Below are 72,089 nucleotides of genomic sequence, written 5' to 3'. Positions count from 1 at the left end.
TAGTAGGCAAGGCTTTCAGGATAGGCTTCTACTGGCCAACAGCACTGGCGGATGCGAAGGAACTCGTCCGCAGATGTCAAGGTTGTCAGTTTTTTGCCAAGCAGCAACACGTCCCTGCCTAAAACTCATAACAATACCTCCAACATGGCCCTTCGCATGCTGGGGGCTCAACATGATCGGCCCACTCCCAATAGCTCTAGGAGGATTCAACCGAGTACTCATAGCCATCGACAAGTTCACCAAGTGGATCGAAGTCAAACCCGTCACTTGTCCCAAGGCTGATCGAGTTCTCGACTTCCTGCACGAGATCGTACATCGCTATGGATTCCCAAACAGAATCATCATAGACCTAGGCTGAAATTTCAACAATCATGAGTTTTGGGAGTACTGCGAGAACAGCGGGATCGACGTTCGCTATGTCTCCGTCGCCCACCCATGAGCCAACGGCCAGGTGGAGTGTGCCAATGGCATGTTACTCGAAGCTCTCAATAAAAGGTTGCACGACATTGGCAACACCAAAGGAGGCAACTGGCTCAAAGAACTACCCAACGTTCTCTGGGGGCTACGTACTCAGTCGTGCAAGCCAACAGGGCAGTCGCCCTACTTTCTCATCTACAGGTCAGAAGCCATACTCCTTGCTGACGTCATGTGGAAATCCCCCGCAGTCGAGCGATATGAAGAAGGGGCAGCAGAGGAGACAAGGCGACTCGACCTAGACAACTTGGAAGAATCGCACTGCGCAGCACTCGTACAATCCGCAAGATATCTTGAAGGACTACGCCGTTACCATGACCGCAACGTCAAAGAATGCTCTTTCAATATCGCCGACATGGTCCTCAAGCGCATTCAGGACACAACGAGGCTGCACAAACTCAACTCGCCATGGGAAGGGCCTTACATTATATCCAAAGTCACAGGACCAAGATCATATAGGCTACAAGAACTCTCTAGTGAATAAGTTGCAAACTCATGGAATATAGAACACCTATGTCGCTACTATCCTTAGTCAACAGACTACAAGACATTGTACTCGGGCCAACGGCCTCAACCTTTTTTTCTCTGATTAATAAATTTTCTTTTCCGGCAACTACAGACTAACTGTCTCTGCCTACTCCTAGCGGCTTGCAAAGGCAAGTCAGCTGCAACCCGAGCTCTTCAGCTCTACGAGCCTTTGTGCTCTACTTTCGACTTGTAGTCACAAGTCTAGCAGCATGCAAAGGCAAGCCAGCTGCAACCTGAGCTCTTCAGCTCTACTAGCCTTTGTGCTCTGTTTTCGACTTGAAGTCACAAGTCTAGCGGCTTGCAAAGGCAAGTCAGCTGCACCTTGAGCTCTTCAGCTCTATGAGCCTTTGTGCCTCGTTACGACTTGTAGTCACAGGCCATGGCTACCCAGCTAGTCACACTGTCATCAAATGCTGAAGTCTACAATGACGAACAACCACAGAGTACTAAAAAATACTCGCTTTATTTAGTACTTGCATTTTTCGTATTAACGAAACTCTACAGGATTACAACAACTCGCTCTACTGTTGCAAGACAGGTCGCTACGAGTACAGACGAAATACTCAACAACGACTACAAGCAACTACCTAGCGGTAGTTACAACAGAAGTCCCAGGCTTTCACCATATCACAAGGATACACTTGAGCCTGGCGACTACTCCTAGATCAGGAGCAAGATGCACCATAGGGCGGGAAGCGCACGTAAGAAAGCTACGCTCTAGGCAGTTGTGCCCTTCCCCTCCACTTGGCACCAAAGCAGATGGTGGTTGGGGCTCCACAAACTCTAGCTTCATCGACCCACATTAGCTCCTTCCTCTTCCAACAAGTACTCAGAACTAGACTTCAAGTCCACATCGTGTACTTGGGTCTTGTCCCGAGACGTTGCGGAGGGAGTGAGTAGTCGAAACCACACCTCCATCCTCGACCAGAGAGCTGAACAAAGACCGTGAAGCTCATCATCCTTCACCCGCGAGCTCCAGCATGGTTACTACCAGAGAGCGGGGAAAGACGGAGCACACGACGAGTCCTCCTACGAAGATTCTTCTAGCATCACAACCATCTTTTCTAGTGTGAAGATCTATGGAGGGAATGTGGCTCTACATTACGAGGAATCTTCTAGCACCGGGCGCTCATTGGAATCTCAGGCCTTGTTTAGATGCCATCTAAATTTTAAGTTTTTTCACTCTCTCTCCATCATATTAATTTTTAGCTATTTGCATGGAGTATTAAATGTAGATAAAAAAAATAACTAATTACACAGTTTAGTTAGAAATTATGAGATGAATCTTTTGAACCTAGTTGGTCCACAATTGGACAATATTTACTAAATAAGACGAAAGTAGTACTATTCATCGAATTTAATTTTTTTTCAATCTAAACGAGGCCTCGCTACTATCAAAGAGTAACCTAAAGCCAACCATCGCTATAACTGAAGCCATAGCTTAATAGCATCAACTGGGGGCTCTATTTCTAGCCGAGAGGGTCTGGCAACAAGGAGCGCCCGTGACTACATAGTACCAGACTTGTCCTCCACAAGGACAGTGTTCACGTGGGAGCTCGCTGCGTGGAATAAAGGCTCGCACGTGAACCGCTCAGACTATAAGCGACAAATATTCTACAGTACACCCGTGTGTCATGTCCAGGACAGAACCAATAATGCACAGGGAGCTGAGTACCCTAGCGGACACTAGCAATGATTGAGCAAGACACAACACTCTCGTTCTTCGCAACAAAGTTCAAGGTATTCTACTACAGCATAAGCGACTACTCTTATCGAAGCAATCATGAGTAGTCACGTGGTACTACTCATCAACACATCCAGAATCACAGTCAAATACTCAAGGCATATAAAGATAATCACCACTTACAACCAAACAAAGATAATTGTTTTGGATACATCGAGCCGCCTGACAAAGGCACAAGTTCCTACAGAAGACTACGGTTCCTCTAGGGCAATAAAATCAGCCATCTGTTCAGCGATGGGCTCTACCTCAAGATATTGCGAGTACACATCATCGCTGCAATTCTTGGCAATGCCACCCGTAGCCATAGCCAAATCCGCCCTTGGGTAGTATGACTTCACAATCGCCAGCATTTGTCTGCAGACGGTCTTGGCCAGGTTGGCGACTTTGGCCGGCGCACCCCTCAGCCTCTCGACTAAGGGACGAGCCTCGGCTCCTTTAGGCGGGTCGACTACGTCAGCTACCGCCTGCGCCGCCTCGGTCAACTCCTTGAGCTGTTCAACTCGGTTCTGGACGGCGAGCAAAGACTAGCCAGCATAACTATTAAGTTTCGCCATTCATCTTTCGCCTTGTCGTGCTCGGCCTCGACTACCGCCAGCTGGGCCCTAAGTTGCTCCACCTCGTCAGCAGCACGACTATGGGCGTTCCTCCAGTCGAGCGCTTCACGGCTTAGTTTGGCTTCTTGGCCCTTGAGCTCTATAACAAATAAACAACACAGTGGTCAAATAACGCCTATCAGTGTTTGGCTGTGGCTTGTCGTAAACGATCGTAAATTTCCAGTCGGAACAGTATTTTTCTCTTACACAAACCAGCCAGCAGCTCTCACATAAACCAGCCAGCAGTACTTCTTCATGAACCAGCAACGATATGAACCAGCCAACCGAACAGGCTGTATGACTACATTGAAGTACTCAAACTACAAAGAGCACGAGTACTTACCTTCAAATCTCCGGTGCAGCGACTTATAGCGGGCTTCCATACGGCTCTTGTCCGCTTGATGCACCTGCCTTTCAATCTGGAAGGACTCCACAACCTGCTCATGCGTCTTTAGGTACTCGACAGTGCGGCGCCGCTCGTCAACAAGGTCCCTTTCCAACTGCGCTACACGACGAGCAGCCTCGCTCTGCTCCTGAAGAATCTAGGTATTCTTTCGGGCTCTATCATATAAGTTCTGCAGGAACCAAGCAATGAATACTATCAAAAGCGCCAGGATTACAAAAGTAAAAGTACTCAAAAGTCGGCACTACAAGCATACCTGGACACCCGCAATTAAACCCTGAATCTCGAACTCTGGTGGCAATTCAACTAGGTGGCTCTCAAAGACTTCAACCTTTTGAGACCCCAAAGCCTCACTTGCACCAGACTTCAGCAATGGGGCAAGAACAAGCTCTTGGGTGAACGAGGCCCCAGCCTCAAAAGCATCCTTGCGCGCTGCCTTCTCGGGTATAATACCCTCTCCCTCGGACGGCGTCACACTCCCCGCAACAATCATGGCTCCCTCGTCAGTACTCGGTGCAGCCGAAGTCATCATAGCTTCAGTTGCGGGAGGAGGGTTGGCATCAGAAGTCTCGAGGGCTGGTAGCGCAGGGTTCTCCAACGACCCAATCACGTCCCGCGGTATCGCAGCAGTGATACTCATGGGACCTGTACTCTCGACCTATGGTGGATCTTCAACCGTCAAATCCACTATGGGCGTAGCCACAGGGACTGTCGCCGACGGATCTAGGATCGGCTCCATACCCATTGCATCAAGAATGATATTTTTAGAATCCCTGGTTCAAACAAAACAAAAGATTATCAATCGACTATTGACTATGATGCTCCAAGATCAAGCACAAAAGCATACGAGTACTCACCGGGTCGTCTAGGGAGGCACTCGTCGACGCTTCTTCACTACGGGCGTTGGTTGTGCGATTGAGACCGACTCGATGGGTGCCACAGGTGGCAGATCTTCCGTGTTTTCGCCAAGACCTGAAACAACCAGTGCTGAGACTACATACACGCAACTACCAGCAACATTCACCTACTCACCGCCAGCGGGGACTTCAGCCATTGTGGCGTCGACGACTGCCTCTGGCGTCTTCACAGCATCCGACATATCAGTACTCGACGGATCCTCCACTCTGCCACCTGCAACACCAGCCTCGACGACTACTTGAGCAGTAGTCGGCTCGGGGGCTGGGGCGCATCTTCCACAGGCGTCTCCACCGTGGTGCTCACGCTCGCAGCTGCGTCTCTAGCAATTTTGACTACTTCAGTAGAAGTAGCATCATCAGTACCAAATGAAAAATCCGCGGCCTTGTCAACACTATCATCAATGTCATCGACAACCTACAAAGGACACGACTAGTTTAAATTAACTCGACTACTCAATGCTACACCACCAGTCTCCATACCTTGGTATTTCATCCCTTCACGGAAGTAATCAACGACAGGGTCGCCTTATGCTGGATGGCCAACTGCTTCCGTACCGCAGTCCGTCGCCTCTTCGTCGGAGGAGCTTGGGGCTCGTCTTCACCATCACCCACAGCTTGCTCTTCGACATCGTCGGGCACTGTCCAGTATCCCTTCAACACTCGAGACTGCATATCACAATCAACAGTCACCTCAGAATCAGTCAATGCAACATCAGAGTCACCGAGTGGCTCCGAGTCATCATCATTCTCTTCTTCGACACTTCCTCCTCCTCTAGGGGATCAAGGAGCGACTACGGAAGGAATGTAGTCCTCGCGTTCTTTCCCTCGTCAGCACCAGGGGGAGGAGAAAAGTACAACAAGATATCTTCCTACGAAAGGAATTACTAGTCGTCAAAAGTAATGACTACTATTTATGAGTACGAAAAGGAGAAATAAGCAAGCAAGTTACCTCTCTGGGTTTATGCCAGCTGTCGAACTCTCGGATGGATTCATCGACTACTGGTACTCCTTGAAAGTTCTTGAAGAACTTGACCAACAGTGCCTCCACCGCGTTATCAGATATTTCTTTGGGGGACATATGCGATGGATCCTCGAACCCTGCGTACTCGTAGCCCTAGTTCTAGCGCTGCTGCAGCAGTTGTACTCGACGCTTCAAGAAGCTAGTAGCCACGTTGATGCCAGTTAATCCTCCTCTCTTTAACTCGGCGATCTTCGCCAACAAGTCGAGTACTTCACAGTTGTCTTCAGTCGACTCCTCGTTCCACTTGTTCGAGTACTTGGGAATGTGCCCTGTGACTACTGGCATCGGGGGGTCGTGGTTCCCGATATAGAACCATTTCTCTTTCCAAGCACCATGGGAGTCAGGAAGCTCATAATCCAAGTACACATTAGAGTTCCTCAACTGAAAGCTAGATCCTCCGAGTACTTCCATCCTAGCTGCACTCGGTTGAGGCTTGCAGTGAAACAGTTTCCGAAACAACTCAAAGTGGGGTTGGATCCCCAAGTACACCTCACACAGATGAACGAAAATCTCGATGTGCAAAACTCCATTTGGATTCAAATGAATAGGCTGGAGGTCATAGAATTGCAAAATACCTCTGAAGAAGTCTGAGGTGGGGACGACGAGGCCTCTCTCAACAAAGTGCGCCCAAATCACTGTTTCCTTTGGAAAGGTCTCGAATTGCCAAGCGTTGGCGTACGCAGACCCCCATGACACCACCTGCTTTGACTGCAGCAACTTCACCGCCACTAATTCCTGGATCGCCGACTCCTTCATTATCGACATCTTCCACGCGGCCCCCTAGCACAACGGCATGGTTTGATCAGTGGGACCACACTTGGGCGAAGGAAACTGTACCTCTTTGCCTTTCTTGGATCCCCTCTTGGACACCTCCACGGATTTCCCCTAAGCCTTGTCAGATTTCTTCCCCTTCTTCTTCACAAGCATTCACTTGGGATTGCGCAACGAAGGAGGGGAGGAGGCGATGACTAGTTGTAAAGCACACTAAAGCAAGAGAAGGGCATCAATGGGGGCAGCAGTAGGGATGGCTGCGCTAGGGTTATGAGATGGGCTCTAGCATATGCGAATGAATGCATACCTCAAGAAGGCGCCAGGCCTTATCCTTTATAACAGTGCAACGGATAAAAACAACTCCGAGATTTTAGGGATACACCCGGTAATTAAGCAATGGTCCGTTAACTCTAGGATTTATCGCGAGATTTTAAGTCCAACGGTCACGTTGACCATGATTGACCCCTTCATCGCCTGGAGGTAGTCGATCAAGTGCTCAGGAGCTGCGTACACCTCGCCCGTTGGACAAAATTTTCTTTTTCTCCAAGGATTAAGAGAAGTTGAAGCGAAATTACAGTTTGACCCTCAGCCTGATTCTTCAATTCAACCTAAGGCTCGAGGGCTACTCCATATGGAGTGCGATTGTCATCGCACTACCATATAAAGATTCAAGACAAAGATTACTCGAAGCAACATCAGATGATGCTGAGAGTACCTTCCAACCATATGACAGTGCTCGGGTACTCAAAGACTAGCCGCGACAGAATGTACTTAACAAGCACCAAGAACTAGTCGAGCAACGTCATGAGTACTAGGAACTATTCCACTTGACTACAAAGTACTCGGGGGCTTGTCGGCCATACATCCCTAGGCCCGCTGAAGACTTGTATGGACCCACTCAAGGAGACGTACTCGTAACCTACCAGGACATGGAGACTACGCTATAGGGCAACATAGACTACATGGACTTCAGAAGGACTAGTCGGAATACTAGGAAACTACTCTGCCGAGTTAGAGTAGGACTCTGTAAACGTGTCCAACTAGTACTCTTGTACTCCAAACTACCCTATAACCCTGCTACCCTGGATATATAAGGGCGGGCAGGGACCCCCTCCAAACAAGTTCAATCCAATACAAGCATACAACACACAGGATGTAGGGTATTACGCTATCTAGCGGCCTAAACCTATCTAAATCGTGTTCCTACGTCACCATCGACTCCTTGATTTCGGCGACACCCACCAACCAAAAGACTATCTCAGGTACTCCCTTGATAGGTTGCCGAGTTAAAACAACGACACTTACCTTGCTCCCCTTGTAGTGTCCAAGCCCGTCCACATGCCTAGGATGTCTCCCATCCTTATATTTGATCTTAGGCTCAGGCTTGGTTTTGCCTTCATACCCTTGTGTCACTAGCATGTTCAATCTCTTTATTTGAGCATCTCTAGCTTTGATTGATTCCTCTAGCTTAGAAATGTTAGCGACACAAGCATTCAAATTAATTTTATAACATCTTGAGAAACCTTCACTAGTGGAGGTCTTGGAGTCAAGATTTGCCTTGGAATTGGCCTTGGACCTTTCCCAAAGAGCACTATAGTTAACTTCAAGTTCTTTGTGTTTGACCATCAAGCATGAGAAGCTTTCTTGAAGTTCACTATGAGCGACCTTTAGAAAAGCTAGAGATTCATTTGCCAAAGTAAGCTCCTTTGACATCCTCTCATGTGAATCATTAGCTAGAGACAAGTCAATAGCTAATTTTTCACACTTAGCCTTTTCTTCGACTAGAGCCTTCTCTAAGGTAAGGTTTCTCTCCTTTTCAAGGATGAGCAAGTCTTCTTGCCTATTGAGAGACTCCTTTTTCTCCAATTTCTCCAAAAGCTTTTTAATTTCTTTATAGCCTTTCTTACCAAATTCTTTTATCATGTTTGCTTTAAGTTTTTTCCTCATCATCTAAATCATTTTGAGCGTTGCTAGATATAGAGGAGGAGATGGATGAGGAGGATGTGGTGTTTGGTACCTTAGTCCCCTTTGCCATGAGGCAAAAAGGAGTGTCATCTTCATTGTCGGAGGTGTTGTTGAAGAGCCTAGTTGGTGTAGCGGGCTTGAGTATGGCTAGAGTTGCCATACACTCCTTGTTGTCTTCCTCATCACTAGAATCCCACTCTTGACCAACATGAGCTTGACCTTGGTATTTCTTCTTATAGTCCTTGCTCTTGTCCTTGAACCTCTTCTCCTCCATTTCCTTCTTTTTCTTGTGAGGGCAATCGACAATGAAGTGACCAACTTCCTTGCACTCATAGCATCTTCTTTGTGAAGTCTTCTTCCTATCATCACCATTCTTCTTGAACGCCTTCTTCTTCAAGAATTTCTTGTAGTTTTTTATAGCAAAGGCGATCTCCTCATCGGTGCTCCCTTCTTCACTTGAATCTTCCTTCTTTGACTTGAGAGCTTTGGGGCTTGACTCAATCATTGTGCTAGAGCTAGCATTGAGGGCCAAACTCTTGTTCATCCTCATGCTAAGAGATTTTGCCACATCTCTCTCAACCAATTCTTGATGCAATATTTCACCAAGAAGTTGATTAGGAGTCTTTGTCTTGAAGCTTGGATCTCTTCTAATCATGGTAGCAAGAGTAGGGTTCCTTGGGGTGAATGCTCTAAGCATCTTCTTTGTGACCTTGTGATCATCCCAATCCATGCTTCCAAGAGTCTAATGTTCGATACAAGGAGCATTAGCCTATCAAACATTTGAGTCACAGTTTCTTCTTCAAGCATGATGAAATGCTCTAGCTCTCCGTGAATCAAGTCCATCTTTCCTTCTCTTACTTGATCGGTTCCCTCATGAGCTTCCTTTAGCGTGTCCCAAATTACCTTGGCACATTCAACGGACCGAACTTTGTTGAACTCTTGAGCACACAAAAAGCCGATGATGACTCTTATGGCTTGAGCATTGCAGAAGTAGTCTTGAGCTTGTCCGGCCGTTGGTATTCCATTCTTGAGCGGAGTCACACCTACAACCACAACTTCCCAAATAGATGGGTGAAGCCCGTAGAGATGCATTTTCATATCATAAGCCCACTTGGGATAATCCGTCCCATCAAAATACAGGGGTTTTCCCAAGTGAACGGATTGAAATTGAGAAGAAGGATATTGAGATGATGGAGGCAGGTAGTTAGGAGGAACTTGGTGATATCTGAAGAAGGGATGCTTGTCACGCTCTTCCTCGATCCTCTTCTTCATCAACTTGGTTGCTCTCTTATCAATCTTAGCGTTGATCTTTTTTCTCCTCTTCTTGGCCTCCAAGTCCTCCCCCTCAAGCTCGTCGCTTGAGATTGACTCATCGCTTGAGCTTGTGATATGAACGGACGGTGGTCGACTCCTTTGGAATTGACTAAAGGGGTCGACGTTGCCTCCACCAAGACTTATGGTTGCCCCTACAACGGCAGCGGCTGCAGCGGCCGCTCGAGCAGCGGCTTCTTCGACGGCGGTGAGTCCATCCCCACCATGAGACATCTTTGATCCCTTAGCGATTAAGCCTTAATCAAGGGATAAGGCTCTGATACCAATTGAAAGAATCTTGTGATACCTAGAGGGGGGTGAATAGGCTCACTTCATTTTTTTCCTAAAAAACTTCGTAGCGGTATTAGATGTGTCGGAACTTCCAACGCTGTGCCGGAACTTCCGATGGATCAAAACTTCTGGTACAGGATCGGAACTTCCAACAGGATAAATTGAGCTGAACAAAATTTAAAATGCAACCTGAATCTACCAATTCTATTTGAATCAAAAGATAGTAAATGAAGTATAGAGACTACTCTAGGTGATATATAAGCAAGGAACCACACAAATATATAAATCGGCTAAATTCAAGCTTCTAGGTCACAAAGAAATCGAAGAACACAATAAGCACATGAGACAAGGATTTGTTACCGGAGTTCACTCTCACTAAGAGAGCTACATCTCCGTTGAGGAGCTCACAAAGAGTCGGTCCTCACTAACCCTTTACCTCCCTCAATCAACCACAAAGGAGGACTGAGTCACTTACTATGAATCCATGAAGGATGGGTAATACAAATGTTCCCGGGCGCACCACACGAAGAGGGCGCTCAAACGAATGACGCCTAGCCGTCTAGAAGCAAGCTTCAAGAGTAACAAATGCGAATCGAAGCCGAGGATGCTTGAAGTGCTCTTGAGATGAACTTGTTGAACTTCTCACTCAAAACCTCAAGTCACACACCCTCAATCTTTCTCTCACCCAAACCCTAGCTCAAGAACTCAAGGATTTAGCTCAAAGGGGTGAGGGGAGGCAGTATTCAATGCTCTAGACGGGTTTTGTCTCGAGTTAGCTCAGCAGCAATGAATGGGGGGGGGGGGGGGGCTGAGGGGGCATTTATACCCGAGCCCCCAAAACTAGCCGTTACAGTCTCGTTATGTGCTTATCGGAACTTCCAACACAAGGTCGAAACTTCCGATGGAGTTAGAACAAGTGTGTAGAGGACCCCTGTTGGGAGTTTCAAGAAACACCCGACACACACTTCTGGGAACTTCCGATAGTGTATCGAAACTTCCGATACTCTCAGGTTATACGTGTAGAGGACCCCTACCGGGACTTATCAGATACTTCCGATACGTATCGAAACTTCCGACACTCCGTCGGAACTTCCAATAGGTACAAAAAAAACTGAGGTAAAGGATGTGCAAGTGTGTGATTTGTGCCTCTCAATGGGTGGTTAGCATCTCAATTGTGCACCTTAAGCATACTATCCATCCGCATCCCCTTTATAGTGTGGTGTTTCTATACTCAAATTCAAAAATAGAAATTTTAAACGAGTCTTCTTTGAGCTAAACACCGTTCCATCTTTGAATTTAGGGGTTCTTGCTATTCCTTTCTTACAGAATTCTGGAGGAATTTGGATGGTTTGAAAGAATACTGGAGAATTTATGAGAGAAAAAATATTATTTCGGATGAAAAAAATAAGCGGATCAAGCAAGGTTTAAGGGCACGCGAACGGGACCAAAATAATTAATCCCCTAACCATGCATGTCATCAACACCAAAACCCACTTAGGGGGCCAAATGCACTTTCACATGCTGATTGCTACTTCCTAACCAAGGGTGACGAGATTCAGCTGGTGTCAGATCGACCGGCGCTAGCTTATCCATGGCCAAGGCAGCACCTCCATACCTTGGATCGATGAGGCCGCACCGGCCTCCACCTCGGCGCTGAGCGTCTCGAACGCCCGCGCCACGGCCGTCGCGTCCAGGCCGCCGTACTCGCCGCGCGCGCCGCCACGGCCCTTGAAGGGGAAGAGCCCGTAGTGCTACGGGTACGACGGCGTCGTGATGCAGCTGAACTCCACCTCTCGCGGGTGGCCGTAGAACGATGCCAGCGAAGACGAGGACGCCCTGGACGCGCCGTAGGAGGTGAGGTGGCCGTGGCCCGCCGGGTGGGCGAGGAGGCCGCGCAGCGCCCTGCCGGCGAGCTTACCGCGGCCGAGGAGGAGGTGTCGGATCGACCGGCGCTAGCTTATCCATGGCCAAGGCAGCACCTCCATACCTCGGATCGATGGAGCCACACCAGTACCCACGCGCGAGGACTGGTTCGCTGCAGCTCCCCAGGGCCGATGGCGACGGCGACACGCAACGAGCCCCCACGCGAAGAGAGAGGCGGCGAAGATCCTTCGGGTGGCGCAAGGCGACGACGACGACGACGTGCAGCGAGCCCCCACTCGGAGAGAGGCCCCTGTGCATCCTCCAGATGGGCAGTGCAAAAATGATGGCCGCGCGGAGAGAGAAGAGATGCAGAGTGACCTGGGAGGACTTCGGATAAGGCTTCAGTATAATATATGGATAGAAACGTGCCACGTGATCGTCCAGAAGGAGGACGCGCGTCCGGACACCCGCGTCCTAGCATTACCGTTTCATCATCACCTTGAAACAGAACGAATAATACTACCCTGCACTCTCTGCTCAACTACCGGACCCTATCTTGGGCGTGCTCGCGAATGAGCACGCGGACGCCGGCGACGACGGGAAGGAGAACGTCGACGAAGACGATGACGCCCGCGGCGTCACCTGGGACGACAGCTGAGACTGGCCCCAGAGCTTGAACGAAGCTGACCCATCATCGTCATCCGGCGTCGACGCCCCGGCCGCGGCGGCATCGACGGGAGTGGCATGGTGAGACGGTGACCACGGCCACCATGAGGTTGCGCGGCGAGCGCCCGCCGTCTCCGCCTTGCGCACGCTTTTCTTGGGTTTCACGGCCAGCAGTTTCTTTTTCTTCTTGGAGAATCGCGGGAAGTACAGGCACACGGCCATGCACGAACTCCGTCGTCGGCGTCGTCACCAGTGGCCGCGTTCAGCCGTCGCGGCGGCGGAGACGGCGGACCGCCGGTGATCTCCTGAGGCCATGTCTTGATGAGCGACATAGGAGCCTTGACTGCAAATGCCGCGTGGAGATGTTGGGATTTCGCGAATTTTTTTATTTTTAACTTTTTTAACTAATATTTTAAAAATAACTCACCCGAACAAATATGAACAAATATGAGCATGGCCCAAAGGATGATGGTGACAACTGGCTTCATAGAAATGATACTTGCCCATGGGTTTGATCAATGATTAATTGGAAATTCACCTTTGCCATTATTATTAGCAGGTTACTATCTAAATTATGCCTTTCGTAAATGGATTTCATTGCCTAGATGCAAGTTATGGATTTAATTACATGATATGCCATTGGCGGGCAAATCGGAGGCTCCCATAGGTAGGAAACAATTATCACCTTTGTGGTATTCTATTTCTAATTTTGTAAAGACCATATGATAAATGATGTCAGTTCACATGTGTATGGTTAAAACAATCCATCTTAATGGTTATAAATGGTATGCGATTATGAACTTGTAAGAGAGATCAAGTCATTTTTGGTCGACTCATTTGAAAAAGGTCAAATTTGGTTAAAAATCAAACAAAAGATTCAAATTTCAGAAAATTTAGCAAAAAATGGAACAAAGAGTTGGAAGTGCATGGAACATAATGGAGTCATGTTTGGACCAAGAATCAGATCAAAACGATCTCAAATTCAAGGTCAAAGATGTTGAACAAGGTCCACTCTAACAAAGCTCTGAAAATTTCTAAGTCTTAAATCAGTATCAAGTGACCAACTTTGAAATGGAATTTGGAGAGATTTTGTATATAAACTTTGGAAGTTTTTGGATCATAAATAAACTTGGATACCTAGTGATTGGTTTGGACTAGTTTTTTACCAGAGAAATCGAGGATTTCATATTCAAATGAAAGCTCAAAGTTTGCAAGTTTCAACTATTTTGCATCATTTCTGACGAAGCTGAATCGGCAACCATTTAACACTGTATGGCAGCTTGAAGGGACTGCTGAAGAAACTAACATTAAAGTAGCTAAAGGCAAGCTACGAAGCATGTAAACCTATTACTTTCATAATTCATTATCATGTGTCAAAATTATTGGTTATTTCTGTACCCATGCATTTGGATTTTTTTTAATTTTAACACTTTTCGGAAACTAATTTTAAATCTAACACGGCTGTTTTTTTTTTAAAAAAAACTAACACTTTTGGCCGCGCCTATTTCCCTGGCGCGGCCAAATGCCTGTGTCGCGCCATGCATGGTGGCACGGCACAGGGCTGACGTGGCGGCAAGCGGGTCCGTTGGAGGGGCAGGGCCTGCCGTGCCACCGATCTTGGTGCGGTTGCGCCAAATAAAACCCCGCAGCGAGGCCGCCCGTCCGCCCGCTGCCCTACCCGTCGCCCGCCACCAACCGCCTCTGCCCCGCCGCCGCGCAGCTCCCGCGACCGCCTACGCCGCGCCCGGCCGCGCCTGGCCAGTCCCGCCGCGCAACGCCCGCGCCGGCCGCACCACGAACGCCGGCGCGTCAAGGCCATCGGCTCCCAAGGTACCTCTCTCTCGATTTCATGTTATTTTGATTATTATTATTTTAGGATAATTAGTGATTTATGATAGTTAGTAATTTAGGATAGTTAGGGTTTTATGATTGTTATTGATTTATGATTGTTTGTCAAATTTAGGATACTTACCGATTTAGGATAATTAGGTTAGTGAATTTATTTGTGATTTACATAGGTAGTTTTTAGGTTCAAGGTTGTGTGTTCTAGTATAGTTAGGAATTTGGGTTTAGAGATTGATTAGGTATTTATTAATTAGTTTATAGTTAGTTATTTAGTTAGGGATTTTGGGTATACCAACTAGTTTACAAACGTCGGTACTTACTAATGCGTGATACGTCGATTTTGATGACTTTATGAAGTTTCGTCAAATGCTTATATTCCTAGTGAAGTTGTTTATGTTACAAGTGTGTGATATGTCTGTTAATGTTACTTTGAATATATACATGTGGTTTCATATTGTGTTTGTATTGCATAACAAGTAGTTCAAATTTTGCAATGCTACATAATGTTAATTTGAATTTTATTAATTTAAATACTCTAACGTTTTTTTTATCAATTTGTAATAGGATGGCTCCACCCACGCAGCACCCGTTGTACCCTATTCTTGAGGTGGACGACGACGACCAGCATCGAGCACATATCTTGAGTGACAACGATACAGAGGTGGCCTTGCCTCCTTTGAGGCCCCACACGCACACTAGGGCGCACCAGTGGGACGAGCGTTACGCGCCGTACATACGTCGTGCTGGCTTCCTCGAGCTTGTCTGTGTTGTCAACCACGGACTTTCGCCCCTTGACCCAGCACTACTTACTGCAGCGGTAGACAGGTACGAGTGCATTTTTTGTACATAAACTTTCTTGTAACAAATTTAAGGCAAGTAACAGTCGTTCTATTCTTATATCAGGTGGAGGCCTAAGACCCACACATTCCACCTACCTTATGGTGAGATGACCTTGACCATGCAGGACGTGAAGGCTATTTTTGGCCTTTGGTTAGGGGGACTTCTAGTGATAGGGATGGTTGACAATGATCACTGGAGAGAGTTGGTGGCTCAGTTTACTGGCTTTCTTCCACCGGATGATGAGCCTTCCAAGAAAAATAAGTGAGAAATTGAAGCTTATTTAATACTTGTATTGCTTTCCTACAGCCATCGGGTCTCATTTTGTTTGGTAAATTTCAGAAAAACTTCCGGTGTTTCGTCGTCCTAGATCACGGAGCGCTTTGATTACTTGGACCCATAGGCTGAGGAGGCTCAGATCGATAGGTTCGCTCGAGTTTGGCTCTGGCACTTTTTTTGTGCTTTCCTCTTTCTAGACGTCTCGGGCAACACCATCAGCTGGATCTTTTTTGGCTGGATCTTTTTTGACATACTACGCGAGCCGTGGGAGAATATAGCAGCGTACAGCTGGGGCAGCGCAGTCCTGGCATGGACGTATCGACAGCTATGCGTTGCCTGCCGTCGCACCTCAGTGTACGCAAACCTTGGGGGTTGCTCGTACCTACTCTAGGTTTGGTGTTGGGAACGATGGCCCGTTGGGAGGCCCCTTAATACTAGTTTACCGGTAAGTACTTCGGTCCATTATATTCTTTGATATGGTTATATATGATGAGTTTATTAATGGCTAATTCATTATCATGTTCAATGCAGCACTGGAACCGACAGGATACACTCCCTACAGCTTTGTTTATCTGGACGGAATCAGAGTTAGTTAGAGGGAATGCGAGGCGCAAGTACAGGGAGTACATGGATGGTCTCGATGTCCTGACACAGCACCAGGTTATGCTCTCTTTACTATCATACCTGTGTCTTGTTCGATCTACACTATATCACAGCCTAACTCAATTACGAAATGTTCAGGTGCATTGGTATCCTTGGGATGCTCCGGAGCTCTAGTACTATCTCAGTCCTGTCACTAGGGACGAGTCAGACGAGTATCTGTGGCACAACCACCCAAAATAGCATACTCACGGAGGTGCTCATCTTCCACCAGACACTAAGCACCCTGAAAGTAAGCTACAGTGAGTGGTGTCCGTCGGACACACCCCAAGGGAGAACCCGAAAGATCCACATTTTCCCAAGGATCCAATAATGAGAACAAGTTACAACACAAGTACATTTCATATATTATAGTTTCTTAAAAAGTACATTATTACAATACCAAATACCAGAGTTTGGAATGATAAACAACGGAATTTAAAAATAACATCTAGCGGTAGGGGCGAGGATTCCGTCTGAGCCCACCAGAAGGATCCTCCACACAAGGTACTCTTCAAGCATCACCTACAACAGGGGTAAATAAACTCTGAGTATACAATATACTCGCAAGACTTACCCGACTAGTGAAAATACCTTCCCAACTCTAAGGAATATGATAGGCTTTATGGTTTGCTGGTTTTCTTCAGCAGAAAGCAACACTAATAGTGAGTCCTTATTCATGTCTTATTATTAGCCGTATTATGTTATCATCTAGCTAGTCTATATAAGCACCTGTTATACTTTCAAGCAAGAGTTGAGCAATTAGTTCCATTTCTTCTCCTTCCAACTTTCAGTTCTTACTACGGTGCTAAACCGCAGACAAGCCATACCGGATCGCCCAGCGATTCACGAATCAATGTGCCCAGCTGGGTGCCCCAAAAACACGCGCCCCGCATGCACCCTAGGCACAAGCAGGACTAACCCACCACTCTCCTATCTCGGGTGTCCAGGTCCCCGTTCAAACTTGGACTCTAAGCCCCCACCCTTGAGTCCAGACTCAGTGTGGTGCAAGGACCTCCACCACCTCCTCTTCCTATCAGTCAGGTCTGAAAAGAGCTGGATCTATGACAAGAGAGCAGCAAGCCTTCCGTACGCCCATACCCAAGTATGCGCTCGGGATAATAATCTGTGACTTGCCTAGAGTCATATGCAACGACCGGTCCTTAATCAACACGAACAAAAACAAAGTATAACCGAGCTATGCCCTATTGGCCGCAGGACACAACCCTTTACACCCACCAATACCCAAACCATTTCTTTGCCCGGTCACCATTTACCTTTCCATCATTTTATTATGAGTGATCACATTGTATCACCTACGTGCGAGTAACGGCAGGCTACTCACGCTACCGATATCTGGAGCACAGCAGCTACTCGACCTATACTAGTAGGACTCATAGGTAAATATATTTATACATGTAGTTTCCATAAAATGTCTGTAACATAAATGCACATCATATATATTCAGTGATTATTAAAAATAGGGGTTATGCACCGGGGCTTGCCTTGGGCAGGCGACGAGTCAGCAGGGTCAGCACCAACAGGCTCCTGGACTTCCTCCTATGCGAAGATCTCCTCCTCGTACTCCTGGATCACCTTGTCGTACTCCGGCTCGCCGACGGGCACGAAGTCTACCAGTTCATGATCTACATGAAATGATGATGCAATGTTTAATAATATAACAACAACAGCTCTTAAAATAGAAGTACATCGATTTAACTACTAAGCTAGTGTTATTGACCACGGTGCTTAATTATCTATTGCTATCGACAATAAGTATCAAGTAAGGCATTCATCGTTATTCTAGCAACTATCGGTATTTTCACTCCTAACGCCGATTTATGCTATATACCAATAAACAAGGGTAATAGCTACTTTATTTAATGACACCGTTTACTGCTACAAAATTTACAGCGAGCACATAACATCCTCGTGAACCTACTATAAAATTTTTAAAGCTAAAACTATTACCGATTTGACACAAGAATTCCTATAAATATTAATCTACATAACGCTAAGCTTTCTAATTAGAATTTATGAGCCTATGATCATAACAGCTAACTGTGAACTAGCTACACTAACAGATAGATGGTATTTTTGCGAACCTAACAAAATTAGTCTCACTATTTTTAGACAACTACGCAATTCACCACGATTTATCGAAGTTTAATCCATAACTAAATTAATTAAACATGTATATTCTCTGGAAATCAAGAAACCAAAACTTGGTTTCATGGCCCAACACGCGTGGCCTGGCCCACGACTGCGCGACGTGCGTGCCAGCACAGCGCGGCCCATGTGGAAACATGACCTAGTTGGCCACGGCCCGCGACGGGAGAGGCCCACGCGCGACGGCCATTATGCATGGACATCCCTGATCTATAAAGAATTCGCAGCGAGCTCTAGGTCACTATTTCATCAGTCTATGCTTTTACAGCAGCACCCTCCCCTTTCTCAATCTTCCTCGCGGCGAAGTCCCTGGCAGCTGCACACGCGCTGGCACGACGCCGCAGGCACCGAGCGACCACGCCGGCGCCACTCGGACCTCCCAAGCCTAGCTAAGGGGACGATGAGTACCTTGGAGACAATGCGTGGCAACTGGGGGTGATACGGCGAGTGGAGGCACAGTCCCGAGCTCCCACCCCGGCGATGGCTCCCTTCCTGCGGTGGCGGGTGCGTTCCCGTGAGTGACAACAAAAACGGGGCAAACAACAAAGCTAGTGAGCTCCAGTGACTACCCAAGGTTACCTTCACGTCGACGATACGGCTGGAGATGGCACGAGCAGAGCTGGCCGCGTGCACACCGACTCTGCGACGGCGCCCAGTGATGGCACAGCCACGTCGACAGTGGCTGGACTACAGCAACACTACGACCGAGGTGCGCAGGGTGCTCAGGAGGGTAAGGCTAAGCTAGTGGTGCACTGAATCGGCCCAGGGTGCCTTGGTTGTGCGGTTAGCAGATGGCGCGTGTCCGTCCAGTCTTACAGACCCGGTGGCGTTGCGATTAGAAATTAAGGCACAACGAGGTGAGACTGCAGCGCGGTGGGGTAGGTTGGAGGGCCGGCTGCCTAGCAGAGCTGTAGGCAAGTCCAATTGAAGCACGGTACAGCTACCATAGTGAATTTGAAGGGCAGCCCCGCCGGTCATGGCTACAGCGAAGACAGGGGAGCTTGGCACAGCTCAGTTCGGCCTGGCTATGGATGTCAACACATCGTACACTAATGGGAGGCAGCGAGACATGCGGGATGTGCTCCAGACGGCCACCCACACAGTCGCTGTTACAAGGCGACGTGGCGTGGTATGGCACCACCACGGCCAACACCGGACAAGATGAGCACAGGGCAGCGCGACATCGAGGTGACGGGGATGCATGTGATCTATCCGTGCGCGTGCAGCCAAGGCAGGTCAAAGGGAGCAGTAGCGGCATGGCGACAGGCATCATGTAGCGTGGACCTGGCACACTCCCGGCCAAGGCAGTGCAGAGCAGGGCATGGCACGGCGGTGCACGGTCGGTGTCCTAGCATAGCGCATTAGCCGATGAGGCAACCCACGCGCCCACGAGGACAGCAAGCAGACAAGGCAGTACAGAGCAGAGCCCGCTCACATCGCATTCTAGGCGGCATGACGACGAGACCTGCGCCATGGCGTGCAGGGCGAGTCAGCCATGGAGCAGGCAAGCAGTAATGGAGGTCGTGGCCGGTAGCGGAGGCAGACGGCCTTGGCGCGTAGCGCTAGAGCCACGCATGCATAGGCGCGACGGGGGGGGGGGGGACATAGCCAGCGTGGCAATGTGCGTGGCCTGCGCGGCAGTGGGCGCTGGCAAGCTAGTAGCAGTGGTGACCGCGCCTAGGGCAAAGCCAAGTGTCGTGCATGCTTTCTAAAGCAGTTAGAAAACTTGTTCGCAAAGCTCCAAACACCAAACTAATCGCTCGATGCGCAAAAGGGTACATCAAGCTATCTACCGCAGTCAAGACATCACGCTACCTCCTAAGCCAATCGCTCCACACAGCTCATCAAAAGTGGCTTCGTCGACCACTTCTGAAACTTACGCGAACGACGTCGAATCAAATGATTCCACGTCAAAACCCAATTCCGACCTATAGGGTGTACTAACTAGCTATCCTTGTCCTCAACCGTATAGATTTCATCATCGTTCGCAAGAACATTCTATAGCATTTCGTTCGGCAAAAATTCGGTTAAGTGACATGAAACGTAACATTGATTCATGTTTCATATAAATGTTTCAAGGACCGAACATTGTTTTATCATTCATGTGATATACATATGCACAAAACCATGATGCTCATGCAATGTTTAGCAAAACAGTGCAATGTAACACCGAGGGTGTTACAAACCTACCCCCCCTAGAACAAAATCTCAACCCGAGATTTTGCGTGCCTAGTGTGAGAAAAAGATAGGGAATACATTTTGGCGCAGCAACTAACTATCAGTACCAGAGAATAGGTGGGGGTAATGCTTTAGTATGTAGCTCTCCTGTTCCCAAGTGGCTTCTGCCTCAGAATGATTTTGCCATTGCACCTTGTAAAATTTTATCACACGGTTCCTGGTTACTCTTTCCTTCTCATCCAAGACTTTCACAGGATGCTCAACATAAGACAGATCAGGTTGGAGCGTTAGTCCTTCAATTTCCATAGCTTCTTCAGGAACCCATAGGCATTTCTTCAATTGTGAGACGTGAAACACATTATGAACCACTGAGAGGATTTTAGGGAGCTGGAGATGATAAGCAATGGGGCCACACGGCTACAACACCTTGTATGGACCCACATACCGAGGGGCTAACTTGCCATGAACACCAAACCGATGCACCCCTCTCATAGGAGATACTTTGAGATACACATAATCCCTAGCTGCAAACTCTAAGGGCCTTCTTCGCTTGTCTGCGTAAGCCTTTTGTCGGCTTTGAGCTGCCTTCAAGTGACTGCGAATAATACTTACTTTCTCTCAAGCCTCCTTTATGAAATTAGGCCTAAAGTACCCATGGTCTCCTACTTCAACCTAGTTCAGTGGCGTTCTACACTTCTACCTATATAAAGCTTTAAATGGTGCCATGCGGATACTCTCTTGGTAGCTGTTACTATATGAAAATTCAGCTAACTTTAAACACTTATCCCACTTCTCAGGAAAAGAAATGGTGCAAGCCCTCAACATATCCTCGAGCACCTAGTTCACCCTTTTAGTTTGACCATCAGTTTGTGTGTGGTATGCTGAGCTTCTGAGAAGACGAGTACCCAGACATTCCTGCAGTTGCTCCTAGAAACGAGAGATAAAAACTAACCCTCTATCAGAGATGATAGTAAGAGGAACTCCATGTAGGGTCATAATCTGATCGAAGTATATCTCCGCATACTTCCTGGTAGTGTATTTAGTATCCATCGAAAGAAAGTGGGCAGACTTGGTGAGACGGTCTACAATGACCCAAATAGAATCAAAGCCCGTGAAGGTGCGGGGTAAGCCCACAATGAAATCTAGGGAAATATCCCCCCACTTCCAAACAGGGATGGGCAAGGGCTGCAGATATCTAGGAGCACGCATATGATCTGCCTTGACTCTACCGTAAGTGTCACACTCTGTAACAAACTGGGTGATATCTTGCTTCATGTAGGACCACCAGTACAATTGGCGCAGATCATGGTACATCTTGTTGCTGCCAGGATGGATAGACAACTTTGAATGATGGGCTTCATTCAAAATCCTTCTTTTCAGCTCTTCATTGGACTGAACCACCAGTCTATCCTTGTATCTCACGACCCCCTGCTCATCAATGCTAAAATGAGGGCCACGCCCTTCAGCCATCAACTTCCTGATGTGAGGAATCTCTTTGGGGTCTTCCTTCTGCTCCTGAATAATCTGCTCCAATAATTCCGAGGTCAATGTAATATGAGCTAGCACCTCGGTGTGGTTGAGAGATAAGGGTATTTCCTCAACCTGATGTGACTTACGGCTCAAAGCATCTACTACAACATTGGCTTTTCCTGGGAGATAATGGACTTCCAAATTATAATCTTTTATCAACTCTAACCACCTTCTTTGCCTCATGTTTAGCTCAGACTGAGTGAAAATATACTTGAGACTCTTATGGTCTGTAAAGATATGCACTTTGTTGCCCAACAGATAATGCCTCCAAATCTTCAAAGCGTGGACCACAGCAGCCAGCTCTAAGTCATGAGTAGGGTAGTTCACCTCATGCTTCTTCAGTTGGCGCGATGCATAAGCTATCGCACGCCCATCTTGCATCAGCACACACCCCCAACCCTATCTTCAAGGCATCACAGTATACATCAAAGGGCCTCTCAATATCTGGTTGAGCCAACACAGGAGCAGCGGTCAGAAGAGTCTTCAGAGATTGAAAAGCTTCTTCACAAGCTAGGCTTCAATCAAACTTAGCTTCTTTCTAGAGCAGCTTGGTCAAGGGCTAGGCTATCTTGGAGAAATCAGGAATGAAACGCTGATAGTATCTAGCTAGACCAAGGAACTGATGGATCTGGTGCACAGACTTGGGAGACCTCCAATCTAATACATCTTGCACCTTGCTGGGATCTACAAAAATGCCTTCAGGTGTCAACACATGCCCCAAAAACTGCACTCGATCTAACCAAAACTTGCACTTGCTGAATTTAGCATACAGCTTGTGCTCCCTTAGTCAACTTAATACTATCCGGAGGTGTCGGGCATGCTCTTCATCATTCTTGGAATAGATCAGGATGTCATCAATGAAAACCACCACAAACTTATCCAGCTCTGGCATGAAAACTGAGTTCATCAGGTACATGAAGAAGGCAAGAGCATTAGTGAGACCAAAAGACATCACTAGGTACTCATACAACCCATACCTAGTAGAGAAAGCTGTCTTTGGTATATCACGTGGCCTGATCTTGATCAGATGATAGCCTAATTGGAGATCTATCTTCGAGAACACCTTGGCACCAGCTAACTGATCAAATAAAGTATCTATGCAGGGCAAAGGATACTTGTTCTTAATTGTTACTGCATTAAGAGGGTGGTAATCCACACACATCTGCAAGGTACCATCCTTCTTCTTCATGAAAATAGCCAGGCAACCCCATGGTGAAGAACTCGAGCGGATGAAACCTTTGTCCATCAACTCTTCTAGCTGCTTCTTCATTTCTGCTAGTTCTCTTAGAGCCATGCGGTATGGACATCTAGAGATGGGAGCAGTACCAGGTTTAAGCTCAATGGAGAATTCTACCTCTCTGTCTGGTGACAACCCCAAAAGATCTTTAGGGAAAACATCCGAGAACTCGCAAACCATAGGGATGGAGGTAAGATCAGGAGAGGCCTCAGTATGGGCAGCAACAGGTAAGACTGGATCTGAGGGTACAATAAGAGACATCCTATCCTCAGAAGAAGGAAGCCATAACTCCACACTTCTCCTCTGCATATCCAATACTACCCCATACACCCGCAACCAGTTCATTCCAAGAATAGCATCAATGCCTTGCCTAGGCATTATCATGAACTGTAGATGGTAAGTGTGGGTGGCTAATACTAAACTTACTGTATCTGTGCGGGTATTGATGAACATTTGAGAACCCGCAGTACGGATCTTATACGCATACGGTATAGCCATAAGTGATAAGTTGTGCCGCTCTACAAACCCCATGCTCATAAAGGAATGCGATGCACCAGAATCGAACAACACCAAAGCTGGATGGGAGTCGATGGTAAACATACCAGCCATAACTGCGTCCTGCTACACAACCTGCTAAGCATCCGTGAAGTGCACCTGGCCAGATCTGCTAGGCACCTTCTTCTTGATGATGGTCCTCTTGATAAGCCTGGAATTTGTGGACGGCTGAGATGACTGAAACGGCTGATGTTGGGGACACTCCCTAGCATAGTGGCCATCCTTGCCACACTTGAAATAAGCACCAGGCTTGTTCTTGAACCCCTGACGAGGCAGGACCTGCTATCCCTGAGACTGCTGAGGCTGCACCTACTACGGAGGTGCACGGTACGGAGTAGAGGAAGTCTGCGACGTCTACTGGGGTGACTGGAATGGAGGCCCACCGAATGGTTGATAGGGCCCCCGCCTGACAACTTATACCATTTGTGTGTGAGGGTGGCTGGAGGATCTAGCTGCCACATGCTTTCTCTTCCAATCCGCCTGAGATGCCCGCTAAAAACCCTCAAGAGCAATGGCGGCGTTCATCAGAGCCCCAAAGGTCTGATAGTTCACCATGTAGAGCTTTTCCTGAAGGAGGGGAGCTAGACCATGAAAGAAGTGTTCCCTCTTCCTATCATCAGTATCCACCTGACTGCCAGCATACTGAGCCAAGTGATTAAACTAGGTCACATACTCCATTACTGTCCTGTTCCCCTGGCGCAGCTCCAGAAACTCTATCACCTTCTGGTTGATGACACCAGTAGGGATAAAGAACTCACGGAAGGTGGTGGAGAACTCCTGCCATGTTGCCGGATGATCCAGTGGCTCCATGGCCTAGAAGGTTTCCCACCAAGCACCTGTGGACCCCAAAAGCTACTGGGCCGCAAAGTACACCTTCTGCTCATCGATCACTCCGAGCAGCCGAAACTTCTGCTCCATAGTGCGAAGCTAGTGCTCCGCCTCCAGAGGCTCATCAGATGGGGTGAAGGTGGGTGGATGAGTCTTGAGGAAGTCCTGATAAGAGGACTGTCCCTCAGGGCAGCGGGCACCACCCCCGTTCCCACTGTGACCCCCGTGGCCTCCGCGGGTGAGTCCCGCGATAGCCTACGCCATAATATCCATGGCACGAGCTATTTCCTAGCGAGCAGCAACTGACTCCCGGTGAGCAGCCAACAGCTCTGCCATAATCTCTATGGGTGTCAACGGTGGCGGTGGCGACGGTGGGAAAGGATGAGGAGCCAGAGGTGGAACCTCCTGACCTCCCCTGTTGCCGCGCTCAATGGCCGGGCCACTATCACCCTGGCCCTCGTGAGCCGCCCCTGAACTAGTGCTCCCACGTCCAGACCTCAAATTCATCTGTAAGAGAGACGAACCATCTATTAGAACACCTTCTCGGATCCAAAGCAAGGAATTAGGGGGAAAAGACAGCACATTTATTAAAGCATTCATTTAGTTAGTCCTATCAATTTACTACTCACTTATACATGAAGGGGGATTTTAGTTCAAGTAAGATGCTATTAATGATGCATGCTCGACCTATACGTTCACTCAAGCCAAAAATATAGCGGCCTTCATAAAATTTTCGGCACATCGCACACTCACTTTCCGTATACTAAACGGTTTCTTATGCAACGTAAGTCAATGTACCTATAGAAAATTGATTAGATAAAACCAGTGCTGCTATCCTAGATATACCATATTGCTAGGGCTTATACTTATTTACATAATGTAATCGCATCCTACTTTTCACAAAGCTTTTGTTGGTCAAATTTTTAAGTTTTGAAAAAGGGTGATGAACCTCGTGACCATTATTGGCTCTAGTACCAACTATGGCAGAACCACCCAAAATAGCATACTTACAGAGGTGCTCATCTTCCACCAGACACTAAGCACCTCGAAAGCAAGCTACAGCGAGCGGTGTCCGTCGGGCACACCCCGAGGGAGAACCTGAAAGATCCACATTTTTTTCCCAAGGATCCAATAATGAGAACGAGTTACAACACAAGTACATTTCATACATCATAGTTTCTTAAAAAATACATTATTACAATACCAAATACCAGAGTTCGGAATGATAAACAGCGGAATTTAAAAATAACATCTAGCGGTAGGGGCAAGGATTCTGTCTGAGCCCACCAGAAGGATCCTCCACACAAGGTACTCTTTAAGCATCACCTGCAATAGGGGTAAATAAACCCTGAGTACACAATGTACTCGCAAGACTTACTCGACTAGTGGGAATACCTTCCCGACTCCAAGGAATATGATAGGCTTTATGGTTTGCTAGTTTTCTTCAGCAAAAAACAACACTAATAGTGAGTCCTTATTCATGTCTTATTACTAGCCGTATTATGTTATCATCTAGCCAGTCTATATAAGCACTTGTTCTACTTTGAAGCAAGAGTTGAGCAATCAGTTTCATTTCTTCTCCTTTCAACTTTCAGTTCTTACTACGGTGCTAAACCGCAGACAAGTCGTACCATATCGCCCGGCGATTCGCGAATCAATGTGCCCAGCTGGGTGCCCTGAAAACACACGCCCTGCTTGTACCCCAGGCACAAACAGGACTAACCCATCACTCTCCTGTCCCGGGTGTCTAGGTCCCCATCCAAACTTAGACTCCAAGCCCCCACCACTGAGTCCCGGACTCAGTGTGGTGCAAGGACCTCCACCACCTCCTCTTCCCATTGTCGGTCCAGAAAGAGCCGGATCCACGACAAGAGAGCAGCAAGCCTTCTCTGCGCCCATACCTAAGTATGCGCTCGGGACAATAATCTGTGACTTGCCTAGAGTCATATATAACGACCGGTCCTTAATCGACACGGATAGGGACAAAGTGTAACCGAGCTATGCCCTGTTGGCCACAGGACACAACCCTTTACACCCACCAATACCCAAACCATTTCCCTGCCCGGTCACCATTTACCTTTCCATTATTTTATTATGAGTGATCACATTGTATCACCTACGTGCGAGTAACGGCAAGTTACTCACGCTACCGATATCCGGAGCATAGCAACTACTCGACCTGTACTAGTAGGACTCATAGGTAAATATATTTATGCATGTAGTTTCCATAAAATGCCTATAATGTAAATGCACATCATATATATATTCAGTGATTATTAAAAATAGGGGTTATGCGCCGGGGCTTTCCTTGGGCAAGCGACGGGTCAGCAGGGTCAGCACCAACAGGCTCTTGGGCTTCCTCCTATGCGAAGATCTCCTTCTCGTACTCCTCGATCACCTCGTCGTACTCCGGCTCGCCGATGGGCACGAAGTCTACCAGCTCGTGATCTACATGAAATGATGATGCAATGTTTAATAATATAACAACAGTAGCTCTTAAAATAGAAGTACATCGATTTAACTACTAAGCTAGTGCTATCGACCACGGTGCTCAATTATCTATTGCTATCAACAACAAGTATCAAGTAAGGCATTCATCGTTATTCCAGCAACTATCGGTATTTTCACTCCACACGCCGATTTACGCTATATACCAATAAACAAGGGTAATAGCTACTTTATTTAACGACACCTTCTAATGCTACAAAATTTACAGCGAGCACATAACAACCTCGTGAACCTACTGTAAAATTTTTAAAGCTAAAACTATTACCGATTTGGCACAAGAATTCCTACAAATATTAATCTACATAACGCTAAGCTTTCTAATTAGAATTTATGAGCCTATGATCATAACAGCTAACTATAAACTAACTACACTAACAGATAGATGGTATTTTTGCGAACCTAACAAAATTAGTCTCACTATTTTTGAACAACTACGCAATTCACCACGATTTATCGAAGTTTAATCCATAACTAAATTAATTAAACATGTCTATTCTCTGGAAATCAAGAAACCGAAACTTGGTTTCACGACCCAACACGCGCGGCCTGGCCCCTGACTGCGCGACGCGCGCGCCAGCACAGCGTGGCCCACGCAGAAACGCAGCCCAGCCGGCCACGGCCCACGATGAGAGAGGCCCACGCGCGATGGCCATTATGCACGGACACCCCCGATCTATAATGAATTGGCAGCGAGCTCTAGGTCACTATTTCATCAGTCTACGCTTTTACAGCAGCACCCTCCCCTTTCTCAATCCTCCTCACGGCGAAGTCCCTAGCAGCCGCGCGCACGCTGGCGCGACGCTACAGGCACCGAGCGACCACGCCGGTGCCACCCGGACCTCCTAGGCCTAGCTAAGGGGCCAATGAGTACCTTGGAGACAACGCGCGGTGACTGGGGGTGATACGGCGAGCGGAGGTGCAGTCCCGAGCTCCCTCCCTGACGGTGGCTCCCTTCCTTTGGTGGCGGGTGCGTTCCCGTGAGTGACAACGAAAACGGGGCAAACAATGAAGCTAGCGAGCTTTAGTGACTACCCAAGGTTACCTTCATGTCGATGATACGACTGGAGATGGCACGAGCAGAGCTGGCCACGTGTACACCGACTCTGCGACGGCGCCCGGTGATGGCATGGCCGCGTCGGTGGTGGCTGGACTGCAGCAACACTGTGACCGAGGTGCACAGGGTGGTCAGGAGGGTAAGGCTGAGCTAGTGGTGCACTAAATCGGCCCGAGGTGCCTTGGTTGTGCGGTTAGCCGACGGCGCACGTCCGTCCGGTCTTATGGACCCGGTGGCGTGGCGATTAGAAATTAAGGCACAGCGAGGTGAGAACTGCAGTGCGGTGGGGTAGGTTGGAGGGCCGGCTGCCTAGCAGAGCTGCGGGCAAGACCAATTGAAGTGCGGTACAACTACCATGTCGAATTTGAAGGGCGACCCCACCGGTTATGGCTACAACGGAGACAGGGGAGCTTGGCACGGCTCGGTTCGGCCCGGCTGTGGATGTCAACGCATCGTACACTAATGGGAGACAGCGAGACATGTGGGACGTGCTCCAGATGGCCACCCGCACGGCTACTGTTGCAAGGCGACAAGGCGCGGTATGGTGCCACCACGGCCAACACCGGACAAGACGAGCACAGGGTAGCGCGACACCGAAGTGGTGGGGACGCAGGTGATCTATCCGTGCGCGTGTAGCCAAGGCGGGTCAAAGGGAGCAGTAGCGGCGTGGCGACATGCATCGTGTAACACAGATCCAGCACACTCCCGGCCAAGGCAGTGTAGAGCAGGGCATGGCACGGCGGTGCACAGTCAGCGTCCTAGCGTAGCGCGTTAGCCGGTGAGGCGACTCGTGTGCCTGTGAGGACAGCAAGCAGCCAAGGCAGTACAGAGCAGGGCCCACTCGCGTCGCATTCCTAGTGGCATGATGACGAGACCTACGCCACGGCGCGTAGGGTGAGTCAGCCATGGCGACAGGCGAGCAGCAGTGGAGGTCGTGGCCGGTAGCGGAGGCTGACGGCCTTGGCGCGCAGCGCCAGAGCCGCACGCGTGCACAGGCGCAACGGGGGGGACGCAGCCGGCGCGGCAGTGGGCGCTGGCAAGCCAGCAGCGGTGGTGACCGCGCCCAGGGCGAAGCCAAGTGTCGTGCACGCTTTCTAAAGCTATTAGAAAACTTGTTCGCAAAGCTCCAAACGCCAAACTAGTTGCTCGATGCGCAAAAGGGTACATCAAGCTATCTACCGTAGTCAAGACATCGCGCTACCACCTAAGCCAATCACTCCACACAGCTCTTCAAAAGTGGCTTCATCGACCACTTCCAAAACTTACGCGAACGACGTCGAATCAAATGATTCCACGTCAAAACCCAATTCCGACCTACGGGATGTACTAACTAGCTATCCTTGTCCTCGACCGCATAGATTTCATCGTCGTTCGCAAGAACGTTCTATAGCATTTTGTTCAGCAAAAATTCGGTTAAGTGACACGAAACGTAACATTGATTCATGTTTCATATAAATGTTTCAAGGACCGAACATTGTTTTATCATTCATGTGATACACATATGCACAAAACCATGATTCTCATGCGATGTTTAGCAAAATAGTGCAATGTAACACCGAGGGTGTTACAGTATCGCAGCAACGTCCCTCTTATTTTCTTCCACATGGTCGAGATTCACATGCCCGTCAGGGTCTACAGACAGTTTAGAAGAATGACAGGCTGCCCATCGCCGCTTTACTCCACCAACCAAGGATTACACGAGTGAATTATCGATTAATAACAGAGCTACAATTCAGAGGTGTGTGTGGTACAACTAACATCGTTTTGTTGCAGGTATGACCACAGGAAGAGGTACAAGACCAAGGATTAGCGCGTGACACACAACGCGGACAACCACTTGTGGGAGACTAGGGAACGGCAGCCAGTCCATGCGGGTCCTCCACACGACCAGCACACCTTCGACGAGTACTTGCACTGGCTTCATAGGTCTACGAGGACACATATCAAGCCCCCGTACACAGGAAGCGATTGATGAGGACTCAGAGGAAGATGTGATCGAAGATGTGTACGACGTTGCCATTAGAGAGGACACACAGCTACAGAGAGCCCCGCTACAAAGATACGTGGTAAGATACTTGAATGGTACAAATTGTTATCCATTTGGTATTAAGTATGTATACTAAAACTGTTCAACCGCGTTTCTGTACCCAGACGACACAATTGTCGAGGTTGTCCAACAAAGCAGCGTACCGGCTTCACGAGTCTAGAGGGCTAGGGTCAGGCGTTCTCACGGCTTTTGTGGAGGTAAACATAAACTTATCCATTCCAAAAATGTTTGTTCAGTGTATATGCGTTTGGGAAATACACTAACTTTAACGTCTATTTATGCAGAAGGTGAAGAAGAGCTGCAGGAAGCTAGCTCAGAAGTTGAGCTGCATGGACACTCCTTATGAGGAACCGCTACTCCCGGCATGGTCGGGTAGCACGTCTTCAGCCTCTTTGAGGACACCAGCCGACTCTTCTCAGCAGATGACAGGTGCCACTTCCGCGGTGCATACACCACCATATCATAGCGCTGGCAAGGACCCTGCAACCGAAGACGAGGAGGACGACGGCCAGTGGGAAGATTGGCCACAGGACGAGATCGGCATGTCTCAGCTAGGTGGTGCCCCACTTGGTACCCAAGGAGCCTCACAGGTACTCACAAAGGTAGTTTCTTTAAATACGTAGGCTACATGAACTAACGATCATAAAGAATTCTAAGTAATCGTGCATATCACGTACTTGCAGGGTACGAGCCGTACGCACCGGCAACGCGACCACACCGACGTTGGCTACACTCCCAATGTGTTGCCAACAAATCCGAAGAGAAAGACGTCCGAGGGATCCTTACACTCCTGGGTCTTAGTTTGTTAGGTCGAACTATTATTGGCGTCCGAAACTTGCAGGCTTAGTTGATTATGTTATGTCGAACCTATGTCAAACCAATTAAAATATTTATGTTATTTGCTTCATATCCATTTCAATGCGTCGCGTCATCACTGCTTGCGAGATTAAGTAGCAACTAGTTTAGAAACCGACAGTCCCGTGGTATCTCGACGTCGGTGGCCGGCATCTTACGCGTGGGGTCGAGGAAGCCGGAGTCCATGGTCGCGTCGCCGCCGATCCTACAATATGGGGGGCAAAAATATCATTGGCTTATCAAATTCTCTATTCGGCCGTGAAAAAAATTTAACAAAATATAGAAACAAATTCATTATTGACTTTACGTTAAGCAATACTTAGAATAACTCCCACTATCGGCGCGACGCGTTCCGGGATGGCGGCGGGCGCGGCGGCCAGGCTTGCTTGCTACTCGGGCAGGCATGACTGGCAGCGGGGTTTTATTTGGTGCAGCCGCGCCATGCTCCGTGGCGCGGCACTGCCGTGCCAAGATTGGTGGCGCGGCAGGCCCTGCTCCGTCAGCAGATCCGGTTACCGCCACGTCAGTCCTATGCCGTGCCACCATGCATAGCGTGGCACAGGCATTTGGCCGCGTCGGGGCAATAGGCGCGGCCAAAAGTGTTAGTTTAAAAAAAACCGGCCGTGTTAGATTTAAAATTAGTTTCCAAAAAGTGTTAAAATTAAAAAAAAAATCTGCATTTGGTATAGGAGTTGATTGAAAACTTACTTTCATGCACAATCCAATCTTGATTAGTTAGGACATCTTTACCATCTATTTTAATAACTAATAATATCCTATGCTTAGCACTACCTAGTTATGCAACCTTTCATACCCAAATTTCATTATTTATGTTCCATATTTGATAACTATATATATCTTTCATTTTAGTTGTAGTAGTTTTTGACATATTAACTTTATCTATTTCCTATAATTTCATAGATAATATATTGTGCAGAACTTCTTTGGTGGAACCATGATGAACAAAGGCAAGTTGGAGACGACCGAAAACAGGATCAGGCGCTTAATATGCTGTCTAAAGTTTAGATCAATTATTAATGTATCTTAATGACTTGAAATGAAAAAACTCAAAACTAAAAAGTTGTAGATCTCGTCGAGAGCTACAATTTTTATATAAAAATCATCTTCATCCAAGTTCGTATGAAAAAGTTATAATTTTTTTGAAGTCAGACCTTGTCACGCCACCCCGGGTGGCGTGACAGGGTTGTGTTGTCACGCCGGCGGGAGTGGTGTGACAAGCTTTCCACGTGGATTATGCGCTGGCAGACCCCTTCCGTGCGCTCCAACATGGCACACCTTGTCACGCCATTGCATGTGGAGCGACAGAGTGCTCTTGTCACGCCACGCGGACCGACACGACCAAAAGGGTCAGATCTGCAAATATTTGTTCGGGTGGATTATTTTTAAAATATTAGTTAAAAAAGGGTTAAAAAAAATCGGCATGAAACATACCGTTTTCCTTAAAAGCTGAACAGTCGTCTACCTCTGCTCAGCTATTCGCCAACCTCGACATGTACAAACACGGCAGGGTGCTGCAGCTTCCTGCAACCGTACACCCACTATCCAAAAATGTGTCTCGCCATTCTGGCACTCCTAGCTAAATGGCACGTGATCAATCTGTGTCATCGCTCAGGATGACTTTGAAGCTTGCTTTGCCAATGACCAGCTGCTGCATTTACCTTAGCAGTTACAACCTCCCACTTCAGACTTCAGACAGGGAGCATTTAGCAGACCGTCATTATCATCAGCCAGTGTTCTGGGTTATAGTGCCAGAAAGGGAAAGATTCTGATCCGTCTTCGTATGCCTTTTCATGATGAGGGCGTATAGAAGCTCATTCCAGGTATCCGGAACACCTGGCAGGCACCAGTGGCTGCAATCCTGTTTGTAGCGAGGGACGGGTCCTGAAGGGCTTAGGTATACCGAGAGGTGGCCGTCCTTCCGCTGAGCTGTCATCTGCGTCACATTCAGTATATCTAAACCAGAAAGCTTGGGTCTCAGATTGTTCCCTAGAACATCATTCACAGGTTTAAGCAGATCATCCCATTCTTCCAGCGATTCGTGTGGAGTCAAATCTGGAAGAGTTTCCAAGTGACAGCTCCCTCCAGTCTTCCAGTCACCACCTCTGCAGAACATATGGATGACTCCTAGTTAAAGAGACAGTCTAACATATTCACTGGAAAAAAAATCTTGATAATGTATTTTGATATAGCTTTCAGAATAATGAATAGGAAAATATGAGTGCTGCTAAAGGCTTCAAGCACTTTTCACAGTAATGTGATTTACTTTGAACATATCATAAAAGAATCTCAAACACTATCAACTCATTCTTGAGAAAGGAAACAGATGAGGCAGGTGATCACTGACTCACTGCTAACTGAGCAATTATACAGACCTGAAATGCACAGGAGCATATGTACGATAGATGACATGGGTCTTGCTTGTGTTAACTTCTCTGTGAAGCCAATCGGACAATGTATGTATTGATCTTCGGTAAGCATCTGTAACAGTCATATCCATTTTCACCTCATCACCTTCTTGGAAGTAGGCACCCCTGATTTTCAACATAATTGAAGTGCTATCAAATCACTGGTACCAGTGTGAAATACATCAAGTCTGAAATTGAAAGGCGAATTCTTGAACCTGATGGTAACATTTCTACTAATCAAAACAATTTTGCATAAAAAACTTTGAGGTATGGAGATAGCTATTTCTCTAAGAAATTACTGAAATAAGTAGCTGAAGGTATATCAATTCCATCTTAGTAAAGATCATTGAATTTTTAAAAGAATTGCTGCCAAGTGAAGCACAGAAATACAGAATACTACTAAGTTCATAATCCAAGAAGTTTATCCTTACCCCCTTATTGTTTTCTCATTGTTCCACCAGTGCCCAGTGTTGAAGATCAATACATCAGCATCCTTCCACTTACCCCGGTCAGACATCCAATCCATGGCATCCACTCGAATCGTGTACTTAACAATCTCAAGGGCTCCAGCTGGAGCACGACCTTGAAGGACTATAAAAGGGGATCTGTAGTATTCCACAGTGCAGTTGTAGTCTCTAAAGTTGAAAATCAAGAAACCCATGTGCTTTGTGATGGGACTCCCATTAACTTCATAGATTGAACTCTTGTTAGGAACAGCAGTAGAGAGCATACAAAGTAGAGACTCCCATTGGTTCCTTCCAATCGAATCACCAACAAATACTACTCTTCTGTTCCGTAGCTTCTCCAGCATGCTTTTGGCATCAAATCTAACAAATCAAAGAAAGAATGTGACCAAGTCACAAAAAATAACATCGATTATGTTAGAGTGGTAATGTAAATCTTCCAGATTGTTCCCAGGACCTAAACCACAGGCACCAGATAGACATGACTTAGAAGGCCACAAAGCCATGAACTCGCGTACTAGAAAGAAATTGGTGATCAGCAGCTATTCTTAGAATTCCAAAAATGCTGTAAATTTTCCAATGAGATTGTTGTATCCCAATTTAAACTTTCTCTGCCATAGCCAGTAGGTATAGTACAATATCTCCGTTCATGTGCATGCCCAATTAATGGCAGCAGATGCTAAAAAGAATTATAATCCATTGAGTTAGGTATTCCTGGAGACAGATGAGTCAACATCGCTAGCATTGTTGGTAGTAAAATGCAAACAACATCATTAATTCGTATTGTTAGCTTGTGACTATAACACAGTTGTACAGGTTGCATTAGATGTTGGGTTCATTTCAGAAATAAGGTACACAAGCAAAAAACATTTTGTGTCAACAAAGGTAACTTGAACAAAGTTACATAACATGAAAAAGGTTCACAGAATGACAGAAGTATAGAATAGAGACACATCAAGAAATGACACGAAGAGACACCTCTTCCCCAACACAGTTTGCAAGATGGAAGCATCATGACACGCTGGATAACTAAAGAATACCATTTCTTTAATTAATTAATCAATATATCTTCCCAAGACTACAATATCTGTTGACCAAGTGGACGGCAAAGGGTGCATCGAGTTTCCAATCTTGCCACCTAGTCCCAAGGTGAGCGGTCGTACGGAGTGTCGTTCTCTAGGATCTTTCTTAGAAGTTGAAAGTTTGAACTAGCACTATGACTGATTCAAGAAACAATGCATCAAAAGAATTCTAACACCCAGATGCCCAAGTTTCTTCACATTGACAAATCTAACAAGTTAATTGCAAGTTCTGGATACACCGTAATCGATTAGAACCTAAGCTCGACCCCAAAATCCAGTAAGCAGATGCGAATGCGAGGGTGGCAACTGCCAACGGAGCAAACAGCAACGAAAGCAGTAGCAGCGAATCCAACCAACCTGGGGAGATCGCAGCGCGTCGGCTGCAACCGCCACTTGGTGTAGGACGCGTCGGGGCGGCCGTTCTCGGAGCAGCGGAAGCCGACGTCGAGGAAGGGGCAGTCCCTGGAGTCGTAGAGCGGGTAGCCGCCGTCGGCCCGCACCCACTCCCCGTCGAACAGGTCGCACTCCTCCTGATTACCCGCCACCGCCGCCGCCGCGGCAGCCTCTGCCTCAGCCGCGATGGAGACCCCGCCAGCCCAGAGCCTCCGGGGGTCCGCCGCCAGCGCGGCCGCCGAGCAGCGGAGCGACGCGGCGCAGAACAGCGCCAGCAGCGCGGCCGCCGCCACCGCCGCCGCGGCCAGCCCCGCCAGGCCGGCCCTCTCGAGCGGGCCCTTGGCCGCCCGCCGCGCCAGGCGCTTCACCGGCGAGCCCAGCACCATTGCCGCCGCCGCAGGAAGCGGAACCAGTAACGGAATCCGACAGCAGGGGACAAAGACTTTCTTCCTTCCGCCCCCTGGTGCTTCGGGCCTCGGTCTAGTAGTGGCTAGTCAGCGGAGCGGTGCGTGACGCGTGCGGAGGTGGGGGCGCAGGAGGAGGAACTAGGAAGTTGGTGGTGGAGGTGGGCGGATTTATGAGGTGGCGATTGGCGTGAGGAAGAAGGCGAATCTGTTTCTGCCTAGTTCGTTCGTTAATGTTGGCTTTTCAATCTGATTGGAAATCAAAATGTCTTCTTGATCGATCATTCGATGAAGCATAGCAGTGATTGTGATTGCTGCGCTGTCAATCAGTATCACACTACGCCATTTACTGCGGTTCACCTTACTAATCACGGTTGCGATAGGTGCGCGGGCAGTTGAGCCCCGTAAACAGGGGCGCCGCCGAGCGGTTGAGAGGGCATGGATTAATTCGGCCGTGCCGGCCTTGCAAGGCCAAGGTAGGAGAGTGATCAAGTCAAGGAATCAAGTATGCTACTAGCCTTCGATCACGGGGTAATCCCAATCGGTTGGTAATCCTCGCCCTCCGTGTGTCCGTGGACTTGCGGTTGTGGCATTGATAGCAGCAGCAGTTGCGTTGCTGGATTTGTTTGCGGTTCGTGGCATGGGATGGCATCAAGGTTGGACTGATGGCGCGATTAGTCTCTGCGGGTGGAGGCAAAGAATGATGGTGGTGTGGACGGTGGAGACGGTACGGAACGGAAGGAAGGTTGCTGGTTCCTACTTCGTACGCAAGGTAAGCAACCACGTTTTTTTTTTTTTTTTCCTCTCGGTGACTGACAAGAAGGCCCTAACCAGGATCGTGAACCTGAGCTTGTGGTTGGTAATTAGGCGTTCTCTCTGTCTCTGATGGACCAAGATGGTCCTGCTGCGTATCCACTGTACAGTGGACAAGACCTCGCTTTCTGGTGGGGTGGTGTCCATGTATGTACCTGGTGGTGTCCTGGTGGGGTGGTGTCGGCGTTGTTTTTTTGAGCCAGTTTGGCAGTTTGGTAAAAAACGGCTCACCCCTGGAGCACTAGAGGAGTCTGGAGCTGTTATAGTGGTTCCTACGGCTCCAGCTCCGGCTCATTTTAAGAGAATTTTTTTATTTTTTTATTTCTTTTTACAATTTTGCAGAAATAAATAGTCGAACGAAAAAATTACAAAAATAGACTTATGCCGCCGGACCAAACGGCGGTGCGTTTCACGTCCTTACTGCCACCCAAACCGCGCGGCCCGCCCACGGATTCCACTGGCGCATGTTTCGAAGAACCGTCGCCGTTTGATCCGGAAGGGAGCCCTTACCGCCAGATGAGCTGGCGGGGCTGCCCTTTATAAAAGAACGCACACGGGACACCCCCCGCTCTAGACCGGAGGGAGTTAGACCGAGCGAGCGATCCAGAGCGAGCGCGCCAGAGGAGAAGGAAGGAGGGAGGGAGGAGCCGAGGAGGAGGAGGAGGAGGTGGAGGTGGGAGCAGTTTTTCGGTCGTCGCTTCATTTCAGGTATTTTTTTTAAATCTCGTAGTTTAGATAATGTAGATAGTGTAGTTGATAGATGTAGTAGTGCATAGATCTAGTAGTTAGTTTAGTAGATCTTAGACTTAGAAAAATCTAGCGGATCTTAGAAATAGGAAAATGTAGTTTAGTTAGTATAGTAGATTTAGCTTAGATATTTAGTTCACATTAAATTTAGTATTTTGTTTTATGTAGATTAAATATGTAGTAATATTATTGAAGGATCGAAACGGGCGACCAGAGGGGGGGTGAATGGTCGCGGAAGCCAAAAATAATTTCTAACCCTTCCCCTAAACACAAAACCTGATTAAATCACGTTTTTCAAATCTGGCCAGAACTCTATGTACCTAGTAAACCTGATGTGGACGAAAATCCGTAACTCCGATCGACCTAAAAATTTGTCAGATTAAACTAGATGAAATTACGAAACTAACCCAACTGGAATCACGTCAATCGGACTTACGGATCTTGAGATAAAAATAAAACAAGCAGACTATGTCAGATGCTGACGAGAATTGTAAAGAACCAATCGAGATGCACAAGATCAATCATTATAGATGAAAGATTAAATTGAGTAATTGAACTTACAAAAGTGCATCTAGCCTCCGCCCGAACATCCTCCCTCTCTTAATCGGAGAGATCAACAAAAACCTCTCACTAGAATTCAAACCCTAGGCTAGACCGGAGAGAGGAAAACTGAACCGTGGAACCCTGGGGCACGAGTACTGCTCACGGGTACTGTTCACTCGCGTGAATAGTAACTCGCCGAGAGTCCAAAAGGGTTCAACCTTCTCAACCCTAGGTGCCACATATTTATATCTCCAAAGGGTGGCACGACCTATTTTCACATAACCCCCTACGCTAAATAAATCCAACGTAGGGGTGTAAATTCCAATTACGTCCTCCATGGCAAATTCCGCGATGTCCGCGATCCCTCCATCTCCGCGATGTGATCCTCGCGATGTCGCCGCACGACCATCCGAAATCGTATCGCGATCGCCAGAATTTTCCATCTTCGGCCAACGCCTGCCGCACGGGCGTCCCGGTACGATGCATGGCTTTGTGGCTCAACCAGCGAACCCCGGATTTTGTGGCATAATCCAGAAACCTCCCTCGACGTCCTCCCGCCATGTAGCCAGGTACAGTAGACGTACACCGCACGATCACCTGTCCCTCGAACGCAAGCCTCGATCCGCCCTTCTCCGCCCCCGCGGTTTTTCGACGCGGCATCCTATCTTCGTTCTTCACTCGTCGTCGCATGTACCTTGTCTCCACCTGTCACCTGCAACCACAACCTGCCAAGAGACACGTCACACGCACACCGTGTTGTCAATCGCTCATCACCAAGGTGCTAGCCCACTGGCATCTCAATCTCCCCCTTGATGAGTGCATTGACAACACCACACCGCACAAATTTATTCGTACTGAAAAAGAAAAATAAAAAGAAAGAAAAAGAAACGATCTTAATCCCCAAAGACATGGGCTAGCAAAAAAGCTAGGCTCGACACAATCAAGATAGAAATTCACTCTCCCCAAGGTGAATCAAAAGCCATATCAATCTCCCAAAAGCAATCTCAGCAGCAAAACTCACAAATTTCAGCAAAACTCCCCCTCAACCCCTCAAAACAAGCATGCCAAGTCTCAGCAAAAACGAATTCAAACTCCCCCTGCAAGAATGAACGAACTCCCCCTGCAAGAATAAATTTGTGCGCTACTCACTCTCCCCCTTGTTGACAAAGCACTCCATCAAGATAAAATGCAAGGAACCAATTTAGAGAAAAGCATGTGAGAAAGCACAAGTTGAAGCTTCTGAGACATATGCCAAATACTTATAAAAGCTAACCAACAACACTAGCTATCCAGAGAAGGAACAATACAATGCCATGACCAATAAAAATTTAGAACTGAAATCTGTTTGAAAACTAATGTGCCAGGCAAAAACATGCACATTCCAAACTCAGTGCAAAGCTGAAGACAAAACATATAGCGAGCTCACACGACAGATACACAGCTTCAGTCAAAGTTCACTGCAACGCCCACAAATGCATTCACTTGTCATATTTAATTCTGACTTTTGTGAGCATGATAAGCAGGGATATGGGAAGCAAGAGTTGTGCCCAGCCAGTTTGTTTAATTTTGTTTATGAGCGAGAACCAGCAGGGACATGGGAAAAACAGAGTTGCGCCCATATTTAAATTTTCAGTAAGGCAAGCAGATCATGAGCTAAATAGCAGAGATATGGGAATTCAGAGTTTTTGCTCACAACCATACTATGCACTCCCGAGTTAAAACTTGTATTGTGAGTTACATTTGCAGTGAAAACCCATTAAAAGAAGCTGACTACCGAACCATGAGCAAGATATATGTCAAGTATTCAACAAGTCACTAGATCCAGAAAAGCAAGCATAGCCCAACATAATTTTTTAAGGATATATTTGTGCTGTTTTCAAAATAAAAATTGGTCAAGCAAAGCATTCAAATCTCTCCAAAAGCATCGATCGCAAACTAGCCAAAACAAGTATAAGGCATATGTAACTGAAGCAACTTACAATGATACTAGAATGGGTAACACACCCCGAACTCACCACGCAAACGTGCAAACGCGGTTTGATCAAGTGGTTTAGTCAGAATATCAGCAAGTTGCTGACTAGTATCAATGTATTTAAGCTTAATATCACCCTTCTCAGCATGATCCCTCAGAAAATGATGACGAACCTCAATGTGTTTCGTCTTAGAGTGAAGCATAGGATTCTTTGCAACACTTATAGCGCTAGTGCTGTCACACAAGAGAGGAACGCGAGAAAACGACAAACCAAAATCGCGAAGGGTAGCTATCATCCATAAAAGCTGAGAACAACAACTAGCAGCAGCAACATACTCAGCCTCTGTAGTAGATTGAGCAACATTAGATTGTTTTCTAGAGGACCAAGAAACAAGCGAAGAACCCAAAAATTGGCAAGTACCCGATGTAGACTTTCTATCCAAACGACACCCAGCAAAATCAGCATCCGAATAACCACACAAACTGAGAGTTGAAGCAGCAGAGTACCAAAGGCCAAATGCAGGAGTAAATCGAAGATACCTCATTATGCGCTTCACCGCCTGACGGTGAGAAGTCCTGGGGGACGCCTGAAAACGAGCACACATACACACAGCAAAGTGTATATCTGGCCTCGTAGCAGTCAAGTATAGCAGCGACCCAATCATGCTTCGATATTCCTTCTGATCCACGGGCTCTCCGTCCTCATCAGCATCCAAAGCAGCGCTAGTCGGCATGGGCGTAGAAATTGGCTTCGCATCATCCATCGCAAACTTCTTTAGGACATCCTTCGTGTACTTTCCCTGATGCACAAATGTACCTTCCGAAGTTTGTTTTATTTGTAAGCCAAGAAAGAAATTCAGCTCGCCCATCATAGACATCTCAAATTCTTTACTCATCACATCTGCAAACTTTTTCACAAGAGCATGAGAGGAACCACCGAAAATGATATCATCCACATAAATCTGAACTATTAAAGTGTCATTTCCTTGCCTGAGGAGAAAAAGAGTTTTATCAACTGAACCCATTTTGAACCCGTTTTTAAGCAGAAAAGTTTTCAATCTAGCATACCAAGCACGAGGTGCTTGCTTCAAACCATATAAAGCCTTTTGCAACTTAAAAACACGATCAGGAAAATTGGGATGTTCCAAACCAGGCGGTTGTTTAACATAAACTTCTTCTATAAAACCATTCAGAAAAGCACTTTTCACATCCATTTGATAAAGCTTATATCCACGTGAAGCAGCAAATGCAAGCAAAATGCGAATGGCTTCTAAACGAGCAACAGGAGCAAAAGTTTCACCATAATCAATACCCTCTTTTTGAGAAAAGCCCTGAGCAACTAGCCTAGCTTTATTTCTAACAACATGACCATCTTCCCCTTGTTTGTTCTTAAAGACCCATTTAGTTCCAATTGGTTTACAAGAAGGAGGAGGATCAACCAAAACCCAAACCTGATTCCGTGCAAAATTTTCTAACTCCTCATGCATGGCATTGACCCAGTTAGAATCAGATAAAGCATGTCCAACATCTCGGGGTTCAAAAGAGGCAACAAAGGCAGTATGCGCAAAGACACAATAATTTTTATTTTTCATACCTCTGTTCCTTGTCGTGCGTTCATCCAAATTACCTATTATGTTCTTGGCAGGATGATGATTCTGAATGTGTCGTGGTGCTGTACGTTCTGAAATCGCCTCCCCCTCAACTGCAGCCGGTACATGATCAACAGTCGATGAAGCTGCAGGCTTTGCTGTAGATGTACGTGTCGGCGATGGTCCATCCTCCAAAGTGGTGGAGGGCGCCTGCTTAGGCTGGGCGCCAAGCTCCCCCTACATCGCAGGCTGGGCATCATCGTCATCATCGTCGTCACATCCATCTTCCTCTTTCTCATCCTCAAAAATATCCTGCCCGATCTCATCATCACCTGCACACTCAAAAGCAGAAGAAAAACAAGGCATTGTCTCGTCGAAGGTGACCTCACATGTCTCATCGATGCGGTTAGTATCAAGATTAAGCACACGGTACGCTCGCCCTTGCAAGGCATACCCCAAAAATAACCCATCGGAAGAACGCGATTCAAATTTATCCAAATTTCCCTTTTTCAATATAAAACACTTGCAGCCAAAAACTCGAAAGTGGAAAACTTTGGGAGGTCGACCAAATCTCAACTCATAAGATGTTTTTCCCAGAAAAGCTCTCAGAAAAATGCGATTAGCAACATAGCAAGCGGTGTTGATAGCCTCAGCCCAAAAACGTCTAGGAGTTTTATGTTCATCAAGCATTGTCCTAGCCATCTCAACAAGCGTACGATTTTTACGCTCAACAACACCGTTCTGGGGAGGAACGTAAGGTGAGGAAAACTGATGATCTAAACCTTGTTCTGAACAAAAAGCTTTCATGCGAGAATTCTTAAATTCCGTACCGTTGTCACTGCGAATTGCTCTAACGGCATTATTTGACAACTCATTTTTCAGCTTCAGAACAAGATCATGAACATATGATAAAGCCTCATCCTTAGATTCCAAAAAGAACACCCATGAATATCGAGAAAAATCGTCCACAATGACGAGCACATACCACTTCCCACCAGCAGACCGAACACGGGCTGGACCAACAGTGTCCATATGTAACAGTTCACCCGGTCGTCTCGTCATCACCTGAGTCACAGGTGCATGAGAAGCAGCAACCATTTTTCCATGTTTGCAGGGAGCACAAATCAAATCCTTTTCAAACTTGAGTTTCGGTAAACCATCAATTAAATCCAATGAACTCAAACGACAAAGCAAATCAAAGCTCAAGTGGCCCAACCGACGATGCCACTTCCAAATCAGGGGGGAACCATGAGCAACTAAACAGCGAGTTTCACCAAAAGATTTAGAAAAATCAGCTTTAAAAATCCGTCTAAAAGGAGAAATCTTGCAAACAAGGTTACCAGCAGAATCAAGAACACGCGAATTTCCTTTCTTAAAACGAACCTCAAAATCATCCTCAAGAAGTTGCGAAACAGACAGCAAATTATAATGCAAATTCTTTACCAATGCGACGTCCTTTAACATGTATTTATCTGTTACCTTGATGCAGCCATGCGCCATTACCTTACCTTGACTTTTATCCCCAAAAGTGATGTTTTCCTTTATGCTCGTGGGGGTGAGGCTGGAGAACCATTTATCATCTCCGGTCATGTGGCGCGAACAGCCGGAGTCCATTATCCATATGTCCTCCTCGCCTCCAACCTGCAATCAACAACGAGAGCGAGGGTGAGCTAATGACTCAACACTGGGGTTAGGATAATGTAATGAAAACCAGTGCTGAGCCACTTGCTCAAAAGAAGCGTTAGCAAAATCAAAGTTCTCAAAAAAACGATAAGAACCACGAGGGGGAAAACGTGGTCTGTCATTCCGATGTTGTGCAAGAGCATGAGTACGTGAGTGAAAACCAGAAGAGCGAACAAATGGCTCACGTCTCAAAACAGGATGATTATGAGTACCACGTACAGGGTACTGCTCACATCTAAAAACACGACGATCATGAGTACCACGTGTGGGGTACTGCTCACGTCGTTCAGCACGCATCCTCCGATAACAGAACTCATAAAGATGACCATCATGACTGCAAAAATCACAATGATAAAGCTTGCGTGCAGGAACGAAAGAAGCCTCAGCATTAGAACTAGAAGCAACAAAAACAGGCTTAGCAAAATGATCACAAGAAGAACCATTTGGCTTAGTATTTTGTACACCCTTGAAGTGTTTTGGCTTAGGCACCCAAACCTGCTTTTTAGGAGCAGATCTAGATGTCTCAACTAGCAACCCATCAGAGGTGACACCTGAACCCTTCCTAGGAGGTGGTCCAGTATATTTAGCCAAAGGTGGATTCTTCTCATCAACAGGCGGTCCACTTTTTTTCACCAAAAACATGTTTCAAGTCATAACCGGGACCAAAACGCTCACCCCGTTTAATTTGAGCAATAGCCATACCAATTTGAGGCTCACGAATAGAACACCAACCAAGAATAGTTCTCAAATGCTTATTTTCTTCTTCCAAATCAGCAAGTTTGGCCCTTAAATCATTATTTTCAACAACAAAATTAGGACAAGTTAGGCATGAAGGAAGAACCGGACAAGTGTGTTTTTCCAACTCAACAATATGTGATTTAGCAACATTTAATTCAGATCGTAAAGTTGGACAAATTAAACAAACCGGCAAATCAGGACAAGTGTGTTCTTCAAAAAATTTTACCCGACATAAAGCATTATCCAAGTCAACTTTCAGAAGCGGGCAAGAAACACAAGTACCAAGCAAATTCGACCGAGAACGAAGTTCATTTAGTTCAGCATAAAGTTTATCTCGATCATCAACAATGGAAGAATACTTGGTTTGCAATTTAGAAAGCGAAATCATATGAATTGAGCATTCTTCACATTCATCAGGTTCAGCAGGATTAGATGCAGCATTTTTTAGAGTAGCTAGTTCAGCACAAGTTTTATCATAATCAGTTTTAAGTTTAGCCAACACTTTATTTTGCTTATGAACAATTTTAGTTAAATTAGCTATTCTTTGTTCTGCAGAAGTATCTACCTCATCATCAGAAGTTTCATCGTTGCTGTCGGTTGATGCATCACCCTCCAAGGCCATAGTACATATCCCACCATTGATGCCGACGTCAGTGATGAAGCAAAGTCCGTCTGTCTTCTTCTTGGGTGTCTCATCCTTGGAATCTGAATCGCTGGAGTCTGACGAGCCACCTGAAACATACTGTCCAAGAGAAGATAACAAAACATTTGCAGCCTTAGCGACTTGCTTGTCAGAGTATTTTTGTCCGCCTTTCTTCCATTGCTTATCCTTCTTCTTCTTCCTCTCCCTGAACTTCTCCTGGCGCCTGGAGGAGTTATTGCCCTGCTCAAAAGATCTCTGCTTGTTTGGGCAATCAGCAGCAAAGTGTCCTCGCTCACCACAATTGAAGCAGCCATCTGAACGTCTTCTATTACGCCTGTTGTCATACACACGCTTAAACTTGTTGGAGAGCAGTACAAGCTGATCATCATCTAGCACCTCCAACTCCTCATCTGCAACATGACACAAAGAAGACAAAGCAAAACTGGAAACATTTGGATTAGCATTAGTGTTAGTCTTATTTCCAGAAACCAAAGCCATTGGAACGTCAGAAGAAGAAGCAGCTGTGGGATTTTTCAATTTACGCTTAGAAACAATTTCGATCTCTTTTGATTTGAGCTTACTGTAAAGCTCATCAGTGGTGAGGGTCTCATAACCTACAGATTCAACGATTGCCTCAACTTTCATATCCCATTCATCATTAAGTGAATGTAATAATCTGAGAGCCCTAGCATGATCATCATAAGGCATATTGCTATTCGTGGCCTTCATCTTATTAACAATCACTTGAAAACGTGCAAACATGTCATCAATAGACTCACTAGGCAATTGGCAAAAAGCATCAAACTCTTTTCGGTGAATCTCAAATTTTCGGTTTTTCACAGTGTTTGAGCCTTCATGATATTTTCTAAGTTTCTCCCAGATCTGATAAGCGAGATCTTCACTAGAAACCCGATCATATTCAGTTTTACAAATAGAAGCCTGTAAAATAGCAACAGCGCGATGATTTGTTTCAAGAAGCCCGATCTCAGCGGCGTCAGTCGGTTCCTCAGCTGGAATCACATATGTGGCATTTTGTGTGATTTTCCATAGCTTCAGCGACTTGCCTTTGAGATAGTTGGTCATACGTGCCTTCCAGTAATCATAATCAGTCCCATCAAAAAACGGAGCGCGAACATCAAACTTTTCATTGGTCGCCATAGCTTTCAGCACCGATTAAGGTATAGAAAACCTAAACCGGCTCTGATACCAATTGAAGGATCGAAACGGGCGACCAGAGGGGGGGTGAATGGTCGCGGAAGCCAAAAATAATTTCTAACCCTTCCCCTAAACACAAAACCTGATTAAATCACGTTTTTCAAATCTGGCTAGAACTCTATGTACCTAGTAAACCTGATGTGGACGAAAATCCGTAACTCCGATCGACCTAAAAATTTGTCAGATTAAACTAGATGAAATTACGAAACTAACCCAACTGGAATCACATCAATCGGACTTACGGATCTTGAGATAAAAATAAAACAAGCAGACTATGTCAGATGCTGACGAGAATTGTAAAGAACCAATCGAGATGCACAAGATCAATCATTATAGATGAAAGATTAAATTGAGTAATTGAACTTACAAAAGTGCATCTAGCCTCCGCCCGAACATCCTCCCTCTCTTAATCGGAGAGATCAACAAAAACCTCTCACTAGAATTCAAACCCTAGGCTAGACCGGAGAGAGGAAAACTGAACCGTGGAACCCTGGGGCACGAGTACTGCTCACGGGTACTGTTCACTCGAGTGAATAGTAACTCGCCGAGAGTCCAAAAGGGTTCAACCTTCTCAACCCTAGGTGCCACATATTTATATCTCCAAAGGGTGGCACGACCTATTTTCACATAACCCCCTACGCTAAATAAATCCAACGTAGGGGCGTAAATTCCAATTACGTCCTCCATGGCAAATTCCGCGATGTCCGCGATCCCTCCATCTCCGCGATGTGATCCTCGCGATGTCGCCGCACGACCATCCGAAATCGTATCGCGATCGCCAGAATTTTCCATCTTCGGCCAACGCCTGCCGCACGGGCGTCCCGGTACGATGCATGGCTTTGTGGCTCAACCAGCGAACCCCGGATTTTGTGGCATAATCCAGAAACCTCCCTCGACGTCCTCCCGCCATGTAGCCAGGTACAGTAGACGTACACCGCACGATCACCTGTCCCTCGAACGCAAGCCTCGATCCGCCCTTCTCCGCCCCCGCGGTTTTTCGACGCGGCATCCTATCTTCGTTCTTCACTCGTCGTCGCATGTACCTTGTCTCCACCTGTCACCTGCAACCACAACCTGCCAAGAGACACGTCACACGCACACCGTGTTGTCAATCGCTCATCACCAAGGTGCTAGCCCACTGGCATCTCAATTATTTGCATTGCTAGGCTTATATTTTGTTTAGGTATTAACAATGTAGTTTTTATAGGGCTACTTGGAATTATTAGATTTAGTCAGTGTTTTCCTAAACACTAAACGGTAAACAGTCGGTCACCTACTGTTTAGCCATTATTCGGGCAAAACGTCCCATTAAACGGGCTAAACGGCCAATTAAACAGGGTAAACGGGTGATTAAACAGAAACGGCGGACCACCGTGTAGCGTTTACACGGTGTTTAAACGGGCTAAACAACCGTTTAGGTGAACAGTGGATTTAGTTAGAACTTTTGTACTTGTCGCGTATATTATCCCGGGTACATGCCTATGATAAATTTAGTTCGTAAGATTGATTTAGTGTTAAATAATTGTTAGTGTGCTTGATAGAATCAAATGATTCCACCGTTTATTGAAAAGAAGGTGTCGTTGTAGTTAATTGATTTAAGTTATTGAGAGTAATTTGGACTGCTCGTTTCGTGTATGTTGGCAGGCATGTCGGATAGTTTATATTTCCAAGTGTTCTATGGTCTGGGGGAGGTTAGATATGGTCCAGAAGGGGTAGATTCGAGTGGATTTTCGTGTTTCTGCAAGTACTTACCAAGAGCAAGAGAGACGACTTGGGGGGCATATGCAGGTGGCTTTGTAAGGATTTCGGTGTTGATAGAGATCAAGTGGATGTGTCTGTGAGGGTTGTAGTGAAGAGACGGCCCGACATAAACTTTTGGGAGCTGCTCCCTCTTGAAGGAACCCCGAGCTACCGGGCTTATGTAAAGGGTTGCGCGAGGTAGGGTTTACCAATCATATGGTATGTTCAATTATTCACGAAGGCTGGATCTAGCAGTCAGGTGGAAGAAGAAGTGGGAGGTGCTGAAGTTGAAGCGGAGGAAGATGTGGAGAGTACTGAGGGGGCAAACGAAGAATTTGATAATGATGGCGAAGAAGGGGGGATGCAGAGGATGATGTTGCAGCCCGTGAGCCAAATGGGGAGGCTGATGAGGGGGAAGAAATTGCTGAGTTAGTTGAGCAGGTGGAGAGGGAAGGAGAGGAGGCCAATAGTGCCGTGGATGATGACTCGTCCAATGAGGAAGATACTTACCCTGTTCTGCGGAACTGGTCAAATTATGACTATTTCGCCCTACAGGTCAATGTAGGGGAAAATGTCCCTTGGGAGTACAGGGAGAATGAGGTATGAGTTGGTGCTTTGTACCCAAGTGGGGATGAGGTGAAGGCTGCTGTGAAGAGATGGTCCACTTTATCTTTGCAGCGTCAGTTCAGGGTGGAGAAGAGCAACCCGATGGTGTATGATGTCCGTTGTGTGAGAAATAATTGCCCGTTTAGGGTGCACGCATACAAGGGGAAATGGAAGGATTACTGGGAGGTGACTAGAGTGGTTGAGCACCAATGCCTGCTAGCTGAATTGGAAGGAACACACCCCAAACCTCACTGCTGATTTTGTTGCTCAATACATGTATCCTCAGATAGCATAGAATCCTAGCTTCGAGCCCAAGTCCATTATTTGTGCCATAGAGGAGAAGTTCAAGTACAAGATTAGCTATGGCAAAGCTTATCGAGCGAAGCAGAAGGCGCTGGAGATGAAGTGGGGTACGTTCGAAGCATCCTATGACAACCTCCCTGTCCTGTTGCACACCATATGACAGAGGAACTCAGGAAGCTTCTACGACGTGAAAACCTATCCATGTGCTCAGATTCTAGGCAAACAGGTCTTGCAGGGGTCATTCCTGGCGTTGGGTCCTTACATTAAGGCTTTCCTACGATGTCGACCAGTCATTTGCATTGATGGCACATTTCTGACTGGAAGGTATAAAGGAACAATATTGACAGCTATTGGGTCCGACGGCAACAACCAGGTGTTGCCGCTTGCGATCGCATTTGTGGAGGAGTTTGGAGATAGCTGGTGTTAGTTCCTGGAGAGGGTGAAGCACATGATTGTGCAGGACGTGGAGGGGGTTTGTCTCTGTTGGGGTTTAGTCCCATATCGTGTAGCGATGGTAGGGGAGCACAACATATAAGGCGGGAGAACCCTAACCTATCAGGCTAGTCTTTTGGGTTGAGTAAGGCCCAAAGACCTTATATGTTGTAACTCCGGTGGACCTAGAACATGTGGGAGCGTAGGCTCGTGGTAATGAGCCAGGCCGGCTGTAAGCTAGCTCCAAGATCGTGAACTCAGTGGTCACCACCGGTTCTAACAATTGGTATCGAGAGCCCATGGTCAGAAAAAGCTAAACCCGATAAAAAAATCCCGAGTGTCACATATGGCGGAGCTAAACCCGATAAAAAAATCTCGAGCATCACATATGGCGGGGGCACCCCGATGTGTAACTAAGGGGGAGATTATTGGGGTTTAGTCCCACATCGTGTAGCGATGGTGGGGAAGCACAACATATAAGGCGGAATAAGCCCCCACCCATCAGGCTAGTCTTTTGGGTTGGTCGGCTATAAGCCAGCTCCAAGATCGAGAACTCGGTGGTCACCACCTGTGGGAGCGCAGGCTTATGGTAACAAGCCGGGCCGGCTATAAGCCAGCTCCAAGATCGAGAACTCGGTGGTCACCACCTGTGGGAGCGTAGGCTCGTGATAACGAGCTGGGCCGGCTGTAAGCCAGCTACAAGATCGAGAACTTGGTGGTCACCACTGGTTCCAACAATTGGTATCATGAGCCCATGGTCAGAAAAGCTAAACCCGATAAAAAAAATCTCGAGCGTCACATATGGCGGGGGCACCCCGATGTGTGACTAAGGGGAAGATTGTTGGGGTTTAGTGAGGAGCACAACATATAAGGTGGGAGAACCCTCACCTATCAGGCTAGTCTTAGGCTAGTCTTTTGGGTTGGGAAGGCCCAAGGCCTTATATGTTGTAGCTCCGGTGGACCTAGGACCTATGGGAGCGCATGCTCGTGGTAACGAGCCGGGCCGGCTTACAACTCGGTAGTCACCACCAGTTTCAACAATTGGTATCATGAGCCCATGGTCAAAAATGATAAACCCGATAAAAAAATCTCGAGGGTCACATACCATCTATCAGGCTAGTCTTAGTCTAGTCTTTTGGGTTGGGAAGTCCCAAGGCCTTATATGTTGTAGCTCCGGTGGACCTAGAACATGTGGGAGCGCAGGCTCGTGGTAACGAACCGGGCCAGCTGTAACCTAGCTCCAAGATCGAGAACTCTGTGGTCACCACTGGTTTCAATAATTGGTATCATGAGCTCATGGTCAAAAATGCTAAACCCGATAAAAAATCTCGAGCGTCACATATGGCGGGGGCACCCCGATGTGTGACTAAGGGGGAGATTGTTGGGGTTTAGTCCCACATCATGTAGCGATGGTGGGGGAGCACAACATATAAGGCGGAAGAACCCCCACCTATCATGCTAGTCTTTTGGGTTAGGAAGGCCCAAGGCCTTATATGTTGTAGCTCCGGTGAACCTAGGACCTGTGGGAGCGCAGGCTCGTGGTAACGAGCTGGCCGGCTGTAAGCCAGCTCCAACATCGAGAACTCAGTGGTCACCACCGGTTCCAACAGTCTCATTCATGATCGGCAAAAAGGTATTCTACAAGCAATAGAAGACCTACAGAATGGAAGTCAGGAGCGTTTTAGGGTGGTGATATGGCCGGACTTGAAGAGTAGGTGGTGCATGAGGCATATGGGTGCAAACTTTCATAGGCATTTCAAGAACAAGACCCTTATGACATTGTTCAAGCGGCTATGCAGCCAGAATCAGGAAAGGAAATTCAACCTGCTGTGGAAGAAACTTGATGACCATACAAAGAAACTATGCGAAGAACTAGCGAAGAGGGCAGTCAACAGCGAGGCCAACCACCCTGTGTCTCTGGAGGATGTCGGGCTCGACGGTCCAAATGTCAGGCGAAGATGGGGAAGATCCATCAAGAGCTTCTCACAATGGATTGAGAATGGGCCGAAGGAAAAATGGACATTACTCTTTGATGAGGGAGGTGCTTGGTGGGGGTAACAGCGGCTATAGCGGGAGATTTAAAACTATGGTCTAGGCACGTAACCTGCTTTCGACGATGCCGATCGACGCACGTTGGATTCCGAGGTATGTCGTACTTAGTAAAATTTATATGTAAAGTTCTAACATTACGTTGTTTGAACTAATTACTTTTATGCATGGTACAGGTTACGCGTTGCGGGCCTTCTCCCTATAGCTAGGTTAGTTGAGGGGGACATGGTCGAAGGCGCTGCGCGGCGCAGGAAGAAGTCTACACGGTTCCACTTCGATATGTCACTGCTAGCAGCTCTGCTGGACCGGTGGCGGCCGGAGACGCACACCTTCCACCTCCCAGTTGGTGAGTACTTACTTACCTTCATGTCCAAATAGTTTTGTGTAACTCTTGATAGTTTTTGAACTAATTGTATTTTGCTGTGCAGGCCGACTACATGAGGGACGACGCCACAGTAGCGCGACACTTGGAAGCGTACCTACTGTGGCTCTTCGGGTGGATCATGTTGTGCACGTCGCAGGGGAACTCGGTGCCTAAGCACCTACTTCCTTACGCGCGGGCCATTGCGGAGGCCCCGCTCGACGACGTTCCACAGTTCAGCTGTATATTGGCGGCCACCTACAGGGGTCTTTGCACGGGCTGCTGCAAGGTAGCCTCGGCGGAGCCAATATTCCTTGGTTGCCTGTTGCTGCTTCAGCTGTGGTCGTACCCGATCAGGAGCTGCCTTTGGACCACGACGATGTCGACAGGCCCACGATGGGGTCGTTGTGGTGCTTGAGGAAGGTACGGTGCTTCAACTACAATTATTCGATTCATATTATGTACATTGCCTATAGTTGTTAGCAATCACCTTTATTGAGATTTTATTTGTTGTAGGGATCGTGGGTTGGGGTGCAGTCGAAGAAGTCATACTCGGACTTCGTGGGTCAGTTCGACGCTCTTGTCGACACTGGCGTGAGGTGGAGACCCTACACCATCGAGGAGGTGCAGGCTCGTGCCCCGCACGGCCTCTCTTCGTTGTGCTATCGGGACATGGAGTACTGGAGGACGACGAGGCCACTTGTCTACGACATCCACGTCGAGGACTACGCTGTTCACCGTGTCATTCCTGTTACGTCTCTTGTCCTGGCGGCCGTTCACAGGTACACCCCACCCTTTGATTCGCCTTCCAATATGGATTTTTCGTTTATCTAACTCGTTGCACGATGGTTATGTTAGGGCTAGCCGTCAGGGTGGTGGTGGTGGTGGGCCTGGGTCCAGTGGGCTCCGAGGATGGTTCAGTGGGTCGACATGTGGACGACCGCTTTAGACGAGGTGGTGCAGGAGGATCGTACGCACGACGACGACGCTTTCGCAACGTACCTTCGGTGGTTCTTGCCGAGGACCAGGACGCAGGTCACGTACGTTCCGAGTCAGCCACCGACGGAGACCGCGCCTGTCACGCAGACGTGCCCGCGCTCGAGGGACGTCAACTTCGATGTCGCGGTAAGCTTCTGCATCATTTGTTACTAAAACTGGATCATGTGGTGTCGCTAAGTTGAACCATATTCTCTTGCCAAAAGTACGACGTTATTACAGAGGTCGCCACTGAGCTGAGGTACGGCGTCGAGCACTGCGACCTCATGAGTACGAGGGACCACGAGACGCTGTACAAGAGGGCCTTGGGCGTCTGCAGTAGGTTCCTTAGGGCCGTCAGCTGCCGTGGCGTTCGCGGGGACGTCGTGCTTCCACCACGGGCTGCATACCCCCGTTCGTCCTCTCCAGCTCCTACGCACCAGGCCGGTATGTCCTCTCAACCACCCGTTCGTCCGCCGTACCCGGGCCCCTGTACTGCACCACAGGCACATGCGCCAGCGGCCGGGGCGTCCAGGGGCACACCGGCACCACCACCATTTTGGCATGCCGCCGCCGGCCCGTCCACTCTTCCGCAGTACATGACCCCGACAGGTACGTGAACGTTATTTTGTCGTACATCATTGACGAAATGTTGTCCGATTCACCTTACTAACTAATAATTTTATTAACACAGCCCCGCAGATGTACGGTGGTTACAGTGGAGCGGGGCCCTCTTCAGCTGCACCAGGTATAGAGCTCAGCTACGCCACTACGGTGCGTGATGAATACATGTTTTCTATTCCATTTTAAATACGCAACGAAACTAACAATACCATTTCCTTCGTTGCATAACAGGGTTCGCAGACCGCGGAGGGGCTTCGGAGGACTCCATCGAGGAGGAGGGACAGAGGTCCAGCGTCCATGCATGGGTGGACGATTTTTTCGGACCCGAGCCTGACGTGATCGGTGGCTCGCAGTTGCGTGACGCCCTGGAGGCTCCTACACAGGGGGCGACACAGGAGCTCGCGACACCACCTGCGGCCGCAGCGGGACGTCCGCCTCGCGACGTTGCCCCACAGGACCCCTTGACGTACGACCAGCAGCAGACAGAACAGCGCAGCGGGCAGCGAGGCGTGGTCGTGGTCGGGGTGACCAGCCTCGTTTTAAGCGAGGACGCATTTAGTGCGTAGGACCTTTTTTTATCTTTTGTACGCCGGTGCAGGCTATCATGTGTACGATTGTATAACGTACGATGTGTGGTCATTCGCATACTGCTCGGCCGTTAGTTTAATGATTTCGTGAACTCAGGCCCCGTTTAGATTAAAAAAATTTGTGCAGTATCCGTCACATTAAATCTTACGCCACATGCATAGAGTACTAAATGTAGATGGAAAAAAAACTAATTGCACAGTTGGACGAGAAATCGCGAGACGAAACTTTCGAACCTAATTAGTCCATAATTAGACACTAATTACCAAATACAAACGAAAGTGCTATAGTAGCCAAAACCCAAAATTTTTTGGATCTAAACGGGGCCTCACTCTACCTCTCTCAAAAATATCATAAAAAATTAAAGGAACAATACTAAAAAAAATTAAGTTCCGTGTTGCAATGGAACTAGATAATTGAAATATTAGATAAAAATGAAGGAAAATTATTTGATAAAAGTCAACAAGAATGAAGGAAAAATAATCGATAAAAATGAAGGAAAAATATATGATAAAAGTCAAAAACGGCGGAAGAGCCCTTACCGCCGTTTCATACGGCAAAAGGGCCTTACCGCCGTTTGGTGCGGCGGCATAAGTCTATTTTTGCAATTTTTTCGTTCGACTATTTATTTCTGCAAAATCATAAAAAATATAAAAATAGTGTTACACTCGGCAAAGATTTTATCGCTAAAGAGATGTTTGTCGAGTGTCAAACGTCGGGCACTCGGCAAAGACTATGCCGAGTTCAAAAAAACACTCGACAAATATTTTTCAGGAAAAAAAAACAAGTCCCGCCGCCACAACCACCACCACAGCCGCCGGTCACCACCACCACCACCACCACCACGCCCCGCCGCCGGCCACCACCACGTCGCCCGTCGGCGCGCTCCTCCCTGACGGATTCGCCATCGGAGGGCACCTCCCCAACGGATCCGCCGCCTCCACGCTGTTGCTCCCCACCGGATCCGCCCGGCGCCGCCGTGGATCTGATCACCGGCGAGGGAGAGAGTGAGGGAGATGAAGAGAGGAAAAGAGAGGGAGATGGGGAGAGCTGACCTACCTCGGACCCACGTCGGCCGCCACAACCCCATCGTCGTCGGATCCGAGCCCCAGCAGCCGGATCCGACGCATGCCGCCGTCGCGAGGCCCACCCGCCGCGGATCCACCGCCGTGGAGCTCCCCTTGGCCCTCCTCGCCGGATCCAATGCCAACTGCCGTCGCGAGGACCACCCGTCGTGGATCCGTCAGCCTGGAGCTCGCCTTGGCCCTCCACGCCGGTGGCAAAAGAAGGGAGGGGAGGGGCGCCCGCCGGGGAAGAAGAAGGGGAGGGGAGGGACGCCCGCCGGAGGAGAAGAGGGGGGAGGGGGAGGGGGAGGGGGGGGGGGGGGGACGGGCCACTGGTAGGGGAAGAAGGGAGGGGAGGGTCACGGCGCAGGCGGGGGAAGAAGGGAGGGGAGGGGCGCCCATGGGGAAGAAGAGAGGGGAGGGAGCGGCGGCGGTCGGATCCGAGGAGGAGGAGGAGGGGAGGGCGGGGCCGCGCCGGAAAGGGAGGGGAGGGGCGCGCCGGAGGAGGGGAGGGAGGGGAGCGGCGCGGCGGTGCCGAAGAGAGGGCGTGGGCGGGCGGATCTGGGAGGAGGCAGGGGAGGAGGGAGGGGAGCTGAGGGGAGAGAGGGGAGGGGCGACGGCGGTTAACTAAGTGGTTTTTTTCCTTTGCCAAGTGTCCTAGATCCGGGCACTCGGGAAAGTTTTTTTTTCATTTTTTTATCCTTCTTTCCTAGAAAAAAGATTTTTTTTCCTTTGTCGAGTGTCCTACATCTAGGCACTCGATAAAGTTTTTTTCATTTTTATCCTTCTCCTTCTTTCCTAGAAAAAAGATTTTATTTATTTACCGAGTGTCCTAGATCTAGGCACTCGGTAAAGTTTTTTTTCATTTTTTTCTTCTCCTTCTTTTCCAGAAAAAGGATTTTATTTCTTTGCTGAGTGTAAAAAAACACTCGGCAAACTCCCTATTTGTCGAGTGTTTTTTTGACACTCGGCAAACCTCCTCTTTACCAAGTGTTTTTTTTGTCGAATGTTTTTAGCGCAGCACTCGACAAAGAACATGTTTGCCAAGTGCCTGAGAGAATAAACTCGGCAAACATAAAAACTCTCAGCAAATTTGACGTTTCCGGTAGTGAGCCCTGCTAAACTGGCTCTTAATTGAGTTGGCTACATGCTGCAGTGTGACATGGGCTGCGAACACAGGCAGGCCGTCGGTCGTCTCACACCATTGCACACTCAGCCCAAAGAGGCCCAGTTGAAAATAAGCAATCTGCTCGCATAAAACCAAGCCTCGGGCGCCAACGCGCTTGTAGCGCAGTGGTGAGCGCTCCCATCGTGGAGGCCACCCACCCGCGTTCGAATCCCAGTTGTGGATCGGCCGGGTGTGGCACCGGGGGGTATTTCCCCATATTTGTTTCGTGCAGGTCCTGGACAATCGCGTGGCGCTAGTATTTCCCCCATATTTGTTTCGTGCAGTTCCTGAACACTCGCGTGGCGCTAGTATTTCCCCATATTTGTTTCGTGCAGGTCCTAGATACTCGCGTGGCGCTACAATAGGACTACGATGTGCTCGTCGTCTATGAGGCTCGTATGGCTTCAGTGATCTTCAGAAGGACGCTTGAGGTGTATAAGTTATAATTTCTATAGGTGTGCGTGTGTGTGGTGGTGTGAGTGTGTTGTGTAGAGTATAGATACTCCAACTTGTACACTAGGAGTCCAGGTTAAAAAAAAAACCTGGCCTCGGGCCAGGACGGTGTGTGTGTGTGTGTTAGGCTGCCCCTTTGGTTACCACACGCCTGGACTCTTGGTGATCAGTTTGGTCATGCATTCACATTAGTCATGTATTCACGTTAGCCTCGGCAGGCTATATATATGTAACCTCTTGTGACGTATAATCATCAATGAAAGTGCGCATGATTATCTCCGCTCGTACAGACGCAACAACCGCTACCCACGCAAGGAAGCAGAACACTGACACAACCGCTACCTTAACCGTTAACGGTCATAGGCCACCGCATGCTCCCATGGATCCCGATTCTGCCGCCGCCTCGTCGGCCCCTACATGGCGCCGCGCGCTGGAGGGGGCACAGGAGCCGGAGCTTGGCTGGAGGGTGAAGGAGCTGGAGGAGGCGGTGGGGCGGCTGAGGGTGGAGAAGGAGGCCGCGGTGGCACTGCTGCCTGCGGGCAGAGCTGGACGCGAAGCGCGGGGCCGCGGAGACCGCGGCGAGCGAGGCGATGCTGATGATCGCGCGGCTGCAGAGCGAGAAGGCGGCGGCGCTGATCGAGGCCCGCGAGTTCCACCGCCTCGCCGAGGGCCGCGCCGGCCGCGACCACGAGCTGTAGGATGAGCTCGCATCCGCGCTCGCCGCGTCGTATGCTACCCTCCGCGCCCACGGCATCGACCCTGAGGATGAAGAGGACGGCGGTAATTATGATGATAAGGAGGAGCATTCCGTCGAACACCTCGATGCGGAGGCGGAGGTGGACGGAGAGAGCCGAGACAGCGACGTGGAGACCAAGTGCGCGATGGTCGAGATCGAGAAGGCGTCGCCCTCGCCCCCACCGCCTACGTGTGACAGCCCTAGTAGTTAAAGCAGCTAAATTAGGGAATCATCAAAGTGATTAAGAAACTAAATCAAAGACTCAACAAAGGGATTAAGGAATAAGTTAAAGCTAACTCTAAGTTGCTAAGAGTTAAGAACCCAAAAACATCTTAGATTTTGGCTAAATGTTAAAAACTTCTCCTGTAGAGAATAACTTGTGAGGCCGATAAAAACCAACTTCATATAAAAACTTAAATTTTAGCCAATATAAAAGTGGTAGGACTTTTCAAGTTGAACACCTTCCACTCACAACACTTCTTCTGATTTTGAGCAGAGGATGTTCCAAAATCGAGTAGACGATCGGCCAAATTTCAAATCCGATTCAAAAATAGCTTTGACCGACGACGTTCCACCAAAGATCCTACCATCCTATCTCCAACTTCGTCGAGCTTTTCCTTGTTGACCTTTATAAAAGTCATAGCACATACCTTGTTCCCGAACTCTCACTTTTGGAAATTCAACCACGTAGTTCGAACTTGATGTGAGAATACGCGTTAAACCCGACACCTTCACCACGACACGCATCACAAGCATCATCATGCATATTTAAGCATCATGAACATCCATTTGTGCATCATAGACCATCATGAGTCTCGTTTTTGCATAAATGAACTTTGTAACCATGCTAAGTGCCCAGAATTTTGTTATTTATTGGTGAAAATCAAATTTATGAAGGAACCTCAATTTCTTCCATACCACTGTGCCCCCAAATATTTTATTCCAATACTAGACATCATTTAGTGATTTTAAAATATTTTTACCAATTTTTTCAGAGTTGTTTGATTGGGTTAAAAATTCATTTAAAATTCAATTTTAGCTGTTTTGCTTTGACAATTGTGTGCAAACCATAACAGATTTTGAGTTGATTCTTGTGGCATTAGATTCTTGGTGATTTTAGCTTTCCAGCGAGTATTTTTGGAGAATTTTTGGACACCGGTAGTTAGGTCGTTTAAGGGGACAAAGTTGGCACGATGTTTTTCTTGGTTGGGCCCACTCGTCAGGTCACCTTCTTCTTCCTCGTCGCCAGAGGACGCGAGCGTATTGGAGTGCAGGGCCCGAGCACCACCTGGCCGGCACCCATGGGAGCTTCCCTTACCTCCAATCCTTGCGCCCGGGGGTGAGTCACCATGACATCCTTATCCTCGCCCTCCCCCTCCTATATAAAGCCCCAACCCTCCCCTTCCTCCTCCACCATTAACAAGAACCCAAGCTCCAACTTTTCCCCATGTTCACCGGCAAAATCCGCCGTGGTTGGTGAACCTCCAGCCAATTCCTAGCATCAGGTTTCAAGATTGATGCAACACATGCACCAACACGATCAATAATGATATGATCCACTTCATATCATCACATGATCTTGTTGGTTCATCGATCTTGACTTCACTTGCTTTTCACCGTTGCCTTCATCCATCGGCGCCAAGTCTTGCTTAAGCTTCACTGTCACGTGGTCCATCGCTCCAAAGCCTCCAACTTGCCCTTCATGCTTGCAACCGGTCCATCAAGCCAAGTCATATCTTGATCTTCTCCACCTTGATCACATGACTCAATGTCATGTCTCGTTTGCGACCTCCTTCATCATCACATGTGTGAGCTTTGCAACATCTCCAAGCCATTTTCACCTTCATGGTATATGTTGCTCACACATATGTACCTATAGACTAATCACCTGTATATCTCACATAAACACAATTAGTCCATCTAGGTTGTCACTCAATTACCAAAACCACACAAGGACCTTTCAATCTTCCCCTTTTTGGTAATTGATGACAACTCTACAAAGATATGGAAATTAAGCTCTTTTGGATTCATGTTGCTTGCCCAAGCAATTTTACCATATAAAAATGATTTTGGACAAGTACCAGAAACCCAAAATAGTAGTATTAGCTCCCCCTACATATATGCTAGAGTGTTTGATTTGAAGCTCGCACATATGCATAGATTAGAAATGTGGGAGAGTAATTACTACCTAATGATGCTAAAGTGTATAGAATAAACCTTTGAAGTGTGATACCAATCAGAGTTGCACCTTTAAGTTCATCCTTAGCACCATGGTTAGCTAGATAACACTTGGAAAAATAAAAGGCACTAGATACCTCGTGAGATCAACATTAAAAGCAAGGTACTAGCATTACTTGAAAAACATACCAAGTGTTTAGCTATCATCCTATGCATACTAGTTTTCATTTCATCAATCAAATTCTACAACTAGCATACCTCACACAAGCATGCATATTGAAATTTAAGAACTTATGCAATGCAAGCAAGCACATGAATATGCACATACCAAATGCAATCAATCAAAGTTCATGAGCTTGTTCCCTCTACTTGTGTGCTTCTCTTGTCCAAGAATTTTGACCCATCTCTTTTCTCTAATGTTGCTCCCTCTTTGTCCATGTCCATGTCCAACCTCTATTTCTTTTAGCTTTCAATCTTTCCCAAGCTTTTATATCTTATCTCTCCCCTTGTTCAATCTCAATCTCAAAGTTTTCATATCTTTGTACAATCTCTCCCCCTTTGTCATCAATTTCCATAAAAGGTGTGCTTCTTATTGATGCAAAGGTATGCATTTTGGGGTAGATGGTTGAGGCTTGAATCTTGCATTTTTTATGGACATCACTTGATTATTGGGATGACACCACTTGTAATTTGTACCACTTATATCTAGTGTAAGGCTTCTTGAGATACCACACATAGAATCTTTGATCTTGATATCAATTTGTGTGACACCTCCTCCTATATGATAGCATGGGTCATCCATTTGATACACTTGGACTCTTGTAGGTGAGGGATGCATTCTTCATTTGATGATCACTTAAAGTTAAGGATCACTTGTGGAACCATCGTCTTGCATGATTGATACTATGTGTAGATGTGATACCACTTGAAAGAATCTTCTAGTATGGGACCACTTATTGGATTTATTAATAAAAACTATTTCTCAAACATTTGCTATCTTCATGAGTACCACTTATAGGATATTGCTTGTGAGTTGATTTAGACATCACTTGTAGATTCGATAAAATACTTGAGTCTAGATACTCCTTGAAATAAACAAATTAGATATCCATTTGCATTGTTGTCTTATGCTTGTACTCTTATCATTATCATGAGCTTCTAATATTGACTTGAACTAAATTGATTTGCCTAAGCTTCCAAGTCCGGTTTGAACTAATGATAAGCTTCTTCACACCTCTTGTAAGGGTTATCTTGCCAATGTTGTACTTGTCACTTGTTAGCAATCCAAATTAAGTCAGGTAATTGGGTTCACTAGCTTATGAACAAGTTCATATACTAACCACTAGATCAATTAATCATTCAAGCAATAGTGGTAGGCTATGAATTTAAACATTTCATTTGTTATGCATGATCCTATGAAGCATGCACTATATGCACTAACCGCATACTAGTAAGAGATAAAATGATCATGCACATTACAATGATACCTTTGCTATGTTGGAGTAGAGGATAATCACATATATTTCAATTCATTACTCCAATAGCAATGTGAAGTTCAATTATAAGCTTGGTGAAGACCAATAGATACCATTTTGAATTCCATTCTTCACCCATATGAAATGAATACCACTTATGATCAAGTGCACTTTCTTGTTGTGGTTGGATTGCTTCATCTTTTGATCTTTGCTTGCATGAGAGAACTATTTGGAATACCACTTGAAATATCATGACTAGCTCTCTTTTTTATGTTGCTTGCTTTTCTTGATCAGCTCTTTTGATTGCTTCAACTAAGCATCTCAAATGTTCCTCGGATCACCATGTCGGGTACCTTAGAATGGGGTACCCCAAGCAAAACATCAAATGGGTTGCCCCAGTCCCATCTAAAAAATAACGATGATAAAAGCAAAAAGGTAAGTCGTGGGCCCCTCCCCGTTGCGACCAGGCCCACTGGGTCCTCCTCCTCCTCGCCTCGAGCCCCGAGAAGGAGGTCTCGACATCCTGGCGAGGCTCCCCAGGGAAGGCCTCAGCAGGGAACGCCGTCTCCACCTCGCCCGAGGCTCTCCTCAGAAGGCCTCGGCAGGAGGCGCGTTCTCCGTATCGCGTGAGGCCTCTCGCGCGAAGCCTCGGCAAGGAGCCTGATCCCCGTCTCGCGCGAGGCCCCATTCTCCGTGTCGCTCGAGGCCGGCTTGCCCGTGGTCCGTCGCCCCCCGCCTCGGCCGACCCTCCCGACAGCCGGTCATGTCCCATTAATGCTTTCAACCACTCCCGTGATCTCAGCCGGACAGCGGCTCAACGTCATAGAAAGACCGACGCGACCCGAAGTCACATCAGCACCATACCGGCTAGGACAGGGCACGGCGGGGATTACCGGCCACTGTGTCCAAACACTGTGACCACGATCAGCCGCCGTCAGCGCCTGGGACAGGATATGGCGGGGATTACCGGCCACTGTGTCCAAACACTGTGACCACGATCAGCCGCCGTCAGCGCCTGGGACAGGATATGGTGGGGGTTACTGGCCACTATGTCCTACCACTGTGTCCACGATCAGCCGCCCGCTCAAGGCCTCGGCGCTGTACACCAAGGCCTCGGCACTGTACATCAGGGCCTCGGCAATATTGGGGTCCGGCCTGCCGAGACCCCCCACCGCAGTACCAGCCTCGGCCCCGACCAAGTTTCGGCCTCGTGCATAGTCTGTCCCCAGCGGCTTATGGTCGCCGCCACATCCACTCCGAGGCATTCCTAGGGCTCCCACGACGCACAGGATCTGATGGGATGACCACGCCGTCCTAGTACTCCAAGGATGGGCCACTCCGACGACCACGCCGCCATAGGAACAGGCCACAGGGCTTGGACATGCCGTCCCTGGCGGCATGACGCCGCATAGTAATACATGTACTGCCCTTGTCCCCCCTTCAACTATAAAAGGAGAGGACTTGGGCCACTTAGAAGGGACGCCTGGAGAACACACACACACGCACACCTTCCAGCCGCTTGAGAGCAACGTCTCAGACGGCCCCACGACACCCTGCCGAGACCTGGGACAAGTTCCCTCTCTGCCTTAGCTTGTAACCCCCTACTACGAGCACTTCGGTGCAAGGAATACAAGTTCTATCCCTCAGACTAGACGTAGGGCGCCGATTGCCTGAACCAGTATAAACCTTGTGTCTCTTTGCATCACCATCCAGAATCGGGAGCACGCAGAACAAATTCACTAGTCGGTTGAGGACCCCCCGGTCCGAAACACTGATAGTTGGCGCGCCAGGTAGGGGATGTCTGCGTGTCAGTTTCGTCATCCCAGCAGGTTCCGGATGGCAGACCCCGTGCGACCATTGCGTCTCGGCACCGTAGTTTGGTTTGGGAGCCTAGAGTTCATGTCTCTAGGGCATGAGTACAACATGGTACTCCTCGCTCCTCAAGCCCCACCGCCCGACGATGAAGTTATGCACTGGTAGCCCAGGCGCAGGCGACGCCCGGGCGGCCGCTCTCGCCGTGCTCGCTAAGCACGACACGAGCAAGACCACCCCGACGCTACGCGAACCCGGGGCGGCACGCCACTCCCCGCCGATATCCTACGACCAGCTGTTGGTACGGGGTCCCTGGCTGGGGACCTGTCTGGCCTGAGCTTGGACAAAGGGAAATCGCTGGTGGCTCGCGATGATGCCCAGTCGTCAAGCTCCGCTCCACCACTCCCTGAAGAACCGACCCCAGCGGAGCAGAATCTGGCAACGACATCATCCCCATACCCCTTTGGGTTGAAAAATGCCGCCGCTTCTTACACCTACGCATACGCTGCTGCTCATGAGGGTCCCTCAGAACGCTGCTAGCACTTCGGTCTCGACCTAAGCACCCACGCTGACTCCTCGGATGAGGACGGGGCATGGCCCGGAGTGGATTTCTCCGGGCTCCATGACCCTGGGACTTTGCGCCAATTCTTGGCCGCAAGCGACTACTGCTTCGGTTACTCCGACTCCGATGACGAGGGCACTTACGACCCCACTCGTGAGTGTTTTCACGTCGGGCTCGGGATGCCGAGGGCAGGCGAAGAGGATGAGGGGGCAGGTAGCCGCTCCCCACTTCGTCTAGGGGCGGGCGCCGTCATGCCCCCACGCAATGCCCTACCGACCGCACGAAATGAGAACGTCGCTCTTGCACGACCTCAGCGCCCAGACCTAGAGCAACTCCGTGAGCTCCAGGCCAAGGTCGAGCAAGACCAACTCCTTCTGCAGCAGCTTCGAGACTCTCTTGAATAGGAACAGCGAGGCCGCGGCGAAGGTGGGGGAGCCCGACGAAGAGCTCGCGATGTGTATCACCGCATCCATGACGACGAAGGGAGCGAGCAACCCCCAGTCTTCAATCGTGCCAGCCAGAACGTTGCGGCTGCGGCAATGCTGGTTCGCGCAATGCCTGAGCCTTCTACCACGGAGGGGCGGCGGGTCCGCGGCGAGCTCCGCGATCTCCTAGAGACCGCTGCGGTTCAGCGGGCCGAGAGTTCCGCCTCTCGACGGCGCGGGGGCGCCTCGAACCTTCTCACGGCACCGCCTCGGCAGGACAGGGAAGCCCTGGCTCGTCCCAACCCCGACCGAGCGCCGATAGCTCACAGGGTCCCCGTGCTTCTGGACCGCCTTGGCAGTCGACGCGAGGTGCAGGGAGACCATGAGGTGGTCAGCAGGCGACGACGCCATGACAATGAGGGGCCCGCTTGGGGCTACCACCCACACCGAGGTGGTCGCTACGACAGCGGTGAGGACCGCAGTCCTTCCCCTAAGCCGCCAGGCCCTCGAGTCTTCAGCAGGGCCATCCACGCTACTCCTTTCCCCGCCTGGTTCCGACAGCCGGCCAATCTCGTGAAGTACAGCGGCGAGACCAACCCAGAGCTCTGGCTTGCCGATTACCGCCTGGCCTGCTAGCTAGGTGGCGCGGACGATGACCTGCTCATCATCCGCAATCTCCCTTTGCTCTTGTCGGACTCGGCACGAGCCTGGCTCGAGCATCTCCCTCCCTCGCAAATCCACGACTGGCGCGATTTGGTTAGGATCTTCGTCGGGAACTTCCAGGGCACGTACGTGCGCCCTGGGAATTCCTGGGATCTTAAGAGCTATCGCCAGAAGCCGGACGAGTCTCTCCGAGACTTCATGTGGCGCTTCTCCAAATAATGCACCGAGCTACCCAGCGTCGGCGACTCGGAGATCGTCCAGGCTTTCCCCTCCGGCACCACTTGTCGGGACTTGGTCTGAGAGTTAGGTCGTAATGTCTCGCGCTCTGCTGCCGCGCTCCTCGACATCGCCACCAGCTTCGCCTCAGGAGAAGAGGCTGTCGGAGCCATCTTCCCCGACGCCGATACCAAGGGTAAGCGGAGGGAAGAGGCCCCCGAGGCCTCAGCCTCCCACCTCCCTAAGAAAAAGAAAAAGGGGCGCCTAGGGAGGCAGGAGGTCCTGGAGGCTGATCTGGTCACGACCATAGAGCGCAAGAGTCCTCGAGGCCCCAAAGGCCCTAGGCCCTTCGACGACATGCTTAAGAAACCCTACCCTTACCACCAGGGCCCGGTCAGGCACGCTCTCGAGGATTGCACCATGCTGCGGTGCTACTACGCCAGGCTCGGGCTCCCCGACGATGACGCCAAGCAGAAAGGCGCCGGCGGTCGGGACGAAGACAAGGACGACGGGTTCCCTGAGGTACGCAACGCTTTCATGATCTTCGGTGGGCCCTCGGCATGCCTTACGGTGCGGCAGCGTAAGAGGGAACGCCGAGAAGTCTTCTCGGTCAAGGTGGCCACCCCCTAGTACCTCGACTGGTCTCAAGAGGCGATCACCTTCGATCGAGGTGACCACCGCGACCGTATTCCGAATCCCGGGCAGTACCCACTGGTCGTCGACCTGATCATCGGCAACACCCGACTCTCCAAGGTGTTGATGGACGGAGGCAGCGGCCTCAACATCCTCTACGCCAACACCCTGGAGCTCTTGGAGATCGACCGGTCGAGGCTACAAGGCGACGTCGCACCCTTCCACGGCATCATGCCAGGGAAGCGCACGTGACCCCTCGGGCGCATCAACCTTCCTATCTGCTTTGGCACCCCTTCCAACTACCGCAAGGAAGTCCTCACCTTCGAGGTAGTCGGGTTTGGGGGAGCCTACCATGCCATTCTGGGGCGACCGTGCTACGCCAAGTTCATGGCAGTGCCCAACTATACCTACCTCAAGCTCAAGATGCCAGGCCCTAATGGTGTCATCACAATCGAGTCCACGTACGGACATGCATACGACTGCGATGTCGAGTGCATCGAGTACGCCGAGGCTCTTGCGGAGGCTGAGACCCTCATCGCCCACCTCGACCAACTCAGTGGCGAGGTGCCTGACTCCAAGCGTTGCGCGGGGGTGTTCGAGCCCGCTGAAACCATCAAACTCATCCCGGTCGACCCCGCATGCCCCGATGACCGAGCGCTGAGGATCAGCGCCACCCTTGACATCAAATAGGAAGCCGTGCTCGTCGACTTTCTCCGTGCGAACGCTGAAATATTCACATGGAGTCCCTCGGACATGCCGGGCATACCAAGGGAAGTCGCCGAGCACGCCCTGGACATCCGGGCTAGATCTAGACCGGCGAGGCAACGCCTGTGCCGCTTCGACAAAGAAAAGCGCAGGGCCATCGGAGAGGAGGTACAGAAACTCTTGGCGGCCGGGTTCATCAAGGAAGTATCCCACCCAGAGTGGTTGGCTAACCCTGTTTTAGTCAAGAAGAAAAACGGGAAATGGAGGATGTGTGTAGACTACACCGGTCTGAATAAAGCCTGTCCAAAGGTCCCCTTCCCATTACCTCGAATTGATCAAATCGTTGATTCCACCGCAGGGTGCGAGACCCTGTCTTTCCTCGATGCGTACTCTGGTTACCATCAGATCAAGATGAAAGAGTCCAACCAGCTCGCGACTTCTTTCATCACACCGTTTGGCATGTACTGCTACGTGACGATGCCCTTCGGCCTCAGAAACGTAGGTGCCACATACCAGCGGTGCATGACCCAGGTCTTTGGCGACAACATCGGGCAGACCGTCGAGGCCTACGTAGACGACATCGTGGTCAAAACCAGAAAGGCTGAAAATCTCATGAATGACTTGAGGGTGACCTTCAAATGCCTTAGAGAGAAGGGCATCAAGCTCAACCCCGAGAAGTGTGTGTTTGGGGTCCCCCGAGGCATGCTCTTGGGATTCATAGTCTCGGAACACGGCATTGAGGCCAACCCAGAGAAGGTCTCGGCTATAACCAGCATGGGACCAATTAGAGACCTCAAGGGAGTACAGAGGGTCATGGGATGCCTCGTGGCCCTGAGCCGCTTCATCTCGCGCCTCGGCGAAAAAGGTTTGCCTCTGTACCGACTCTTGAGAAAGTCCAAGCGTTTTTCCTGGACCCCCAAGGCCAAGTAAGCCCTCGACAAACTCAAGAGGCTGCTCACCAATCCTCCCGTTCTGATACCCCTGACCTTGGACGAGGCCCTCTTACTCTACGTCGCCGCAACAACCCAAGTGGTCAGCGCCGCCGTAGTAGTAGAGAGGCAGGAAGAAGGGCATACTCTGCCTACCCAGCGACCGGTCTATTTCATCAGTGAGGTGCTCTCCGAGACCAAAGCACGCTACCCCCACATCCAGAAGCTAGTCTACGCCGTGGTCCTGGCCCGGCGCAAACTGCGCCACTACTTCGAGTCGCACCCAGTGACTGTGGTATCATCCTTCCCCCTAGGCGAGATAGTTCATAATTGGGAGGCCTCGGGCAGGATAGCCAAGTGGGCTGTCGAGCTTATGCGGGAAACCTTGACCTTTGCGCCTCGAAAAGCGATCAAGTCTCAGGTCTTGGCCGATTTCGTGGCCGAATGGACAGATACTCAATTGCCACCTGCTCAGATTTAGATGGAGTGCTGGACCCCGTACTTCGACGGATCCCTGATGAAGACCAAGGCAGGCGCGGGTCTGCTCTTCATTTCGCCCCTCGGAGTACACATGCGCTACATGGTGCGGCTCCACTTCACCGCCTCAACAACGTGGCCGAATACGAGGCCCTCATCAATGGCTTACAAGTCACCATCGAGCTTGGGGCACGGCGCCTCGACGTCCGAGGCGACTCGCGGCTCGCGGCTCGTCATAGACCAAGTGATGAAGGAGTCAAACTGCCTCGACCCTAAAATGGAGGCTTACTGCAAGATGGTGCGACGCCTAGAAGACAAGTTCGACGGTCTTGAACTAAATCACATCGTGCAAAAGTACAACGAGGCCACCGACGAGCTGGCAAAGATGGCCTCAGCACGGGCCCCGGTCCCCCCAAACGTCTTCGCCAGAGACCTCCACAAACCGTCCATTGGCTGCACCTCGACAACAGAGGAGGGCCCACCTGGGGAACCCATGGCAAAGCCAAACACCCCCTCTGCTGCCGAGACCCCCTCGACCAAGCCCGAGGTCATGGAAGTCAACGCCGAGCCTCCGCAGAATGATCAGGACGCGGATTGGCGAGTCCCGTTCCTCGATTGGCTTGACTGGAGGGAGCTTCCTGACGACCGAACTGAAGCACGACGGCTTGCGCGCCGAGCCAAGACCTACGCCCTCTACAATGGTGAATTATACAGGCAAAGTCCCTCAGGCGTCCTTCAACGATGCATCAGTTCCGAGGCGGTCCAAGCCCTGCTTTGGGATTTACACGCAGGCGCCTGTGGGCACCATGCGGCGCCTCAAACGCTCGTAGGAAACGCTTTCCACCAAGGGTTCTACTGGCCGATGGCGGTCGCCGACGCTACCAAGCTAATATGCTCCTGCGAAGGATGCTAGTACTACGCTCGGTAGACACATCTCCCGGCCCTAGCCTTGCAAACCATCCCCATCACATGGCCGTTCGCCGTGTGGGGGCTCGACATGGTCGGGCCTCTGCAAAAGGCCCCCGGGGGCTACACCCATCTACTGGTATCAATCGACAAGTTCTCCAAATGGATCGAGGCCTGTCCGATCAATCGAATCAAATCCGAGCAGGCAGTGCTGTTATTCACTGACATTATCCACCGGTTCGGGGTCCCCAACACCATCATCACTGACAACGGGACGCAGTTCACCGGTAAAAAGTTCCTGACGTTTTGCGACGACCACCACATCCATGTGGCCTGGTCGGCCGTAGGACACCCAAGGACCAACGGCCAAGTAGAGCATGCCAACGGCATGATCCTACAAGGCCTCAAGCCAAGAATTCACAACCGGTTGAAAAAGTATGGCAAGAAATGGCTCGCCGAGCTCCCATCGGTCATCTGGAGCCTGAGGAACACTCCGAGCCGAGCCATGGGGTTCACGCCTTTCTTCCTAGTTTATGGGGCCGAGGCCATCCTCCCCACCGACCTGGAATATGGTTCCCCGAGGCTGCAAGCCTATAACGAACAAAGCAACCGCACAACCCGAGAGGACGCCCTCGATCAGCTGGAGGAAGCCCGAGACATCGCGCTACTACACTCGGCCAAGTATCAGCAGAGCCTATGGCGCTATCAGGCCTGACGCGTCCGAGGCCGAGACCTAAAGGTAGGCGACCTGGTGCTGAGGCTAGCACAGAGCAACAAGGGTCGCCACAAGCTGACCCCGCCATGGGAAGGACCGTACATCATTGCCCAAGTCCTGAAGCCCGGGACCTACAAGCTGGCCAACGAGAAGGGCGAAATCTTCACCAACGCTTGGAACATAGAACAGCTACATCGCTTTTATCCCTAAATTTCCAAGCGTTGTATATATCGTTTCTCGAAATGCAATTAAAAAGCGCTCTTTAGTTGGTCTTTACTTTTCGAGAAACCCCCCGAGCCCACAGTAGGTCTCGGCAGTACAATAAACACAATAAGGGAGACTCGGCTCTGCCTTAGCAGAACCAAGCCTCCCTCGAGGGCTAGATGGGGGACTTCCCCTAGGTCCCACGCACCATTTTTTAGTTGCTTTTCGAAAAAAATTCCTACGCCAAGTCTCTAGCAGGCTCTGACGAATCATTTGTAGAGACTCCTCGGACCAAGGTCTGTTTCCTAAGCAAGAGGCTGGCTGAGTCACGAGACGGCCTACGCCCCCAGGCTACGGCACTACCTCTCGCTCAAAGGACGGCTTAGGCCCCAAAGGGGTGTTTTGCAAACGAAATCGGATCAGGAGCAACAGAGGGCAAAGGCTCGGAAACATGAGAAAAACAACTAAGAAACACAAATATGTCAGAAGTAAAAGCCTCGACGGCCACAAACGTTATGATACAAAAATAACCCCTATTCTATCTTTACATAGCCCCTAGGCCCAGATTAAGGCTCAGGGCCCCCAGCACCGGCAGAGGGTAGGGGAGGAACCACCTCATCTTCAAAGAGCGTCGCCAGCGCCGTGCCAGGGCCTTCCGCTGCCTCCAGCAGCTTCACGACCGCCGCGTGGGCCTCCTCGTCATCATCAGACAGAACGTAGCCATCACTGATGGCTGGGAGGTCGACGCCAAGGTAGTGAGAGGAGATGACGGCCATCGCCCGCTTGACACCCGTGTGCAGCGCCCCTCGGAGCCGCTCGCGCATCTGGCTGCTCAGCGCAATCAAGCGGCTCCCCAGGGAGCTGCCTGACTGAACCCCCTCGACTTCCAGGGCCTCGCAGGCGGAAAGGGTAGCACGCTTTAGCGCCTCGTGCTCCCCGATCTCGGTCTCGAGCACCGTCTGCACCGCGCTGGAAGCCTCGGTGGCCCGAACGACCTCTGCCTCTGACTCTGCACCACGGAAAATGAAATAAGGTTGAGCCAGAGAAAAAACAACCTAAGTTAGGGATGGGAGCCCACGGAGCTCACCCTTGGCCTTCAGCTCCCAGCGTCGGGTCTCGGCCTAGCAGGCCTCGGCTTTTGCCTTCAACCGCTGGGCCTCGACTCGAGAGGCCTCGGCCACCCTAGAGGCTTCACTCTCCAGCTCTGTGTCATACGAGGAAGTTAGGAAGCAAACATAAGGGGAAGAAAACAAAACAAGGGGACTCGAACTCACCCTCGACCGTCCCCCTCAAAACCACAGCCTCGATTTGTGAGGCCTCAGCCGCAGCAAGGGCCTCGTTCAGAGCGCCTTTGGTCAGCCGGTGCGCACTCTCCTCTGCCCCTAGCTGCCCGGCGAGGGCCTTGCCCGAGGTCGTCGCTTCTTCAGCCCGAGACCTGAAGGCATCCCGGTCATTGATGGCACGGGTAAGCTCCTCCTCCAGCTTCTTGATCCGCGCCGCCAAGGGGGCGAGCTGCGTCTGGGCCATGGCCGCCTCGACCTTCACGTCGGCACAGCGAAGGCAGAGGTCCTCCACCTCCGCGCTTCGGGCCGACAGAAGCTCGTTAGCATCGGCAAGAAGGCCCCTCTGCCTCTGAAGCTGGTCCTAGATTCCCCTCTCCCGCTGGAGGAAGACCGACTTCTCGAGGGACCGGGTCTCGAGCTCCTGAGGAGGTAGAGTAGAGGTCGTCGATTGCGACAAAACCAAGGAAAGAACAACGTCGCGCGAGAAAGGAAAACACGAACCTGAGCGACTCCGGGCAGTTCGTCGGCCACCACGGACAGCGCCGTCCGTAGCGACCGTTCTGCCAGCTCGTAGTACTGCTCGAAGGTACTCTAGCGCCCGCCCTCGGCCGTGTCCTCGAGGGCGAACAAAGGCTCCCCCTCAGGGTCGTCCCGGCTCCGCCACAGTACCCGCGGGTGATCCCACCCGCGGGGCTCGGGTCATACCCGCACAAGGGCCGAGCTTCCCTTGTCTAAGAGCAGCGCCGGCTGCTCCACGACATCGGTCTCCTCGGCGCCAACCACCTCCCGTGCCCGGGAAGTATCGTCGGAGGAGATCGGATAGACCTCCGTCTCCCGGGCACTCTCCCGCAACAGCGGCGGGCCCTGAGCTAAGGGCACGGCCGAGGCCTCCGCCGTCGACATCTCCGCCTCCTGCACAGACGGCCTCGCTGCCATCACGACGGCCGTGGTGACCTCAGGGGTTCCGGCCTCTACAGTCACGGCCTCGGCGGTCTCGGGGGCTCCGACCTCTGTCATTATGGCCTCGGCAGACACAGAAGCACCGGCCACGGACACTGCAGTCTCGGCGGTCATGGGCACCGGGGCCCCCATCGCCTCAGCCCCGGAGGCCCCGGGAGCCTCGGCAACAAAGGGCACGACGGCCCCATCCGACCGTGTAGGGGCCGCCTCGGCAACCCTTCCTTGGGCAGCCGGTTCCTGTGGGTCGACCCTCGCCGATGCCGCGCCGCGCTGGATGGCGGCTTGTGCCTCCGCCACCCAGTGGGCAGAGGAGCCGGGGCTCGCCTTAAGCGCTTTAAGGGGCGCCAAGGGGAGGTTGTCCGCAGGCCGCTTCCGACTAAAGAAAATCAACCTACAGGGTCAGCACGAGACCAAAAGAGCGAATGGAAGACACCATAACCCCGCCAAAAACACACTTACTTTGAACGGGGCAGCCCCAGCTTCGCCACAGCAAACCTCCTCCGCAACGGCGGAGGCGGCGGCAGTGGCGTCGCATCCGTATCCACCGGCGCCGGTCGGTCCTCGGCGGACCCCGGCGCCCCTTCGATCCTCTGCGGGGCTGGTGGCGTCGCCTCCACCGCCATCGGCTCCGCCGTGACCGCCGAGCTTACCGGGCTGACGGCGCGTTTGCCTAACACCCGCGCCTCGGGCGTGTCGGCCACGGCCCCGGAGGGGGCCACCGCCGGCCTCGGGTCTGCTTCCTCTCCCCTTCTTAGGGGTGCCGGGCTGCTTACCGACGCCCTGGGCGCCACCTCCTCGACGTCCAGAAGGTGGTCTAGGGGGCCTCACCCCACCTCGCCCTTGTCATTCCCGTCCGAGGCCCCCGTCGACAACGACGTCGATGGGGACTCCTCCAACGGGAGACCTTCCTTCCGTTGCTGACGGCGGCGCTTATCCAACGCCTCGCGCGCAAGGATGTGCTTCGTGCGCTTCGCCGCCTTAGCATCCTTCCGCTTCTTCTGTGCGTCGGCGTGAGCGCGGTTAATCGCCT

The 72,089-nt window shown here is 49.4% G+C and overlaps 2 protein-coding genes and 1 pseudogene across 3 annotated transcripts; all 3 read right to left on the bottom strand.

Moving 5' to 3' along the window:
* Positions 1-2,836: 2,836 nt before the first annotated feature.
* LOC136455339 (uncharacterized) lies at positions 2,837-12,769 on the bottom strand (annotated as a pseudogene).
* Positions 12,770-31,280: 18,511 nt separating this feature from the next.
* LOC136453584 (protein trichome birefringence-like 10) lies at positions 31,281-36,361 on the bottom strand. Of its 2 annotated transcripts, none has more exons than XM_066454144.1 (5): positions 35,438-36,361; positions 33,966-34,361; positions 33,502-33,660; positions 32,561-33,231; positions 31,281-31,313 (listed from the first exon to the last, which is right to left on the bottom strand). In XM_066454144.1, exons 1-4 carry the CDS (start codon positions 35,857-35,859, stop codon positions 32,853-32,855), a joined length of 1,356 nt encoding a protein of 451 aa, XP_066310241.1. In that variant the 5' UTR covers positions 35,860-36,361; the 3' UTR covers positions 31,281-31,313; positions 32,561-32,852. The 2 variants fall into 2 exon arrangements, with proteins under 2 accessions (XP_066310241.1, XP_066310240.1); XM_066454143.1 differs by lacking the exon at positions 31,281-31,313 and adding an exon at positions 31,790-32,482.
* Positions 36,362-41,778: 5,417 nt separating this feature from the next.
* LOC136455337 (uncharacterized) lies at positions 41,779-45,763 on the bottom strand. The gene is made up of 4 exons (XM_066455409.1): positions 44,189-45,763; positions 42,925-43,182; positions 42,372-42,462; positions 41,779-41,873 (listed from the first exon to the last, which is right to left on the bottom strand). The coding sequence occupies exons 1-4, from the start codon at positions 45,761-45,763 to the stop codon at positions 41,779-41,781; spliced, it is 2,019 nt and encodes a 672-aa protein (XP_066311506.1).
* Between the last annotated feature and the right edge of the window lie 26,326 nt (positions 45,764-72,089).

Source organism: Miscanthus floridulus, chromosome 5 (assembly GCF_019320115.1).
Source record: "Miscanthus floridulus cultivar M001 chromosome 5, ASM1932011v1, whole genome shotgun sequence".
Lineage (NCBI taxonomy): Eukaryota > Viridiplantae > Streptophyta > Magnoliopsida > Poales > Poaceae > Miscanthus > Miscanthus floridulus.
The sequence above is the reverse complement of the archived record's forward strand: the minus strand, read 5'-3'. Positions and strand labels throughout refer to the sequence as shown.

Coding starts and splice junctions, on each gene's coding strand:
- LOC136453584 (XM_066454144.1), bottom strand. CDS start 35,859: ATGGTGCTGGGCTCGCCGGTGAAGCGCCTGGCGCGGCGGGCGGCCAAG. Junction 34,362..35,437: donor ACGCGCTGCGATCTCCCCAG/GTTGGTTGGATT, acceptor TTGATTTGTTAG/ATTTGATGCCAAAAGCATGC. Junction 33,232..33,501: donor TATGCTCCTGTGCATTTCAG/GTCTGTATAATT, acceptor TATGTTCTGCAG/AGGTGGTGACTGGAAGACTG.
- LOC136455337 (XM_066455409.1), bottom strand. CDS start 45,763: ATGGCGACCAATGAAAAGTTTGATGTTCGCGCTCCGTTTTTTGATGGG. Junction 43,183..44,188: donor TGGATAATGCTTTATGTCGG/GTAAAATTTTTT, acceptor TGTTGATTGCAG/GTTGGAGGCGAGGAGGACAT. Junction 42,463..42,924: donor TTCTTGAGGATGATTTTGAG/GTTCGTTTTAAG, acceptor TTGGAATCTAAG/GATGAGGCTTTATCATATGT.